Consider the following 72,089-nt stretch of genomic DNA (forward strand, 5'->3'; position numbering starts at 1 on the left):
ATGAATGAAGAAACAAATAGTGTGAATATACTTTGTATACATCCAGAGATATGAAAAATTGTGCTCTATTTGTGTAATATGGACTGTTATACATTGTGTTGTCATATATAACAAATTATAATAAAATATTTTAAAAAGTATAGGGTAGTTTCTAGGTACTATTGAGAATAAAAAGTGTATCTGAGTCTATCTCAGATAGGTTGTAAGTAAAGTAACAAGTAAGATCAGAGTTTCTCCAGGGATGGATAGCTTTTCCTAGGCATAATGGTAGGATTATATTCTTTCTGTTCCATTAAAAAGCTACTCGTTCATATCTGTTATAAAGACTTCATTATCTATCTTAATTTCTTTGCCAAAAGTTTTGAGTGTATTGTTAGAATTCATAGGTGATAGCTGAACTGAAGACTGCTGTAGGCTAAGCCTTCAATCAATAATAATAATAATGGTAGTTGATATTCATTGAATTCTTTCCTAAGCACTTTGTAGGTGTAAAGGCATTTAAACCTTATTAAAAGCTTTTGAAATAAGAAAAAAGTAACTAAAAAAATATTCAGCAGCTTATTAAAACATTTGATATCCTTATCTATCAACATCTACTATTAGTATTTTGGGGAAATACATGTGGTCACTAGCATAAGTAGACCTTATTCCTACATGCACAGATGAGCTGCAGATGGATATAATACCAGGTTAAGGGTCATAAAAAGTTAAAGGTTAAGAGAAGGAACAAGGGTTGGGTAAATGGTCACCTTGAAATAAACATCTCTTCAGTTTTGTGTCAGATAGATAAACAAATTAAATACAATTCATATGTGGTTGGAAGCTGGAAAGGGCAGCAAGTGTGTTCAGAAATGAGTTTCAAGTTCCAGTCATCACTTGGCAAATCTATTATGGCAATTAGGATAAATAATATTGATCAAGAGGCATGCATGTGAATTACTTGCAGGAAAGAAGACCCTGCTTGCCATGTCTGCCTCTAAACCTACTGAGTCACTTCTGAGTAAGTATGATTTAGGTATCTAATGGCTGTTGATAATTCAGAACAGTTGGCTGCATAGCAAATGAGGCCAAGGTACTGATATATATTTTTTTTGGCAAAAAATTCATCAACACCTGTTGTGGTATATAAGTTCCACGTTCACTTTTTAATATTTTTGCTCCTCCCTCGCCACTGATCTGACAACTATAACAATTTGTTTCCAGCAGAGCTTTAACTTTGCCTCAATTTGAAGCTTTTGTTTTATATGTAACTCATATAACTCAACCTGTTCAAAAATATGTTGAGTGAGTTAATATGCTTCAGTGGATTCCTAGTTTTGTTATTTATTAGTACTTTATGAGAGCTTGTTCTGTGCCTTACATATTGTTTATTTTTCTATGTAGTAGTTTTAGATATGGCAAAAAAATAGTTCTCAAAGTGTGTTCTTTGACCAGCCTCATCAACATCTCCTGAGAGTACAGATTCTTAGGTACCTCTCCAGAATTGAAAAAAAAAAAAAATCAGGAATTCTGCAGTTGGGCTCAGCTCTGTGTATTTTTAACAAGTCTCCAGGGAAGCCTAATGCATGATCAAGTCTGAGAACCACTGAACTTGAGCCTTTCTACTCAAAGCATGTTTGGTGGAACACCATAAGAATTACAGGCATGCTTATTTGAAATCCAGAATTTTGGGGCCCACTTCAGAATCAGACTCTCCACAGAGATCCCCAGGTGATTCCTGTGCCCTTGTAGTTGGAAAACCACTCAGACCCATGTGTAGAGATCCAGTTATTAGGTTTTCTTATATTTTGATTGATTTGAGATAAGACTTAGGCCTTAGTTATGTTTCTTTGATTAATGGTTCTTTTTTAAGTACAATGTATTCACAGAAAAATATCTTAAGCCATTGTACAGTTTAAAAATACTCTTAGGTGATTGCAATGTGTAACCAGCATTGAGTATCCATACTGGGACGGGAAAATAATAAAAACTTTATGCTCTTAATAGCTTTATTCCCTTATCCATTGAATTCACATTTTAATATTTCTGTTCTTGTCATGAATCTATCTGCAATTAATGTTAAAGTAATTATGTTTGTCCCTTCCCAACAACGTTAACACTAAGCACATACACAATCAGGATACTAGAAATGTGCTAAATGTTCATAATATTCTTTGAGAATTCCTTTCTTCAAGGTGCCAAAGATTTGAAAAATTTTCCTGCTTAACTTCATTAATATTTAGTGAAGTGCCTTTTATTAAATTGGGCTGATCGTTGAACAGGTGCAAAGGGCCCACTTAATACATGGAATATTTCTATGGCTTCAACATAGTCATATTCTTTGCAGACAGATGAATATGATTTAGTTTGTATGCATGAAGCACAATTTCTCTGTTGGCCCAGATGTTGATTAGCAACACTAGGAGTGCGGGGGCCAATCTGAAAATCTGGATGGAAAACTGAAGTATTTGTTCAGAATCAAAAATATTTGTGGCTCAACGGGTAAAAAAATACTATGCTGTTTAGCCTCATTTCCACAGATAATAAGCACCAGAAAAACAGTTCAGATTACGCTGCTTAGGCAGAATAAACAAAGAGCAGCAGTAATCCAATTTATGTGGTTAAAACTGTGCCACTGATATCTTTTCTCATGCAAGCTGTTGGGCTAAAAGTGAACTGTAATGTACAACTGTAAATTGAGTATCAGTCTTTAAGCATTTCCACCTTGAGTATTAAAAAACAAAGGAAGCTGAACAAGTGGCAGTTATTTCTTTGAGTAGTATTACTTTTAAAATAGTAAGAAACAAACTGCTTTAAACAATAGGAGCAATTGTTACTAAGATCCAGATTCTAAGGCCTCATATTAAATGTGAACATAAGCCTCCATAAACAAGACATAATGACAGAATATAATTTAAACTATGGCTCCCTGTGCATAGTCCTAGTGATTTGAAATTCATCACTAACTGAAACATTCAATGTTTCTGTCTCATAATTTATGCAGGTTCTAAAAACCTGACATTGCTAAGAATCATGAGCCTCATAGTTCTTTATTATTTTAAGAGAGCAATACTAATGAGATGGAAGAAGCTTACGGAGACTGGAATGGAGTGTGAGTGTGAGAAGCACAATGAAGTCAGGATAGGCACATTGAACTTTATGCATTAAAATTAGGGGTTTCTTTTCATGCCTATAAAAGACTTAAGAGGGTATGGGGGCATGGTGGTGAATGCTTGCAATCCCAGAGACTCCGGAGGCTGAGGCAGGAGGATCACAAGTTCAAAGCTAGCCTCAGCAATTTAGAAACTGTCTCAAAAACAAAACAAGAACAAAAACATAAAAAGGGCTGGGGTGTGGCTCAGTGGTTAAGCTCCCCTGAGTTCAATCCCTAGTACGAAAAGAAAAAAAAATATGGGGAAATAAAATCCAAACCCAATGTAAAAATTAATATTTTGATTTTAATGAAAATAATCAGTTTTAATATAGTAATTAAAGATGAATTAAGGAATGGAGGCCTCATAGATTGCTGATGGGAATATAAAATGATATAGTTCTTTTGAGAAAAATTTGGTAGTTTCTTAAAATGTTAAACATAGAGTTAACATATTACCCAAGAGAATTGAAAACATGACCACAGATATTAGGATGTGGTTCAGTGGTAGAGTACTTGCTTAGCACCTGCAAAACCCCAGGTTTGATCTCAGGCCTGCAAAAAACAAAACAAAACAAGAAAATAAAAATACCACAAAAACATGGTTTCATAGATGTTCATAGCAACATTATTCATAATTGTCAAAAAATAAAGCGATCTGAATGCTACTCAACCAATGAGTAGATAAACAAAAAATGTTGTATATCCTTACAATGCAATATTATTTAGCCATGAAAAAATGAGGTACTGATACATGTTATAACATAGATCAATCTTGAAAACATGCTAAGTGAAAGAAGACAAACACTAAAGATAATACAGAATATGATTTCATTTATATGAAATTTCCAGAATAGGTAAATCCATAGAGACATAAAATAGATTTGGTGGTTGCTTAGGAATGGGTGGAAGTAGCTTGAGAGGAAATGAGAGGTGATTGTTGATGGGTACAGGGCTTCATTTTTATGGTGATGAAAATGTTCTGAATTTCAGAACATTTGATTTCAATGAGTTGTTAAATTTGGTTCTGAGATGGTTTTGGTTGCATAATTCTGTGAATATACTAAAAACCATTGAATCGAACCTTTACAATGGTATAGTTTGTGGTTTATGAATCATATCTCAATATGGCTATTAGGAAACTGAAAAATATGAACTACACAGAGATATTAAATATTGATTACTTCAAAAAAGCTGTGACTTGGGGAACAGTAGAAGTGGTATAGAATTCATCTTCTAAACAAAGGCAATTATGGAGATGGATGGGGACTATGTAATTATACTCAGCTGGCAGAAATATAAACTTTTTCAGCCAAAGTTTAAACAATGTAGAAAAAGGAATTCAGATCATAACTATAAGGTTCAGTTTTAAACTGGATTGAAATGGTAAAAACTCCAAATTTAGCAATTCATTAAAATCAACAAAAATCACTCTTTTAGAGGCTATTGTGTACAATTACTAATTTGAACATGCAATTAGTAATATTTCTGTACATTTTGTAAAGTTTTTTAAAATGATGGCTGGCACCTCCAGGGAATGGGAACTGAGACTGAGGGTTGGAGATGAGAGGGAGCCTACATTTATCGTATACTATTTGTTTGTTTATGTGGTGCTGGGGATCAAACTCAGGGTCTTCTGCATGCTAGGCAAGTACTCTACCACTGAGCCACATAGTCTAAATTTGATGAAGAATTTGATAATTCTTTGGGTTGCCTATGAAATATTCCAAGTAAGACAATGTGAGAAATCTGTCCACAGGAAACTGTGAAGTTACATGAGTAACTTTATGGATTATCATACTCAAGATTGAATTAATTATCATAAAAACATTATCCAGCCCAGGAAATCCAAAGAGTATGTGGGGTATCATTTTGGTTCTGAGGATTGAACCCAGTGCCTTGAGCATGCTAAGCAAATACTCTACCATTGAGCTACATCTCCAGTACTGTTTAAATTGAGACAACCTCAGAACTCTTCCTCCCTTTTACTATTTCTTTGTCAGTGAAGGAACCTAAGTAATCTCTAGTGCTATCTTTTCTCCTCAAGTAATTAAATAGAGAACCTAATGTGCACAGTAGATTCCAGTATTTTTGGATCTAATATTGCATTCCACTAAAAGGAAACATTTCTTGTTTGGTGCAGAAAAAGTAGATAAATTTGGAGAATGCTATTGCAAAAAAGCTATGATTCATTCAGAGAAATGTGGGTTAGTATTTTAAAGGACAAAATGGCAGCATAGAAAGGGCTGCCAAGCAGTAACTATTTTACATTAAAGTGGAATATAATAATTAAAATCAATTACAACAAAGAATTTAGAAGTCCTGGTTTTATGTCAATACTATAAAGGGGAAGGGAATTCAGAACTTGTTAAACATATTGCAATGCATAAACTGTACTACATGGATTTTTACTACTGTCTAGAAAATTGGTTATATATCAATTAACACAAATAAGATAATTTTTACACCAGACGGATAATAAACCATTAGGCTGTAAAATATATGTTCTTTTTTAGAATAGAGAAATAGAAAAAGAATGCCAAGTGGGAAATGTGAATGTTTAATGGGAAGTAATAAAAGAGGATTTAATAAGGATAACTACTGTGTAAAAGAAGGGAGTAACATGAATGCTATAGAAACAAATGGAAGGTATTTATAGGTATAAAATAAATTTTATAAATTAGGCTAATCTTTGGAGGTGGGCAGAAAGAAAGTAGAAAATAAATCCAGGAAAACTGAAATGGCTTACATTCTTTTGGCCCCATAAAGAAAATAGTGAACCAGGCATGGTGGCATATGCCTGGAATTCCTGAGGCTCTAGAGGCTGAGGAAGGAGGACTGCAAATTTGAGGACAGCTTCAGCAATTTAGCAAGGCACTAAGCAACTTAGTGAGACCCTATGTCAAAATAAAACATAAAAGGGGCTGGAGATGTGGCTCAATGGCAAAGCACCCCTGAGTTCAATCCCTAGTACAAAAAAACAAACAAATGAACAAACAAGAAACTCAAGGCAGTGAAAAACAGCAAAATTCAATCTAGCATCATTATCCAGATTGAGGGTGAATTGTGTGTTACAATTTTGTTATAGTGCCCATAGGTCTCAAATTCCATGGAAACATAATTAGGGAAAAAAAGTCACACTTAAGTGGTATTTTTTGAGAAGTAGGGACAGACATAATCTAGGTTTTTGACATGAATGGAAGGTCTAAGGCTAAGTTTGACAGAGGTTTGTGTGGGATACAGAAGTAAAGTGATTTGGGCAATTTGAGTTTTGTATATATAAAGAGATTAACATAAAGTAGCACATCTGATGAAGTTTCCAGGTTCTGCAGACCTGCCCCTTTTCCCCCTGACTTTTCTTTTTTTTTTTTTTGACATTTTTAATATTCATTTTTTAGTTATTGGCGGACACAACATCTTTGTTTGTATGTGGTGCTGAGGATCCACCCAGGGCCGCACGCATGCCAGGCCAGCGGGCTACCGCTTGAGCCACATCCCCAGCCCCGCCCCTGACTTTTCTTAAATCAGTGGAATTTTCCAATAATGTAGTTGTTTATCTATACTGTCTTACCCTCTCAACTTTGGGGCTCTACTGCTTGAGAGAATCCCTAAAGAACCTGGCCTAGAGAAAGACTGAGATAGTTATCTTGAGATTTGAGTAATATAATCAAATAGGACAGTTGGGTTTAATTACTCCAAATAGGGTGGAGTAAGACAAAGAAAGAATAATCACAATATCTCTACCAAAAATCAAAATGCTAAGCTAAACTAGATGTATAGGTTCCTTAAGAAATAACAAGTGACAGTTTAATCTCTCCATTTTATATATGAGATCATTGAGGCCCAATGTGGTAAAGTCATTTACCCAAGATCTTCCAGCAGCTTAATGGCAGATCATGCCTTATGAGTTTTCAGTTTAGTATTCTTTCCCCTATTATGAACTGCTGTGGTATTGAATAAAGCAAGTAACATAGTGTGTGATTTGAGAATGTCATTTTCCATGTTGAGTTTATATTTGCCCCACAAAAATAATGCTCACATAAAGATAAGCAAAGGTTTAGAAAAGAAAGTAAATCAGGGTAAAAGGGTATTAATATGACTTCTATGTCAAAAATGCACAGACTAATTTGTCTAAATTTTGCCAAGGTTAGTCCATTGACCATATTAATGATGTGTAGAAATACCAAAATGCATCAATATTTATTCTGGCAAATGAGAGAGGCCAGTTTGATTTAGTTGGAAATCTGAATTCTAAAATATAATTAAAATTAATGGATCTTTATTACCTTCAAGTAATAAAATTAATTTTAAGTAACATAGTAAGTAATCAAATAAACTTTTGTTTTGCCAAAATTACTTGCCTATTACTTGCAAAATTATTTGCAAAACTATCCTGATGAATAGTTTCCAATTTGTATTTTATTTATTCCTTATACAGATGACAAATTTTTAAAAAATACAGTTATCTTTGGTATGTTAAATATCTATTTTTACTACTAATTTACTTAACATGTGTTTTTACTAAAGATTGCAAAGTTAAGTACCTCACAAACCTTTTAAAATGTTTTTTAATTATAATTTTAATACTTTTAATATATAGCTTTTTTAAAATTAGTGCATTATTAACATACATAAAGGTGAAATTCACTAAGTTATATTCATATGTGTACATAGGCAAGTTTGGTCAGATTCATTCCACCATGCCTCCCCTTTTCATGTCCCTCCTCCCTTCCCTTCAATCTCCTTCTTCTCTTCCTCTGATCTCTCTTCTGTTTTCATGGAATCTCCATATATCCCTGCTTTTTCTTTTTCCCCTTATTCTAGTCTTATTTTGACCCCTAAATTTCTGGGTCTGTCTTAATAAACTTTTATTGAAATGTAATATTCTAAAAGAAAGCATAGATTCAGCTCAACAAATTATCACAAATTGAACATCATACACATAAAAACTACCAGGTTAAGAAATAATAACTTACTAGCGCCTCAGGAAACTACCTTTTACTCCTTCTCAATCACCAGTCCTTCCCTCTCCAGCAAAATATTAGCACTGTTTTAACACTATAGATTGTTTTTGTCTATTTTCTTTTTTTTCTATTTGTTTATTCTTTTTTTTATTGGTTGTTCAAAACATTACAAAGCTCATGACATATCATCTTTCATGCATTTGATTCAAGTGGGTTATGAACTCCCATTTTTACCCCAAATACAAGTTGCAGAATCACATCGGTTACACATCCACATTTTTACATAATGCCATATTAGTGACTGTTGTATTCTGCTACCTTTCCTATCCCCTACTATCCCCCCTCCCCTTCCCTCTCATCTTCCCTCTCTACCCCATCTGCTGTTATTCAATTCTCTCCCTTGTTTTTTTTTTTCCCCTTTCCCCTTCAAACTCTTATATGTAATTTTGTGTAACAATGAGGATCTCCTTCCATTTCCATACAGTTTCCCTTCTCTCTCCCTTTCTATTAATGGGATCATAAGGAGATCAGAGTATGTGTGTGTGTGTGTGTGTGTGTGTGTGTGTGTGTGTACATATATGACTTTGTACAACTATGTGAAATTCATCGATGATGCATGTGGAAGAAGTTTATTTCCTTTGAAGTATAGTTTTCCATTAAATTATTACTCTATGATTCATTTCAATTTTATTATTGATAAACATTTGGATTGTCTCTTGTCTAGCTATTATGAATAAAACTGTTATGAATGCTCTTGAACATATGTTTTAGTGCACGTCTGTACTAATTTCTGTGGCTTATCCAATAGGTGTGTAATTGCTGGATCAAATATGAGTATGTTCAGCTTTAATAGATATTCAAAGTTGTTGTACTAATTTATACTCCTGACTGCTGTGTATTAAAATCAAGTTGGCCCTTTTCTGTGTCAGTTCTTGGAATTGTTAAGTCTTGTATGCCACTGTAGTTTGAATATAAACTTCCCTGATTACTAATGGAGTTGAAAAACATTTATATGTATGTTTATTGATGACTTGGACATCCTTATTTGGAAGTACCTGTTCATGTTACCCGTTTTAATATCAGCTTCTAGGTCTATGATATATACATATGTGTGTGTGTGTGTGTGTGTGTGTGTGTGAATGGACATTTATTTATTTATATGTGGTGTTGAGAATTGAACCTAGTGCCTCACATATGCCAGGCAAGTGCTCTATGCTCTACCACTGAGCCACAACCCCAGCCCATAGGTCTATGTTTTTTGATATCAATTATTATCATATATTTGGTTATAGGTTCTATGTCACTTATGTGTGTTGCAAGTATTTTCTCCTAGTCTGTCTTTTTACTTTTATAATATATTTTAATGAATGGAACATCATATACTCAAATATATTAATCTGTTACCTTCAGGTTAGTGATTCATATATCCATGTTAAGATAGTTTGCAACATAATAGAGATATATTCTAAGATTATTTTACCTTTCACATTTACATCTACAATCCACAGGTTATCTATAAAGTATTTATTGTCATTTTATTATTATAAAATATTCATTTCTTCCCTGGTCTTAAATTTTATATTTCTCATAACTGAATTATCCATATCATATATGCATGATTTTTCCTGGACTCTCAATTAAGTTCTATTTTTATATAGGCTATCTTTGAAGACTACCAGTTTCTCTTTATTGAAACTTCTGATCAAATCTTATAGCAAGTGAAATAATTCCTTCAAACTATTTGATTGCCAAAGAGCTTTCTTATTTCTTGGCCCTTTATATTTCCATATTAATCAATGTATCAATTTCCACAGATGCTAGGGTTATAATTGGAGTTCTGTTTAATACACAACATTTTGAGGAAGAATTGACATATTTCAATATTTAGTGTTCTAATCCATGAATGTGGTTTATTCCCTCACTGGTTTAGGTTTTTATTTTCTCTTAGAAATATTTTATAATATTTGTGCATACATATTTATTTGATTTGTTCCTATTTTGTTATTCTATAGTAAAAAGTATTGGTTTTTAAATTTCATTTTCTAATTGTGGTATATAGAAATCCAAATGATTTTAAATAATTTTATATTTGGGTACTTACTAAATGTTTGCTTATACTAATATAAACAAATTTATATAAATATTTATTTATACTAAGGATTTATTGTATATTCTTTTGAATTTTCTAAATAATCATATTATTTTGAATTATCTTGTTTCATTTATTCCCTTCCAATTCTTATGACTTTTGTCCTTTCTTGATTATACTATGATATACTATAATATTGACTAGATGCAGTGTTAACAAGTATTCTTATTTCACCCATATATCAGAGAAAAACTTTTCCTCATTATACTAAATATTATGCTTGTTTTAAAACCACTTTTATCCAACTAGGAATGTTTTCTTCTATTTCTGAGCTGCAAGAGGTTTTGTTTTGTTTTATCTTTCTTGCATCTATTGGAAAATTATTTTATAGTGATTTACATATATTTTCAAAGTTAAATCAACCTGATAATCTTCTAATAAATCCATTATGCTATTTTTAGTTTTTAAATTAACAAGAAAATTTGTATTTATGGTGCACAACATGATGTTTGGCCATTGTGGAGTGGGCAAATCAATCTATTTGCCCTACATAGCACTTGACCTACTGAGTTTTTGTGATGAGAATGCTTTCAATCTATTTTCAAGTATATAATATGCCATTAAGATGTACAATAGAGGGGGCAGGATTGTGGGTCAGTGGTAGAGCGCTTGCCTAGCATGTGTGAGGCACTGGGTTAGATTCCTAGCACCACATAAAAAATAAACAAATAAAATAAAGGTATTGTGTCCATCTATAACTAAAAAAATTTTTTTAAAAAGATATACAATAGCTCACTTCAACTTTTTCCTCTTGTCTAACCATTGTGCTTTTAATAGTTTACCCCCCCCCCCCCTTTTGTATTGCTGTGTTTGGTATTTCTTTGAGACAGGGTCTTGCTATGTTGCCAAGGCTGGCCTCAAACTCAAGATCCTCTAGCCTTAGCCTCCCAAGTATTGGTTTTCAATGCATTAGTCAGTGTTTTTGTGTTCATATTCATGGGGAGAATTAGCTTTAAATTTCCTGCCTCATAAAGCCCTTGTTATGTTTTGGTATGAAGATTGTGTTGGTTATAAAATCAGTTTAGAGATTTTCCTATGCTTTGAACAAGCCATTTTTTGAGACATGCTATTTGTTCTTATATGTTGAATATAGTTTACTAAAGGAAACTATCTGAGCCAGAAGATTTCTTTATGGAAAACCATTAAATTATAATTCATTTGGGGGAGAGAGTATTGTGATGTCTCCTACATTGCTTTTTTCCCCCTCAAGACTATTCTGGCTACTTGGTTTCTTTCATACTTCCATATGAATTTTAGAAATGTTTTTTCTAGGTCTGTGAAGAAAGTCATTGGCATTTTGACATGAATTGCATTGTATCTGAAGATTGCTTTGGGTAGTATGGTGATTTTAGCAATATTAATTTTCACAGTCCAAGTAGATGGGAAGTCTTTCCATCTTCTAGTATGTTCTTAAATTTCTTTCTTCAGTGCTTTATAATTTCCACTGCAGAGGCCTTTTATTTCTTTATTAGGTTTATTCCTAGATTTGAGGATATTATGAATGAGATTGTTTTCCTAATTTATTTCTCAGCAAGTTCACTATTGCACATAAAACCTATTGATTTCAGTATGTTGAATCTGTATCCTATTACTGTGCTGAATTTGTTTATCAGTTCTATGAGTCTTTTGGTAGAATCTTTAGGGTTTTCTCAGTATAAGCAAACAGGAATAATTTTACTTCCTCCCTTTCTATTTTATCCCTTTTAGTTACTTCTGTTACCTAATTGTTCTGGCAAAATTTAAATTCTATATTAAATAATAATGGCGAGAGTAGATACATTTGTCTTGCTCATGATCTTCGAGGAAAGGCTATTGGTATGTCTTATGCAGGCTTCATTGTGTTGAGATACAAAACTCCTATAACTAATTTATTAAGGATATTAATCATGAATGAATGTGGCATTTATTAAAGGATTTTTCATCTATCAAGATGATCATGTGAATTTTATCCTTAATTTTATTTATGTACTGTATTGTCCTTATTAACTTACACATATTTAACTATCCTTGTATCCTTGGAATGAAATCAACTTGACCATGTTGTATCATTTTTTTAATGTGCTGTGGAATTCTATTTGCAAATATTATATTGAGGATTTTTAAATCTACATTCATCAGGGATATTTGTCTATAGATTTTTTTAATTGTGTCCTTGAAAGGTATAATGAATTTGTAATAATTCCTTACTTTTCTATTTTATGAAGTAGTTAGAGGCACATTGGTATTAATCCTTTGTTAGAACTCTGGATTTATGGGCATGTAGTTTTTCTTTTCTTTCTTTATTTTTTAATTTAATTTATTTTTTTAAATACACAACAGCAGAATGCATTACAATTCTTATCACATATATAGAGCACAATTTTTCATATCTTTGTATATAAAGTTTGTTCATGCCAATTCATATCTTCATACATGTACTATTTTTTTGCATTACAATTCTTATTACACATATATACCACAATTTTTCATATCTCAAAATGTTCCCTAATTATCCTTTGAATTTCACTTGTACCTGGTATAATGTGTTTTTTTCACCTCTAATTTTATCTATTTGGGTCTTCTCTTTCTTTTGATTAGTTCAGCTAAAGGTTTGTGGATTTCATTTATCTTTTCAAAGAAGTAGATGATTTCATTGATATTTTCTTTTAGTCTCTATTTCTTCTTTGATTTTTATTATTTCCTTCCTTCTACCTGTATATTTGAATTGATTTGTTCTTTTTTTCTAAGAACTTGAGATGAATTACTAGCTTATTTGCTTGAAATTGTTATGAATTTCCTTTTTTGTAATGCTTTTTCTGTGTTCCATAATTACTGATATGTTCTTTTTTCCATTTTGTTTTATCCCAAGATTTTTTAAAAAAAAATTTGCTCCCTAATTTCTTCAGTGACCCATTCTTCATTCATTAGTGAGTTTTTCAATCTTTATATGTTTGTATAATTTCTGTAGTTTCCTCTTGATGGTGACTTCTACTTCAATCCTTTGCTCTAAAAAGATATTATTTAAATTTCTTTTAAGACTTTATTATAGTCTAATTTTGGAAGAAGTTCCATGTACTGATGAAAATACTACATTCTGTATATTAAGGCCATTTGATCTATAATGTGATTGATGTATCTTTGTTGACATTTTTGGTCTGGATGGTCTATCTATTGATGAAAGTGGGGTATTAAAGTTACTACTATTTTATTGTGACCTATGTATCCCTTTATGTCTAGTAGTACTTGTTTTATAAAATTGGTTATCTGACATTTGGTATGGATATATTGATAATCATTCTATCTTCTTGGTGTTTTCTTCACTTGATCAATGCATAGTGACTTTATTTGGCTTTTCTGATTTTTTAAAGTCTATTTTGTTGGATATTAATATAGCTACTCATGGTGGCTTTCAGATGTCTTTTGCTTAGAATATAATTTCCATCCTTTCACTTTCAGTCTATATGTCTTCATAGGTGAGGTGAATTTCTTGCTGGCAGAGTAATGTTGGGTCCAATCAGCCAGTCTATGTCTTTTAATTGAAGAATTAAAATCATTTACATTCAGCATTGTTTTTAAAGGGATGTATTTATTTCTGTCATTTTATTGACTTTCTTCTGATACTTTGAGTGTTCTATGTTTATTTCTTCCTGTTACTCATCTTAGACATTTGATGGCTTATTATATTTTTAATGTTTGATTCTTTTATACTTTTCATTTGTATGTATACTCTTCTAGTGAGATTTATTCTTTCACATGTTCTCATAAGTGTGTTAATCTTTATTGTCTTTTGGGTTTAGAATTCCAACTATCTTATGTAATGCCAGCCTAGTGGTCATAAATTCCTTTAACTTATCCTTATCTTGGAAGGTCTTTATTTCTCCTTTGTTGTTGAGGAATAACTTTGCTGGGTATAGTAATATTTAATGATATTTAATCTTCCATGTCTTTAAATAAATAATTCCATGCCCTCTTTTCCTTTAGAATTTCTGCTAATATAATGTGTTATTTTTATGGGTTTGACTTTAAATGTGATGGGACATTTCTCTCTTGCAGCTTTTAATATTACTTGTTTTGTACTTTTGGCAATTTAATATGTTGTAGGAATGTTCTTTTCTGATCATGTCTATTTGAAATCCTAAATGTCTCATGTAGCTAAATATCCATGTTTTTACCAATTTGGGAAATTTTCTGTTAGTTTTTTTAGGACTTCAGGATATATATATTTTCCCTCTAAAATGTTAATTATTTGGCTGTTTGATCTTTTAGGTAGCATCCCAGATATCTTATGTATGTTCTTTTCTTTCTCTTTGCCTTTTTATTGCTGTTTATATTATTTTGGCAGAATTGTCTTTACATTATAATATTCTTTCTTCTGCTTAATCCATTCCATTCTTGAGGCTTTCAAATGAGTTTTCATCAGGCAAAGTGAACTTTGCATTTCTAAATTTTCTATTTGATTCTTTAAAAAAACTTATTTAAAGGCTCATTTACATCCTGCCTTGTCTTTCTTAATTCACTCAGATTTTTATTTGTATTCTCTTGGATTTCATTGAGCTTATGAAACAATCATTCTTTTGAATTTTTTTGGCATTTTATCCACTTCAGTACCCTTAGGATCCATTACTAGAGAATAATGGAATTTAGGAGATGTCATATTGCCTTGCTTTTATTTTTCTTATGTTTCTATGTTGAAGTTTGCATATCTTTTGGAATGAATATGATACAGTTTGGGAGTGACCAATGGTGAGATCCCTTGTAGGCATGATGCCCATAAGAGTTGTGTTATTTCTACCATGGCTATGAAAGTGAGTATCCAGGAATTGGACATCCAACCCCCTCTTGCCATTCCTACTTGGGGACAGATTTTACCACCTTCTATTCTTTAAGTTGAAGTATTTTCCAAGGTTTGGGTAGGACTAGGTCTTGGCTGGCATATGATGAAATTCTTTTCAGCTGGGTGTGTGGCTCAGCAGCAGAGTAGTCATGCAACATGCTGCAAGTTCTGGGAGGGTGTGCAGCATTACAAAGAAGAAAAAAGAAAATACAAAACAAATGACATCAAGAATACCACCATCAACAACTAAAAAAGAAACGAGAAATATAGACTAAAAAGTTAAGAAACATTAAATTAATAAAGGGAAATGATTGAATTGAAAAAGAAAAAAGGGAAAATGTAGTAGGATAAAAACAAATAGTGATAACAGAAAAGAAAAAGAAAAAAACCATTGGGCTGGAGTTGTGTCTCAGAGGTAGAACGCTTGCCTAGCATGTGTGAGGCACTGGGTTCGATCAGCAGCACCACATAAAAATAAAATAAAGGGATTGTGTCCATCTACAACTAAAAAATAAATGTTTAATTTTTTTTTAAAAAAAAGGAGAAAAGAAAGAGAAAAACATAAAAGAGCATCAACAAAAATGTGTTAATATGAAGAAAAGTTTCACTCTGCCAAGGTGCCAGAATGAGTGGACAAGAGTTAAAATCCATAGCCTATGCCAGGCAAAGCTTCTATTTGGCTTCTTAGGTTATGAGCCCTATGGACAGAGAAAAGACCTCCTCTTTCTTGTGATGCTTGTCTGGTAGACTAGCAGGATTGATGTGTGGCTTGGGTTAGCTTGGATACTTCCCAGTTGCTTAGCATGCTGAAATGTGCTAGGTGGGAATGCAGAACTCTCTATGTAAAGATTTTCTCTGGTACTATTTGGATTGTACACTCTGGGAGCAGGATAGATGCCAGTGCTGTGGTTTGTCAAAAAGCTAATGCTCCACTCCACAAAAATTATTTCTGGAGCTTCATATCCTATGTACTTGGAGGCTGGGTATAACGGGCTCTGCACATGAATCTGCCTTCTATGGTGGAAATAGGGTGTGCAGGCTTAATGATCTGTGTGGGGGCTAAGGCAGCAAATTCTGCACATTCTTCTGACCATGATTCTGTTCTCACTCTTGGTTCCCACATGTCATCCCAGGCAACTGTTTTCTCCTTCAGACTCTGATAACCTGTATCATACCATTTCCAAATGGAAGCACTTTCTGTTCATCCATGCAATGCAATCTCATATCCCTCTGCAATGAATTCTCAGTAAGTTTGCACAGAGTCTCTCTCCTGGGCTGAAATGACTCTAAAAGTCCTTGATCACTCAGCAAATATGATGATATTCCTGAGGATTCCCAGACTTAGAAAAATGCAGTGAACATTGACTCTCAAAGTTGTATGCACAGACAATAGGACCCGTCACAAGATGCCTCCCAGTTACAGCACTGGGAAGTGTAAAGAATATCTCCAGAGCCAGTTCACCATGCAAATCTTAGGACTGTTGATTGTTTAGACTCTATTTCTGCAGAATGCTAAATCCTGTGCCAGTGATGCTCACTTGGATTTTCCTTGTTTCGTCTCTACCTTCCCCTAGGGGAAATTTACACTCCTTGTGCCACACTCCTGTGCAATCAGTGCTGGAGTGCTGTTTCACCCTCTATTCTATCCAACTTCTCTGGGTTTCTCCAAGTCTCTGTTCACTAATGAGCTCCAGAATTTTCCCATGGTCATTCAACTCAATAGCAAGCACATTTCAGTTTTAATTCTATTTCATGGAGAAGCAGGCAAGTGCTGAATGCTTCTAATCTGCCATCTTGGCAATATTTTTACTTTTTGAAGGTAAAATCATTATGGTTTATGTAAGATTTAGCCTTTTATCAATCATGAAATGTTTCTTGTTATTCCTAGTAAGGATTTTGTCTGGAAGTCTTTGCTTTATGGAATTACATTTATGCTAGCTTTCTTTGGATGAAGAAGTATATTTTTCACTCCTACTTCTAATTTTTCTGCCTTTTTAGTGTGTGTCTCCTAGAAAAACAATACATTATATATTATGTTTTTGCTTCTTCATTCAAGTATTGATTCATCTTACATTTAATGTAATTGCACATATATTGAGATTTAAATCTGCCATATTATTCTGCTTTCCATTTGCTTCATTTGTTTTACTCTTCTTCCCTGACTTGCTTTTAGCTTATTTTTCCCCCCAGGGTCTTGCACATGTTAGGCTAATACTCTATCACTCAGTACTATTTATTTATGTATGTATTTATATATTTTATTATTTTAAGATGGGGTATCACTTAACTTGCCCAGGCTGGCCTTGAACTTGGGATCTTCCTGCCTCAGCCTCCCAAGTAGGTGTGATTACAGCTGTGGGTCACTGTTCTCGGCTACTTTTTCATTTACTCAATGTGTGTTTTGTTATTCAGTTTTCTCCATTTATTAGTGCATTGGTTATACATTTTTTTGCTATGTTTATTGTGGTAAACCTAATGACAGTAAAATTTGTATATATTGTTACAGTCTAAAACAAGTTAATAGTTTTATCCCTTCCTATTAATACAAGGATCTTTGAGTACTTCATATTTTACTTCAGATTTATGCACTATTTTTGGCCAGGAGGGTATCAGGAATTGAACCCAGAGTGCTTAACCATGGAGCCATATCCCAGCCCTTTTTATTATTATTTTTTTTAATTTTGAGATAGAGTGTCACTCAATTACTTAGGGCCTCGCTAAGTTCCTGAGGCTGGCTTTGAACTCATGATCCTCCTGCCTCAGCCTCCTGAGCTGCTATGACTGGCCAGATTTATGCACTATTGTCATGTATTTTTATCTTCTCCATCTTCACACGGTGTAGATCTTATTATTGCTGTATACTGCCAATGTTTATTTATATTTGCTTATATATTTACCCATTTACCCCTTTTCCCCTCTTATTCTTATTTTTTTGATCCTTACATTGGCTTCATTTCCCTTATGCCCCCAAATTCATCCTACTACTTCTTGAGAGGAGCTGTTTGTGATGAAATATGTTTTACTGGTACAAAAATGGTTTTATTTCAAACTTTATCTTTGAAGAAGATTTTACTGAAAATATAAGTTGGCAGTCATTTCCTTCAGCCTTCATTTTTTTAATATTTATTTTTTAGTTGTAGTTAGAAACAATACCTTTATATTATTTATTTTTATGTATTTTGAACCCAGGGCCTCACACTTGCTAGGCGAGTGCTCTACCACTGAGCCACAACCCCAGCCCCTCAGCCCTTCATTTTATCATCCCATTGTTTCTATTTTCCCTTATTTATGTTGGTAAGTCAGTTTATTATTTTTGAAACATTTTTGAGTCTTGCTTTTTCTTCTTTGAAGATAGTATGTTATTTTCCCTCTGGGTACATTTTATATTTTCTTTTTTTGTCTTTGTTTTTCAAAAGTTTTATTATATTATTTTGAGATGTGGTTTTCTTTTTTTTTGGGGGGTACTGGGGATTGAACTCGGGGGCACTCAACAACTGAGCCACATCCTCAACCATATTTCGTATTTTATTTAGAGACAGGGTTTCACTGAGTTGCTTATTGCCTTGCTTTTGCTGAGGCTGGCTTTGAACTCATGATCCTCCTGTCTCAGCCTCCTGAGCCACTGGGATTACAGGGTGCACCACTGTACCTGGCAAGATGTGGTTTTCTTTAACTTTCTTCTGCTACATGTTCATATAACTTTAATCTGTGACTGAATGACTTTATCAGGTTATGAAAATTCTTAAGAATTGTTTCAAATTTTTCTTTTGACCCCATCCTCTTTATTTCTCTCTGAAGTACCAAATGCTAGTCTCAGTTCTTTTATGGACCTTAGCCCTACAAATGCTCACTACCTTGGTTGCTTTCTGATATATTTATTAAATAGACACAAGTTTTAAAAGATATTTTCTCTATATTATGTATTTTTTATTTAGTGGGAGGATTGGCCTAAATTGATGTATTCTGTCATTGCTAGAGTTTAAAATCTATGAAAGACAACTTAATAAAATCACATTAATGAAGATATTCAAGTAAAATCTTAAAAAGGACATGTATTAGTTTATTGGTTTCTTTCATGTTAAAATCTAAATATAATTTTATATTATTATGTGGTCTATGTGATATATTGATTTCTGTATATTAAAATATATATTTTAGGGCTGGGGTTGTAGCTCTGTGGCAGAGCACTTGCCTAGCACGTGTGAGGCACTGGGTTCGATTCTCAGCACCACATACATGTAAATAAAATAAAGGTCCATCAACAACTAAAAATATTAATATATATATATATATATATATATATATAACCTATAGTTTTAATAAAATAATTTATTTTATAAAATTTTTATTTGTTCTTTTTAGATATACATAACAGTAGAGTGTATTTTGATGTATTATAAGGACACGGAGTATAACTTCCCATTCTTGGGGTTGTACATGATGTAGCGTTACATTGGTGGTGTATCCAAATTTGAACAGAGGACAAGTTATGTCAGATTCATTCTACTGTCTTTTCTATTCCCATACCCAACCCCTAACTTTCATTTCCCTTTGTATAATCCACTGAAATTCTATTCTTCCCTCCCACTCCCTTATTGTGTGTTAGCATCCCATATCAGAGAGAACATATGGCCTTTGTTTTTTTTGCTATTGGCTTATTTCACTTAGCATGATAGTCTCCAATTCCATCCATTTACCAGCAAATGCCATAATTTTATTCTTCTTTATGCTGTGTAATATTTCATTGTGTATATATACCACATTTTCTTTATCCAGTCACCTCTTGAAAGGCACCAAAATTGGTTCCTTAGCTTATCTATTTTGAATTGAGCTGCTATAAATATTGATGTGACTACCTCACTATAATATGCTGATTTTAAGTCTTATGTGTATACACCATGGGATAACTGGGACAAATGGTAGTTCCATTCCAAATTTTTTTGAGGAATCTCTATTGTGCTTTCCAGAGTGCAATAATTTGCACTCCCACCAGCAATGTATGACTGTATCCTTTTCCCCATACTTTGGCAACGTTTGTTGTTACTTGTATTCTTGATCATTGCCATTATGGCTGAGTGAGATGGAATCTCAGTGTGGTTTTAATTCACATTTCTCTAATTGCTAGAGATGTTGAACATTTTTTTTTTATATATTTGTTGACTATTCATATTTCTTCATCTGTGAAGTTCCAGTTCAGTTCCTTTGCCCATTTGTTGATTAGGTTATTCTGAGATGTAGGTGGAAAAGATTTTCTCCCATTCTGTAGGCTCTCTGTTCACATTCTTGATGGTTTTCTTTTCTGTGAATAAGTTTCTTCAGTTTGATACTATCCCATTTATTGATTTTTTTTTATTTTACATATTGTACTTTAGGACTCTTGTTGAGGAATTCAGTTCCTAAGCTGATATGATGGAAAGCTGGACCTACATTTTCTTCCAGTAGGCACAGGGTCTCTAGTCTAATGCCAGTGTCCTTGACCAATTTGAGCTGACTTTTGCACAGGGTGAGATATAGGTAGAAATAGATGAGATATAGGTATATATAGGGTGAGATATATATAGATATAGATAGGGGTTCAAATTCAATCTACTACATACGGGTTTCCAGTTTTCCCAGCACCATTTTTTGAAAAGGCTATATTTTCTCTGATGTATTTTTATGGTATTTTTGTTTAATATAAGATAATTCTATTTATGTAACCTTTTATTATTTCATTAAACAACATATTTCCATATCGGAAGAGAACACTTGTGTTTTTCTATTTTCTCCCTAGGGTTTTCTCAGATAAGTGTTGCAATTCAAGACTAGGAAGTAGTAGAAAAAATCCTCCATTACTTCACTCCCTAATAGTTATTTGGTTTTGTTTGTAAGCTATCTTGAATATCATCAGTGTATATCAACTATCAAATCACAACTTATCAGATAGTTTGCAATATGTGATACCAAATGGAAGTGATTTTTTTCCAGAGATCTCTTGATTGATGGTTGAAATGATAACTAATTTTCACCCATTATTTTGCCTTTATTTAAAATGTTCTATATAGTCTCCCTTTTTAGAATTATATGTATCTGGCACTTGAATGAGTGTATTTAGGCTTGTATAACAATGAAATTAAACCATTAATGAGTAGGCTCCTTAAGAGGTAGACAAAAGGGGTCAGAATTTGTGTCATACTTAAGAAGGCATAAGTGTGACAGTCAAAATTTAGTGTCTGGTTATTGATAGTCAGGGACAGACTCTGAACTTACGATTGATGAATCCAAATGGCAGTATACCCATGAAGGCATTAATAGAAATGGTGGGCAATTGAGACATTGATATTCCCTGAAATGTTGCAAGTAGCAAAGAGCATGGTAACTTACTTTATTAATAAAGGGTTAGAAAAGGAAGATAAATTATGGAAGATTCTACTATGTGCAATACAGATAATTTCCTAATGAGTTTTGTGTTGAAACCAAAATATACAGGCTTCTTTTAAAAAACATACTCATAGAAAGATGGTGGAATGAGACGGATATTATTACCCTAATTACATGTATGAAGATACAAATGGTGTGACTCTACTTTATGTACAACCAGACATATGAAAAAAATTGTGCTGTATATGTGTAATGTGAATTGAAATGCATTCTGCTGTCATATATAAAAAAATAGAAAAAAAAATTAAAATGCCAAAAATACCATACTTATGATAGACAGTAATGAGAAAATCAAATAAGAACTCTGGAGTTAAATTGTTATTCACACCTCCCTACTGCTGGCATTCTCCAGTCAAGTTTTCTGTGGGAAAGAAAGAAAGAAAGAAGGAAAGAAAGAGAAGGAAAGAAAAGGAAGAAGGAAAGAAAATGAAAAAGGAAAGAAAGAAAGAAAGAAAAATTGGCAGTAACTTAATTCACCAGCTGTTTCATGGCTTTCTAATCCTGGCGATTTGAAAACCCTGCACACAAAGACTAATTATCAAAACTACTTTTCCTAACTTTAGCAATGATGGTAATCGGAAACAGAACTTATTCCTTCTTTATTATTCATATATTATCTTATTTTAAAATTGTGCATTGAGTATTTTTAGTTAGCCAGAGACTCTGTAGTTCTCTAGATTTTCTATTTACTTGGAGAACCCTTTGTGGCAAACGAACAAAAGTAGTCTTCACTCTCTTTGTGGTCCTCTAATGTCTTTACTCAGAAAATATTTTTGTCTTTTGACCTAGTTCATTGTTTTCAGTTGTCATCAGGGAATTAATTCTGACTCATAATAAACTATAGGAAGTAATCACTTTGCAGAGTAGTATAGGCCAATAAAATGATTATGCATGCAAAATTATGTGTGTGTGTGGGGGGGTACTGGGATTGAACCCAGGGCCTCATATATAATAGGAAAGCACTGTACCACTTAGCTACATTCCCAGCCCTATTTTAAAATTTGATTTTGATACAGGGTCTTACCAAGTTGCTCAGGCTCACCTTGAGTTTGTGATCCTCCTGCCTCAGCCTCCTGACTGGCTGGAAATTATACTTTGTGTGATACCATGTTGGCCTAATGCAAAATGATCTTAATCATCAATGGGAAAATTTAATTATTCTATGAGCCTTTGAAAATTCTTGTCAAAATACTTAACTCTTATCTTTACTTATAAATGTGTAGGAAATGAAAAAAAAGTAATCTAGCTGTTTACTGAGTACTTTGCAATATAAGACATTAGTGACTTTGAGAATTAATGTTTTCTTTGTGAAGAGCTTATTAAGAGTAGTTTGAACAGTGATGGCTTTCTTCTTATCTATCATATCACTTATGAAATAGAGCAAGAGTCTTTCTTTGGTTTCATGAATTGCCATACTCTTTTATAAGACTCGATCAGCTTTCAACATTTTATTTTTTTGTTCATTCAATCTTATAAAATATCTCTAATTTTTCATTTAATGTGATTTTTTTGCTGATATCACTTTCTCTGGGACAATTATCATCCTTTTCATCACAATCACTTCCATCTAATATGTCACTAATTTCACTTTCCAGAAGTTTCTCTGGGTCGTGTGTGTGTGTGTGTGTGTGTGTGTGTGTGTGTATGTGTGTGTTTTCTTCTTTTTCAGTACTGGGGAATGAACCTGAGGTTTTTTGCATTATTGGCAAGTGCTCTATCACTGAGCTACATCCTCAGGACCCTGTGTACATATCTGGCATCCTTTCAAATGGTAGTGGTCATGCTATTTTCTAGCCCTATCTTTTTGTGTTGCACTTACACTTTGTTTCTCATTTTTGTAAAATATCACATCAACTATTACAGAGAAATAAGGAAGCAACACAACTATATACTTTGCTGTCTCTGTGTAAACTGAATAGCAAATACCCAGTAATCAATCACTGACAGACTCTGAAAAATGGGACACAATTTGCCACCAATCATGACACTATTATTTAGGGAGTGATCAGTGGACTAAATTGTTGAGAGCCACAGCCGAAGGAGCCCCAGCATATGGAGGTGGCCTTGTTAGTTGGACATTTACGTCCTCTGGTGATAGAAAGGTGTTAGTAGCAGTCTCCTGTAGAGGTGGCACTGTTGGTTGGACACTTACGCCCTCTGGTAATAGAAAGGTGTTAGTAGCAGTCTCCTTTTGTAACCCTCAGAGCCCAACTGCCACCACCGGCTTCCCACAAGCCTCTCTTCCAAAGGAAAAGGGTACTCCATTATCAAAAAACGAACAAGGACCAGGTGTTTATCCATGATATCATGGAGAAAGGCATCAGGCTCCGTTGCCAAAAAATGGACAGGGGGTCCCAATGCTCCGGGGCCCAAAACCACAAATATACGGAGCACTGGAGGAACCCAGCAACCCCATCAGGGTAGTGCCCAGGACACATTGTCCATCAGATCCCTCATCAGACAAACCAGAGGGAGCTCAGGGTTGGATATCTGCGCCTCCGCCAGAGCAGTACTAACTCCAGAGATGGGAGTTCAAATCATTCCCTCAGGGGTAAAAGGACCTCTTCCCAAAGGAACAGTAGGCTTATTATTGGGACGCAGCTCTTCTACTCTAAAAGGACTTATGATAAGTCCTGGGGTAATTGATCCCGATTATGAAGGTGAAATAAAAATTATAGCCAGTTCTCCAAAGGGTATATCAGTAATTTCACCAGGCAATAGAATAGCACAGTTACTAATAATAACCAGCCTACATGATAAATTTTCCAGTCATGTTGTAGAAAGAGGTTCCAAGGGATTAGGCTCCACAGGTGTAGACTGGGCTATGCTTTCTTTAAATTTAGATTCTCGCCCCATGCTAAAATTAAATATTCAAGGACATGAATTTAATGGGCTACTGGATACAGGCGCAGACCTTAGCATCATCTCTCGTCAAGAATGGCCAAAACATTGGCCATTACAACAAGCCACTCAAACGCTTCGAGGCCTAGGAGTGGTGACTAATCCCCATAGAAGTGCAATGGTATTAGATTGGAAGGATCCTGAAGGATGTGAAGGAACGATACAGCCATATGTATTGGATCATCTTCCCGTAAATTTATGGGGACGAGATGTCCTAGATCAATTAGGTTTGACATTAACAAATAACATCAATCAAAATGCACCCACTATTATGGCTAGACAAGGTTTTAGGAAAGGAAAAAGATTAGAAAAACAAGAACAAGGTATAGCAGCACCAATACAAATAGATCAAGGAACAGACAGACATGGGTTGGATTTTCAGAAAGGGCCACTGAGACAATAAAAATTACTTGGAAATCAGAAAGACCAGTATGGGTTCCTCAGTGGCCCCTGACTAAAGAAAAGATACAAGGAGCCCATGACCTGGTCAAACAACAATTAGCGGAAGGACATATACAACCTTCTGTATCTCCCCATAATACTCCCATTTTTGTCATCAAAAAGAAATCTGGTAAATGGAGATTATTGCAAGATTTAAGAGCCATTAATAATGAGATGGTTATTATGGGACCTGCTCAGTCGGGGATTCCTCAATTGTCTGCTTTGCCAAAAACCTGGTATGTTTTAGTTATAGATATTAAAGATTGTTTTTTTTTTTCAATTCCAATTCATCCTGAGGATAGTCCACGTTTTGCATTTACTATCCCTGCACTGAATCATGAAGGTCCTGATCAGAGATATGAATGGAAAGTACTCCCTCAAGGGATGGCTAACAGTCCAACTATGTGTCAAATTTATGTTAACAAAGCAATCCAGCCACTTAGAAATCAAAATCCTGAACTATAAATATTTCACTATATGGATGATGTATTATTAGCACACAAAGCTAAAAACACATTGCTAGAATGTTATGCCACACTTACAAACTTATTAAAAAATTATAATCTAGAGATAGAAATAGATAAAGTACAATTAAATTTTCCAATTAATTATTTAGGAGTTCTATTATCCTCAACCATGGTCCATCCACCAAAAATTCAAATCCGAGTAGATCAACTCAAATCACTTAACGACTTTCAAAAGTTATTAGGAGACATAAATTGGATAAGGCCTTATCTAGGTATACCAACAGGAGAGTTGGGACCTTTATTTGATATCCTAAAAGGTCCATCAGATCCAAATTCACCCCGAATGTTAACGCCTGAAGCAAGAAAGGCATTAAAAATCATTGAAACATATATGGAAAATATGCATTTGGATAGAATTGATATAAGTTTGCCTTTATTATTTATTGTACTACCAACAAAAAATATTCCTACAGGAGTATTTTGGCAAGAAGGTCCATTATTATGGATACATTTATCTTATTCTCCTAACACTATTCTTACTAGGTATCCTGAGGCTGTAGGACAATTAATACTCAAAGGAATAAAAGCAGCAAAGGGAGTGTTTGGAATTTCTCCCAATAAAATTATTACTCCATATACTATGAATCAAATTGATGAGTTAGCTAATGAGTTAAATACTTGGGCAATAATCATGTGCAAATCTAATGTTTCATTTGATAACCACTTACATCTAATCCTTTATTGTCTTTTTGGTCATCGCATCCTGTAATTTTTCCAAAAATGACAAGAAAAACACCTATCATGAATCCTCCAAATATATTCACTGATGGGTCAAACAATGGTACAGCAGCAATAGTTACACCTGATCAAACTTTTACATTTTTAGTACCCAAACAATCAGCTCAATGAGCATCACCACAGAGGAGCCAATCAGTTAGAAGGTGCTGGGGCCGCTGTGAGCCAATCATCAGCTGGCAGTCTGAAAGTTTGCTGGGGCCCCTTCGGCTGTGGCTCTCAACACTAAATAGCTGGCATTAAAGTTTGGCTTTAAACAATTTCTAAGAGTTAATGTGCTGTGGTAACTGAAATTCAAATGGTGTCATCTGAGACTAGTATTATTTAGCTAAGCTGTAGTAACTGGTTTGTGCAAATAAGAACTATGCAAAAAGAGAACCATATATGTAAGCATTTTATGCTTGGTGAAAACTTATGGGTGAAATTTACACTGGTGAAGTCACTATAAGGAGGCACTGAATTTCATAGGATCTTGACAAGCATTTCACCAGACAATAACTTAATAGTTTTCCTCTTGTAGCTTGCTAGCATCTCAATATTTTGGGATCCTCCTTGAATAATTAGGGATCTCTTTATCCAACAAATATTTAATGAGGCACTGAGTTTAGAGTACAGTATCGGCCAAATAGGATATGAAAAAAAATCAGAAACTTCAAAAATCACCAATGTGAAATGACTCGTTAGTTTTAATAGAACCAAGAGATGTCACTTGATAGGTTGTGGAACAAGTCAAAAAGGAAACTCACCCACATGGAAAATTATGAATAAAATGATCCTGAGATATCATTGGTGGCTATAACTCTGCAGTGAAAGAAAATGATGCTGCAGGACGCTAGCTGTGGTGCCACTACAAAGATGAGCCAGCTGAACTGCCAATGTTTTATAGTTTTCATTGGGTTTATCCATTATTTATGATCACCAAATTATTTTTTAGTATTTTTGTTTAGGTAGAGTAGTGTTGGAGGAATTTCATTTATCATTAGAACACAAAACAAAACATGTCCCCTGATGTGACATTGTGAAATTTACTATGTGGCACAGAATAAATGATGATCTGTAACTCAAGCTGTTATTATCAATACTGACTCAATGAATGACAGCAGAAAACCACTTAAGTTTTTTATGTTTTAGTTTTCAAGCTGTTTAAGAGTAATTTTAAGAGTTTGCTTATCTCATGGAGATGTGCAATTTAGGAAGCAATGGTTTTAAAGTATTTTGTTCAATATGGATAAAAGTGTCCAAGCTATTTTAAAAATACTTAACCATAATTACGAAGTTCTTACTTGAATCTAACCATTGTAATCATTGGTATTATCTAACTTCAAAATCATTTTAAAATTATATTCAGGCCCAAATAAATCATATTTAGATGTCAATGACAAATTAAGTATTTCCTAGGAAGTAGCAGTGTGTGTAATATGACTTCTAACATTAAGGCAATATAATTCTGCTTTCAAGTGACATACCACAGTGCTATTTTTGTTGGTCAAAAATATTCATGAATTAGGAATTTCATATTATTTAAGTACCAGGCCAATGATGAATTATATTTCTTTCCTTTGTCCTAGTTAAGACTATTCCCCTCTCTTAAGTCCCTATTTCTTAATCAAGTGTGATGCAATCTGCCCTATAAAAAGTATAGGTATTTTGTCTATCATAATATCCCTCCATTTATTGTCTGTTTCCTACTGCCTATCAATATATTATGATAGATCCATTATTTATTGGCTATGTAAAATTGACCAAGTTACATAACATCTAAAAACTATTTCATGCTCAACTATGAAATTCATAATAGTACTAATATTATGCTAATTGAGATGGTAAAACATTAAGTATTTCAAATAGAATCTGGGAATCAGTACATGTTTAACAAATTTAAATATTATTTTCATTACCCTGGAACAGAAGTTAAACATTTTTCCTCATGCTTAGTGGTTTCATATTTTTGTCCATTCGAAAAACCTTCTGTTGTCTGGCATGATCTTGATTTGATTAATAAAATATTCAGATGAGGAAAAGTACTATATCTGTTATTCAATTGCACATAATAAGTAGGAAACTAAAATGCTCAATTGAATTAATTTCCCATTTAAGAGAAAATAGATTATATTTGACTTCCAAACCATTCAAAATATAATTTGTTCATCAATTACTAAGGAATTTCTTTAGAATGCCATAGAGCCTTAGGATCTTTCTTATAACCATCTGTTATGATTGCATTATGGGAGTATAGATGAGCCAATTAATATAGAAAGCTAGTCAATAAAGTCTTTGGACAAAGTCAATTGTATTGTGTTGTCTAATTGATTCATTTTTTATTTTTAAATTTAAATTATTTTATTTTTAATCAAAATATAATAATCATACCTATTTATGGAGAACAGTGTGTGTGATGTTTTAATACATGACAACTTTAAAAAAAGAATTTCTCAATTTCATTCTTGGCAGGCACAGCCTTCTTTTTTCTGTTAGTAAACTATTCTCCATAACTGACTATCAAAATGGAGTGACTCATGTTGGAAGGTATTTCTGTAATACCTTTTCTACAAATATCTATGATGCCAATTGGAATAGCTCTGGTATCCATGTTGATCTTGTTCATTTTGAAAGGCAGTTGTGCCAAAGCTGCCTTGTTTGCCCCCATTTGACCATACTTTAATCCATCTAGCTTCTGATGACTCCATCTCTGTCACCAGTGACCCCGATTCTCTCTTTGGACTTGATGCTTCTTTCTGGCCTCTGTGGTACTTGCTCTTGGATTCCTCTCAAGGACTTTGGCATGGATATGATTGAATATGAAGCTCTTTAGAGGGCTTTGAGTATTATGATTTCCTCAGAATCAGTTTCCCTGGCTCCAATAGACTGGCCCAACAGCAGTCGAGCTTAACTGTCCAGAGGATTCAGCTAATCTAAGATAGCATTGAGAGATGGATTTTATCAAGGCTCTATCTGAAGCTTTGAACTTACATAGAATTATTTTCTTTAATAGCTTTCAATTATTCTTAGGGGGAAATAGAATTTTTACTTCAAATATATATCTCTGAAACTTTAGAAGAAACGACATTCAAAATATAGAATTCTACTTAACACATTATGGTCGCATGGCTATATGCCTCTTTATTTTGCGGTGCTGCTGAATGCCACCTTAAACATATCAAAAAATGCAGCCACATGGTTTTCCTTCTGCTATAAAATGTTTGTGACTAATGGCATCTGGTATCAACCTTAATACATAACAGAAGACTTCCCATTTCTGCTACTCAGAAGAAAACGCAAGTAACATCAACCTCAAAGCATTTTAGAGAGCTTTCATGATATTTGAGGCCAAATTTCCAACAGGCATTCTTGCAGGAATGATTAAATCCTCATGATTTTCAAGTATCACCTTAGCAATGAAGAGTCTCTCATGGTTTTATTTATGTGTCTGACATCAAACAGTAATGGTTTCAAATAATAAAATACAATGGAAATTGTCAACATTTTCAGTTTTCAATTAGCAATATTGTTTTAAGTACTTAACTTTGAAGTAACGATTTGCACATTTATGACATTTATAAATGAAAACATTTGGCTGACTCATTTTAATGGTTGAATCATGAGAGATGCATATTTCAGAGGAGCATTGCTATTTTTTTATTACCTAGTTAGTATTCCAATACAGTCATTTATTTTAAACATGTCAACTTTCTTTCGTTGTTCAATTTAGCAATCACTAATTGCTAGCAATATAGTATTTAAATCATCTGGGAACTTCTGTAGGCTAAAGCCAAGGTTAATGGTCTGAATATGAGAATGGTATTTGAATATTTTTCTAAGATGAAATAATGTATGATATGAGACTAACCTGAAACTGGAGGAGGTCATGTTAGCAAAGAATGCAAACCAATTACCAGATCCAAACAAATAGGTACTGGCACTCAGCAGAGGCTTATAACATTTCAAAAAAAATGGCAGAAGCTCAGGATATTGAGTTCAGTGGGGAGGTCTGGTGGCATACAAAAGCAGCCTGTAGGAAACTCAAACATGAGCAAAGGCAGGTTAGAATACAGGCTATAAGCACAGTGGTAGAATGTGATGGTTATGGAGAATGCTGAGGAAACAAGGGGCCCATATCAGTTTGATTCTGTTTTCCTAGGCTGACAACTAACATTACATCTGAAAAAACTTAGTCCCACAAAATGAATACTTAACCTCTTTGTGGGGAATTAAAGGTGTCAAAGTATTTTAATTAAAGAACCAATCAGACTATGGTAACATAGATGTTGTCTAAGATAACGGCAGAGAAAGAGGAAATTCAATGGTGGATACAAAATGCAACATAACTAAAGAACTGATTGAGTTTGAGGATTAGTTGGAGGTAGAGACAATGTCTGTGAGCTTTTCAAATTTAGGACACCTAGAACCAGTTGATTGAAAATGGATAAGCTAGTAGGAAATGGTCTTTGGGATGAGGTGGGATGAGGAGGAGGATCAGGTTTGTGTTATGAAAGCTGAGTTTAATGTGACTGTAGAAAAAGTTACGGAAACAAATGATCCACGTGAGGAAAAATAGTCCATGTTTCATCATGGTGAATGTTCTTTTATTCTTTCATGTAATGGTTTGTTGTCATCAATAATGCATCTATTGCTTGCAGTACTAAGTGTACTATTGAGATGATAACATAGGAGGCAAAACATTTACATTTACAAAGAATATTCCTTTCTTCTTAATAAGACTAATTTGAAATTAAAAATAAAAATTATTAAATTATACTTTTTTAGTTACAGAGCCAAATTCATTTAAAAATATAAATGTTCAGGCTGTAGGTAGCTCTAGGGGGTGTCATCATATAATACTATATTTAAAAATGTACTCTAGATTTGTACATTACACAATCTGAGTGGTTATGTTCAGGGATATCAGATAAAGTATTCATAAATTTTATCCTTTAAACTGACAAAACTATCCTATGTACATATATGAATGTACCACAGTGAATAATATATATATATATATATATATATATATATATATATATATATATATATAATTTTTGCTATGATGACTCATATTGCATTAATTAAAAAAAAAAAAAAAAAGAAACAGAAAGGCCAGTAGCGTGGAGGAAAGGGAACATGGGGAGGGAAAGGGGAAGTTCTGGGGACTTGGGGACTAAATTGGAGCAAATTATATTTCATGCTTATATAATCACATCAAAATGAACCCTAATATTATATATGACTATAATGCACTAATAAAAAATGAGGAGAAAATAAGACTTGACTTGAAAGTAAACAAGTATAATAAATGAGACATAAATGAGACAAAACATTCTATTTCCACCAAATAAATTTTAAGCCTAAGAACAAACTTAATTCAAAATATATAAGATCTATATGAAGAAAGTTACCAATATTCAAGGAGAGTCTTAAAAGAAGGATAGGGTAAATGAAGACTCCTTCCTGGATGAATGCCTCAGTATTATTAAGATGCTAATTTTGGACTGGGATGTAGCTCAGTGGCAAAGTGTTTGCCTCACATTTGTAATGCCCTCGGTTTAATCCCCAGTTCAAAAAAAAAAAAATAAATAAATCAAAAAGACAAAATAAAAAAGATGCTAATTTTAAATCAGGTCAATATAAGCATTTTGCACAGTTGTCATAATCATTCCAATAGTATATTATTTTTTCTTAGCCTGAAAATATGGATTTTAGTTTATGAAAAATATTGAGAATTCTATGGACAAAATTTAGAAAGAAATGCATGGAGAAACATGTAACATTGTGGTGGTAATTAGTCTCACAGATACAATAATATCTGGAAAAACCACAGTAACCAAAATGGGTATTTGTGTACAGACTGATTGATAGATGATTTGAGAAGAACTAAAATACAAAAGAGATATAATATTAGAAACGAATTTATCACAATGCACTGTTGGCATTTCAAATCAGGATTGAAAGATTAGGTGACTGATTAATGGTATAGAAGTAACAGCTTAAGAATGTAAGATAATACATTTATGTCAGACATATTAGAGATATGCTAAATGTATAGATACCAAAATTAAGCAATAAAATGTATAGTGAAAATACTGTTGAAAATAACAGTTTTGACAGATGACTGTAAATAATAAAAGTCAAAGAAAATCATAAACTTGAAAACCTATATATTCATAATGACTACTTAGAAACATATACAATGTATTGGAAAAATATGACATAATGTAGTAGATAGAATTATCCCATGATAAACACTCTTAGTAATTAATATGAAAAGATGAGTCATCATAGCAAAAATTACTAAAGATATGAAGAGTTAATTCATAAAATATTTTAAAATTCCAATCCTCCTAGTAATCAAAGAGGCTGACATTTGAAAATATTCAGTGTCACTTCTATATTAAAATATGACAAGGATATAACAAGAAAGAATATTATAGTCCAGCCTCTCACATGAAAGTATATCCACAAATTCTAAACTAAAAATATTAAAATATTTTTATGGGATAAATTAAATTGTTAGCTCCCCACTCCCAAATTCACATTCATGCCCTAACCCCTGTACCTTACAATATAATCTTGTTCAGAGATAGGATCTTTGCAGAGGTAATAAAGAAAAAATAAGAATGTTAGGGTGGGCCCTAACCTGACTGCTATTCATATGAAAGGAGAAAGTTTGGAGACAGTTATGTGTACATGAAGAATATCCTGTGAACATAAATCTGACCATCTGGAAGCCAAGGAGAGAGGTCTGCAACAGGAACTGACACTAATTTTGTTTTTCAACTCTTTAGAACTGTGATACAATAATTTTCTGTTATTTAAGCTGCCCAGTTTGTGGTACTTTTTAATGCCAGTTCTGACAGATCAATATAGTACCTAATCCAGCAATATTGAGAAAGGATAATAAATTATAAAAATAATATTTATTCCTAGGATAGAAAGTTAGTTTTGTATTTAAAAATCAATGTATTTTAGAAAAAGGGAGAGAAATCATTAGAGCAGATTGAGTTCCACACCTTTGTGACTATGTCAGGGTTTATCTTGGTGTTGTATATAACTAAAAATACTAAATTTTAAAAACTGATATCAGTAGATGACAAAAATATTGGAAAAGTTCAACAACCATTATTTTTAAAAAATCTTAGTAAATGAGGAATATCAGGGAACTTCCTAAATTGATAAAAAATATCTACAAAAATTTTACAGCAATTTTTATAGTCAGTGGCAAAATATTAAGATGTTCCCCCCAGAGACTGAGAATGAGTCAAAGATTCCTGCTCTCACCAGTTCTATTTAACATAATGAAGGAAGTTCTAACCAATGTAATAAATCAAGAAAAAAAGTAAAATGTCCATGGATTATAATGGAAGAAATAAATAATATAGACTGGAATTAAAGAAAGAAAATTGAAATAAAAGTGAGGAAAACTAAAAAGATCCGCAAAAACTAATATAATTACTTAGCAACATTCAAATATACAAACATCAATTATATATAGAAAAATTTAACACATATAAGATGAAATATTATAAGGTATTATTTACAATAGCGTCAAATCCCTAGGAATAAAACCCCCCAAAATATGTGCAAGTTCTCCACAATAAAAACTACAAAAAATTCTCATGATAACATAAGAAAAACCTAAATAAATGGAGGGATATGCCACGTTTCTGATTGAAAAATGCGATTCCAGAAATGTCAACTCTCCTCAGTTTACTCTATGGACTTAATACAATCACAGTCAAAATCCTAGCAGTTTATTTTATTCATTTCTTTTTTGGGGAGAATCTGACAAACTGATTCTAAAATTCATCTAGAAATCAAAGTGCCAAAAATATCCAAAGAAAAGGCAATTTTATTTTTTTGTTACTGGGGATAGACCCAAGGCACTGTACCACTGAGTTATAACCCCAGCTCTTTTTATTTTTTTTTAAATTTTGAGTCAGGTTCTTGCTAAGTTGCTGAGGGCTTTGCTAAATTGTTGAGGCTGATTTTGTTTTTTTAAATGCATTGAAATTTTATTTTAATATATCTTTCATAATACAGACACAAAAAACTTATTGTACAATTGGATGAATCACCAAAAAAGTGAAGAAAATCTGTATAATCACCACCCAGGTAAAATCAGAACACCGAGACTACAAGAATCCCACTACATATATTTTTTCAGTAATTACCCTTTCTTTCTTCCAAAAAGTTACCACTATTCCCACTTAATTTTTTAAAATGGGACATAAAAATTATATGTATTTATGAACTTCCATGGGCTGTTTCATTACATTTATATCTTGTGTAATGTTTAAATCAGATTAAGTCTATCTTATCAAATATTGATCATTCATTTATGGCAAAAACATGAAAAAAATCTTTTTTCCAGCTTTAGAAAGAACACATGGTACATTATTGTCTATAGTCACCCTAGTATGCAGCAGCATATCAGAACTTCTTGGTCTTATCTAATCTTACCTTAGAAGCATTTAGCCATCAAGTGTTTAGCTATAATTCCTCATCCTATTCTCAACCTCTGGAAATGATTCTGCTCTGATCTATTTGATCAACTTTTTAAGATTACACATATGAGTGAGATCAGGGAGTACTTGTCTTTCTGTTCCTGGGTTATTTTAATTAACACAATTGTCTCCAGTTCAATCTATGTTGTTGCAAATGAGAGGATTTCATAGTTTTTATGGCTGAATTGCATTCCATTATGTGTATGTAACACATTTTTTGATTTTTTTTCTTTTTAGGTATACTTTATAGTAAGATATATTTTGACATATTCTACACACATGGAGTATAACTTATTGTAATTAGAATCTCATTCTTGGGCTTGTACATGATGTGGAGTTTCACTGGTCATGTATTCATATATGATCATAGGAAAATTATGTCTGATTCATTCTACTGTCTTCCCTATTCCCATCCTCCCTCCATTTCCTTCATTCCACTTTGCCTAATCCAAGCAACTTTAGAGGATGATTTTGAATTTGGGATCCTTCTACCTCAGCCTCCTGAGTTGCCGGGATTACATGCACGTGCCACCATGTCTGGACCATCTAAGACAATCTTGTGGGAAAACAAAGCTGGAGAATATTCACCCCAGATGTAAAAATCTATTATAAAGTTGTAATGATTACATCAATCTAATGTTGGTGCACAGGTAGACAAATTAATCAATGAAATAGAAGAGCCCCCAAACAATCCAACACATATGTGGTTATATGATTTAATGATAAAGATGACAGTGTGGTTCAGTGAAAAAAATAAGTATTTATTAAATGGTGTTAAATACATTCATTATACATAATGGAAAAGTCATGTCTATAACTAACTTCATAGTACATACAAAAACAATTCCAGTTGTATTTCAATACTAATTTTGTTACAAAAATCACTATAATTTCAGGAGGAAACATAAGAAAATATCTTAATGATTTTGGAATGGTCAGAAAACTTCTAAACAGGATATAAAACAAACAAAAATTCCCAAACACAAAGAAAAATGTCTGAGTATATTAAAATTATTACTGTTTGTTCATTAAAAGACATCATTTAGAAGTAGAAAGTGAACACAAGGATTGTAATAAAAAAACTCTTAATACTTATATCCGTAAGAGATTTATGCCCAGCACATATACTGATTCCTACAAATCAATTAAAAACTATACTGGAATAAAAATTTGGAAAGGAGTTGAAAAACATATCACACATGAGGACATCCATATGGCTAAGAAATATATGAAGAGATACTAAATTATCACTAGGAATCAGAAAAATAGGGGGCAAGGAACAAATGACAGATTTTGCTTTCCCAGAATCCTTTTCACAAAACTTCCATTGGCCTGAACTATATTACTTGGTCAACCTTAGCTGCCAGAAAGGATTATCTTGGATGTGTTTGTCTTCTGTAACTTTTGTTGTATAACTGGTCAAAGAGAAGGCAATTGGATATTAATAGTGGATAGGATCTGTCAGTGTGTAATACAATCACACAAAATGTCTGAGAGGTATATTGAATATAGAAGTCTGAAGTTCAGCAGAGAGGTCAGTCTAGAAATAACAATTGATGTTCTTAATTATGCATAGGATCTTTAAAAGCTGTGGTTATATATATGATCACTAAAGAAGAGTGGTTGTAGTGGTTAGAATACTGAGGATACATTTTTGTTTTAGAAAAATTTAAGAACCTGGAAGAGACAGGAATCACAAATGAATTTGAAGAATGGTTGGAATAGCTTGAAAAAAAAAAAACCTGAGAGAATAGTGCTTGTGGTGTTTGGGAAGCAAAGGGTTTAAGAAGCAATAGGTAGTGGGTTCCAAGGAGAAATTAGGTAACACTTCAAATCCTAATGCTAGTTCAGAGCAGGCAAAATATGAGAGAATCCACATTAAGCCCAAAAAAGATGCTAAAATGCTAATAGATTACTCAGAAAATACTTAGTGATCTGAGAGCACTTTTAATCCATTTCTGTAAGTATTTTATATCAAAATACATGTATTTTTTTGACTCCACATGATTCAAATGCTATAGAGAAATCACAGAATTTAATACCGCCCACAATTGTTATACTCTGTATGGTCATGTGCACTAACATTGAGTGACACATTATAAGCCCCTGATAGGGGGCAATTAATTGAGCAAAATTGGAGACTTTCTAAATGTGCAATGTCAGTGCTACTTTGTTAGCCTGATCAGAATTGAGATTGTTATTAGTATAGTTCTAATTATTTTCACTGAAAGTGACAATGGTTTATTTTTCCTAAGTTTCCTAATAGTCATAAAGGACTCTGGGTGTGGAGTAGCTACTGCAGTGTTGAATAAATTGGAAAAAAAATCAGTGATTTGTCTTCTAATACACACATTAAAATCACCTCAGATCCCTATTAACAGTTTTGATTTTTTTTATCCAGGGTGCAAATGGCCTAAGTAGAAATGGAAAAAAATCTGTGGGCTGACCCAAATTATTACTTTTAATGAAATTTTCTACTGTCAATGTCATTAAAAAACTTTCCTGTGTCTTTTGATTAAATGAATAAATTGTGAATACTGTAAGCTAATTCCCAGCAGAGAAGGAAAACAACAAGATGGATGTTGAGTATTCCTTTTCAACTATATGGAAGAAAAGAAAGTCTATAAACCAATTTTGACTCAGTGAAAATTGTCCACTTCATTGTGCTAAATTTTAGGTTGCACTGTCTTTTAGGTTGACTTCTCTGTTATCAAAATGGTAACCTGTTTTTTTCCAAGTCATGATGTTTTAGGTGAACTTGAATTTATAAAGAAAAACTGAGGAACTGAAATGGAGAATAGAATTTTTAAAAGCAAAGAGATATTGGGAACCTAATGTTTTACAGAAATTTGGTATTCTCTTTCCATGCCCACGAATTTAGTTCTTGATTTCCTGCTTCTCTTACTAAAACACTATGATCGTAACTTGTCCTTTTCACTTTATGGCCCCCAGGAACATTTAGTTTTTTAAAAAAATACTGGTAAATATTTGTACTTTCTGAAAAATAAAAATAATTCACCATTAGGATTTCTCCTTCATTCAGATTCTTTGGGCATTGCTACAACCCGGTGTGAGAAATTAACACTGAATTTACAGAGTTATTTATCAATTTATTATATTATATTGTATCTGGAAGCCTGGATGATTTTTTTTTATTTTGGTCTTGATACTACATTAACATAAAGACTAGTTGAACATAAAGACTAGATCTTTTTTGTTAGTACTGTGGTTTACTATTAGGGTGCCACAACATAAGGAAGTAGAAAGACCCTAAATTCAACCCAGTTATGTTTTCTCTGGTAACAAGATTAATTGCCCTCTTTATTCAGCCATTTAACTGATACATCTTACTTTCCTTTAGCAAAATCTTATCATTTTCTATTAAGATATAGTTAAATGACATGCCATTTTTGAGCAACTCTCAGAAATAATTGAACGTGGCATTCCTCTTCAGATTCCCTCATTTCCCTCTTTCCTTTGCGTCTTCATTTCTTCTTTCCTCCCTTCTATTTTTTCATATTTCCTCATTTCTCTACTTGCTTTAGCAAAGATAGATTATTTCCTATAAACACTGGTCTCAAAAAATAATAATAAAAGTAAAGTAGATCCCTGGCCTGAAAGGTACTTTAGAGTCCATTTTCTCAACAGGTTTCTTAGTTTTCCACAAAAAAAGCCTCATGAAATCAAGTTGGATTTGTGTAGCAGATAACTTATATTGGGTCAGATTTCACAAATACAGAGGGCCATGTTCAGTGTTCTTTGAAACTTCCCAAAGCATATATTGTAAGAATAAATCCATATACAATTGATATGCTTATTATAAATAACTCCCACCTGAAGATGAACTAGACAGCAGAATGAATGAATTTCATTAGCTTGGTTTGCTTATTTCTCTATATTTCATTTATTTTAGTGTTTGGTACTAGGGATTGAACCAAGGAGCACTTAACCATTGATCCACATCCCCAGCCCTTTTTTTCTATTTTGTTTAGAGACTGGGTCTTCCTGAGTTGCTTAGGGACTCACTAAGTTGTTGAGGTGGGCTTTGAACTAACCATCCTACTGCCTCAGCCTCCTGAGCTGCTGGGATTACAGGGGTGTGCCATCATACCTGGCTCCTTATATTTATTTTAAAATGAGCAATGTCTTTAGAATATTCTTCAGTTCATATTTTTACAACCAGCTTCATCTTTGCTCTAGTACTAATTAGCATGCTATTGTCTCACAATTACTACATTACACTGTGACTCATTTTCATTGTATGTCTTGGCAAGGGATTGTGGAAAATGTGAGAATTAAACATTTTATCTAAAAGAGTTATTTCTCAATTCATAGTCTCTGATTGTTTGCTTTTAATAATTTATGAGTATGTGAAGAAATTTGATATTTTGTTCTTATTTAAGATCTTCCAACTTTCAAAATCAATTTTTGTAGTTATTCTCTGTGTTCATGAGATAGAACTTAATGATGTTGGCAGTGGTTGACTCCTTCATTTTATAAAGTCAAATGGTTTTTGCCTTTGCAAAATTTAGGTTTGATGCCAGTAATATTTATTTTCCTCTTACAATTTTGAAATGGCAACATTAATACGTTAGTAGGTTTCTAAAAAGCCTTTTATTCCTAGGATGGCTGCTAGGACATCAAAATTCAAATAGGACTACCATTTGGCAAAATGGTGACTACATGAGTTTAGCGAATTTGAAAGTTCCATTCTCACTATTGTCTGGGCAATGTTGTAATCATAAGAGATGTATTACTCTTTAAAGATTTATTACTCTTTCCTCTGCTCATTGTTGAAAAAAAGAAAAACAGTTGTACTGTTGATCTGTTAATAGTTCTATGTAACTCAGGAAGGGCTTTTTTATTGTTTGAGAATATAGTCCCACAAACAAATAGTCTTTGCCTTAGAGTTGACAAGTGACAGGCTTGCTCAATGTCTTCTTATTTTGCAGTACTGAGACTTAAACTACTCTAATTTTAAAGAAAATTATTAAATTAAATTTTATTTGAATTCAAAAGGGACTAAAAAGAGGTAAAGTATTTGCTAAACTTCATTCTTTAGAGCTAACGGCTTTTCATTGTGATTTCTAGTACTTTAGGATGTAACTCTAAAGGATATATTTGCTTCTCTGTTTCATGATTTATCATCTTCAAGAAATATGCATTGACTCTGAGTTATAAAAGAGGAAGATTAGTTTCCTTGTGCCACATATCACCCTCCTCTTTTATATATGAGTTAGTTAAAATCAATTTTTGAGTGTCCACATTACATTTGATAATTTACATAAGCACATATTTCTTTAACAATTTTATAAAGTTTGTTGTGATTCTCTACCATACAAAGTGAGGAATTTAGTTACTTCTACTTCCCTCTATACCCTTGTATCTCTCACTTTCTATCAGTTGTAACATCACATTCACGTTGTCTAATTTGACAATAATAATGTATACATTCTGATAAAGTGCTTCACAATTTCAACTAAATAATAAAAACTCGTTAAGACATTTACAGAATCAAGTAATGTGGCTTCCAAGGACACTTGGGTTATAGCCATTCCAATTAAGAAGCAGGGGGAAAAATGGAGCAAACTAGTAGTCTATTTGGTATAGGTACCCATGACTTTATCTCACATTTCATTGGGAAGCACTTAATGGTGTGGCCCATACCTAATTGTAGCAGTAGCTATTATGGAAAACCTAGTTAGTATCTCATTTGGGATTATGAATACATGTATGTGTAGAATCATTGTCAGAGGTAGAGTTGATTGGTAAAGCAGCATATGCATTTTTAAATTAGGCAGGTGTTGCCAGATTGCCCTAAATAGTCTCCCAATTGACATTCCCATTCACAACATATGAGAATGCATGTTTCACTATAACTTTAAAATAGAGATGATACAATTTTAAATTTTTTTTCCAACTGAAAAAAATGAGAATTTGTATCTCAGTATGGTTTTAATATGCATTTCTTCTGTTTCAAGAAATTTAAAGATCTTTTAATAGCTATTTGAACTTATTTTACTGTGAATAGCCTGATCACATCTTTTGCGTACTTTCTAAAATAGGTTTTGCTTTCTTGCATAGTAGTAGATTGGTTTATGTGTGGGAAAAACTGGAACTTACTGAATATTATGTGGTATCTGTTAGCAGTGAGCTAGCAACTAATATACTTATTGTCTTAAATGAGGGTCAGCCCATTTCAAGAACATAACTGGTTTTGTTATTATTGTTTTGTTGTTGTTGTTGTTGATGGAGGTATATTTTCCTGTGACACTTGGAGTATTATATTTTGTCATAGATAAGGCATGTATTTGGATAATCAAGTCCACATTTATGGACAGAACTTGCCGAAGTTAGGAGGAACTAGTTTCATTTTTAATTTTATTTCTCCCTCGTGTTTCACAAAAGGAACATCTTTGATGCTACCTTTGGAATAGAGAAAAGACAAACCAAAATACATTGAAAAAGTTAAAGAGAATCTACATTTTGAATAAGAACATTAAAAACTGAAAAATCTGATATTTCCCCCAAATTTAAAATTTTAAAATGAGGGGAAATTAAAAAAAAGTTAAAAAAATTGAAGAGGAAAGAACCAATATTAAAGAGTGAAGTTATTTAAAATAAGTGACTACAAAAGTAACTTTATGTTCAATTTCACTCATTATTTTAACAATATAGTACATTCAGTTTTTTTTGGGGGTGGGGGGGTAGTAAGGGTTACCAGGGATTAAACTCAGGGGCTCCTGGACAGTAAGCCACATCTCCAGCCCTACTTTGTATTTTATTTAGAGACAGGGTCTCATGATGCTTAGCACCTTGCTTTTACTGAGGCTTGCTTTGAACTCTGGATCACTCTGCCTCAGCCTGCCAAGCCACTGGGGTTCAGTTTTATTATATAAATTGTTCTTTATACTCCATATTTAAAAATATACCATTTTATTTAATTTATAAATATTATATCCTTTGTCAGTAATTTAGGACATTTGAGGTCTATGTGCATTAATAAAAGTGTAGGAAAATATGGTTAGGGGAGTTCTAATGACAATGCATTTCTATTATCTATTGACAGAAATAAGCCATTAACACTGATAAATTTTTCAGTTAATAAAATATTAATGAAAATACAGATATAAAGAAATTGTATTGATAAAATAATGTAGAAATAAAACAATATATCAAATTATCAAATGACTGTATTAAATGGTTGTCAGAAATTATCAGATATAGATTGCCAATATTGAACTTATTTTAAAAGTCATAGTCACTGGTGTTACAAGCATTATTGTAAATTTATGCCTGAGAATAGATAGGGTATAGGATAAGAAAGATTTTAAAATTTTACTGTAGATTTTCTAACTTAGGTTTTATTTCATCTGATGCATTAAGATTCAATATGAAGAAAAAAATCATGGAAGAAGAAATGTAACAATTGTAAAGCCAGTTATAAAGTTGACATTGTCATTTAAACCTCATTTAATTATAATTCACTGTCTTCATATCTATTTACTTTAACAAAACTTCTCTTTCCCATCACTTCAGAACTAGGACAATTGAAATAGATTTTATTTGCTCTTACATCATTAAGGGAATAATTGGCCACTGATTTGGTTCTAGTTCCTTAAGTGATAAGGTAAGCTGTAAAAAGGGATGAGTTTAAAAATATCAAGTGAAATTTATCAGGCTACAGACAATATGTAAATCTTTTATGAGTATTTGAAAATAAAATGTGACATAGAGGAAAACCAACCAGAATATAGTAGTACATTAAATAACTTAGCATCACCCAGGTAGAATATAAAATTCATTAAAAATGTTAAATCACTATTATGTTTTATTAAAAATCACTTTCATAAAGTTGCTTTTAAAAACTTACAGAAATTCCAAACTTGCACTGAAGGCCATAAATTTAATCTGGGGTCTCTAATCCTGTGACTGTATTCCACTCTCTGTTCTGGGTTTCCAAGCATAGTATCAAATTTCCAAGACCTAAATCACTCCTATACTCTCTGGTTTGTTACTTTGTCTATGCTTGAATTGGAAATGATGCCACTATATTTTAAGAGAGCACATTGCTGAATTGGGGAAGTGCTTTTATGGTGTCTGTTGATGTTGTGTTTGAACAGCTCTCATAGCCAATTTCACATTCTACCATAAGGCTTATTCATTTGTAATTTTCTTATCCTCATCACTAACTTATAAATTTACTTAAGGAAGACACTGTGCTTTACATAATTTTTATCACCTGCCAAGAATGGCCCAATGCTTTGCCTATAATGGATACTCAAGTAGGTTTTCTTGACTTTCTATTGCCCTGGGAAATATTTCCTTGCTGGCTCATAATTTTTCTTAGAATTATAATCATCAGATTTGCTGTGTGATGATGCATAACTGTCTGGCATTCATTATTATTTATAAAAGAGATTGCTTCTAAATTTTATTTGAGTTGTATGAATTTTATCTCCCTTCTCTGTCTTATTCTGAGATATTAAATGAAATATGAAAAATGCTGAAAACAAATGTGAGTTTTGCACATATTTGTAATTTTAGCAAGTGAAGGAGTCTCCATATCCATATATCAGATAATTAATTTCAGAACAATACAGAATATACTCATTTAATTAATTCATTAATTCATCATTAGTTCAATGTAGACCTTAGATTAGAATCTAGTGGAAAAGGCAGATGAATTTTTAAGCAAATAAAACAATATGTTATGTACTAAGTTGGGAAAGGGCTGTTACTTAGCATGGCCAGAGAAGTCCTGAGTTAGAAGGATAAATTGAGCCAGCTATGTAAAGAAGTAAGCACACAGGACTATCCATGTGAAGGGAAAAACATATGAAAAATCTCCAGGAAAAAAAAATTACATTTGAAAGAAGATGAATTATTTTACTGCATTTTATCTGCTGTATTTGACAGTTTAATGACAATTATCACTGGTGCTAAAAGGTGAATTATGTGCCAGGTTCTTTTCCAAATACATTCTATCCCCTAAATACCTCATCTTCTAGAAGCTTATTGGTGAATTTACCATCTTACTGCATCTACCTGTTTCTTCTGAAATTTCTTGTCTTGGTGTGTAGCAACTACCATTAATTCCAATGTTCAAGTTCAAAATCTAAACCTTATCTACATTTCCCCCATATCCTACAGTAAATTTTCATATAATCACTCTACTCCATATGTTTCTCCAATCAATAATCTAAAATCTTTCCAGTATGAACTTTGTAGTGCAAACGTGACAGTAGCTCCTTGCTCAAAATATTTCATTGACTTCTTATCACCATTAGGGAACAAATTAAATTGTTGGCATGACATACCAGCCTCTTCATCCTCTGGTCCTTGACTACTCACCAATATGTTTCTGTAAGTGCTCTTTAATATCATTTTACTACAAATCTTTTGCCCAAGATTACTCAATGCATCTTCATATCATTTATGCCAATTATTCTTTCTTTCTAGAATGCCATCCCTAATATAGTACCTCTTTTCTGAATGCTTAAAGCCTCAGCAGAAGGTTGCCTTCCTTGTAAAGAGTGACCTTAATTCTTTTAGGCATCCCTGGACTTCCTTCCTTTTTCTCCCACTATACGTTGTAATTATAGTGATTACTCTAGTCTTTTATAATGATTTACAAGTCTTCATCCCTACCACCTTTTAGACACCTTAAATGCAGGATATCACTTTTCATTTTAATGTTCTTGGCCCATGTATCATATTTCAAATGTAGTAAATGTTCTACTAAATATTTTTTAGCCTTCTCAGCAGCTCCTCTATATTTTGATCATGACAAACTGATGATTAGAGGAGTTAAACCATTAATAAGTGATAGAATTGGCATTTGATGTCAAAATTGTCTGATCACAAAGTAATTACTTCCTCTACATATGAGACTGCTTCTCTGTTGGTTGACCACACTTTACTGTATGTATCCTTGAAGACATTACTGAGCTGAGTTTTGTGAGGTTCTAAACTTTGCCTGAACAAATCTGTAATAGTATGGAAGCATATCAAATCAATAGGCCAGTTAACCTCTCACATTTTCAGTCCTTCCCAGTCATATTTGTTCTGTCAGATTCTATGTATCTGTCCTGGAGCCTTTGAATACTCTGGGGGTAGACAAACATGTTTTTTAGCTAGCCATACTCTATTCATTTGATTTATGAGCAAGGGAATTGTGGTGAAGTGGATGGAGACAATAGATATTTTTAAATAAATCATTGTTTAATGTTATGGCTGTAAGTACACAAAGCAGTTCACAATGTGCTTTCTGCTTTTCTAGGGTATTGGATTATTGCCTCAGAAGAAAGTTAACCATTTTGTGAGATGCAATTTGAGGAATTTTTAAACATGGAAGTAGATACTGAGCACTTTAATTGGTTTTCAACCAGTGTCATTGAAGAATGTCTTTTCAAATATCTATCAGCTAACAAAGTACTTTGTTTCCTTTCTGACAGGCAGGAATTAACTGGTGCTGGCATAAAACAACTGTTCCTTCAAATAAAAAAGTAAGACTTGAAAGTCCTCTCTTCTCTGAAAATTGAAAGCCTATTGATGAGACATCTCAATATTGAAACCAGAAGGACCACTGAAAGAAATTAAAGCATTATTGTATTAAAAAACTGGACAATATCTAAAATCTGTCCCCAGCTACCTAGCTTTTTTGGTTGATATGCTGACACCGTATTTTATTTACTACTACTACTATAAAGTATTTTATTTACTACTACTACTATAAAGTATCCCTCCGAGTAAAGTTTTAAATACAAAAAGCAAAGCAAATTTGTATTAAGAACACAAGAGGCTAAAAGACTTTAAATAAAAATGTTTAGTTGTGCCAAATTGTAAAGAATTACAGTAATTAACACACACACACACACACACACAGAGAGAGAGAGAGAGAGAGAGAAAATCAAAAGGCTTAGAGGAAAACCAACTTAATTTAACTCATTTTACTAGAACTACTTAGGTGGTAGAGATTTCTAACAATCCTAAATTCATTCTCAGATACTAACTAGTAATTATTATTCTATAATCCTTAACAGAATACCCCTTATTTCTTTTTAACACAGTACCTACAAATTTAATAGGTAGGCTCTATGTGTGAAGTGGAATTTCCAGATAGCATTAACTTCAAAATATATTGCATTTAGATTTTAATACAAATTTCCATGCACATGATTGAATTATAACTAATCTAACATTACAAACTGAAATTTTATATGATTTGAAAAATAACAGAAGACATAGCTATAAGTAGTCCTTTGGGTAAAAAATTCCACAAAGATATTTGACTTCATTCATAGCAAGTGCATAAGCAGTATCAACTGAGGGATGGTTAAATCTCTATTTCACTAGTTTAAACAAAATTCTGACATTAATATTTTACCAGGCTTAAGGATTTTAAGTATCATTTAATTAATTTAATTCAACAAGTATTTGTTGGGCAACTACAGTGGTTAATTATCTGGAAAGTATATCCCCTAATGTTCTCTAAATCATTACTATTATCTAAAATGGTGATTCTCAATGTTAGAATATTTTATTCAGTTTGTTAAACATCCTGATTCCCAGGACACCCCTCAGCTGAATGTACTAATTCCTGGGGATAGAATTCAAGCATCAGTATTTTCTTGAGCTCCTCAGATTATTCCACTATGCAGACAAGAGTTGAAAAACACTTCTCTTTATAATTTCTTTGTATAGTAGTCTGACACATTACTTTGGAATTTTATATTGTGCACTACTTTAAAATTCTATTTAAACATGTTAGTATAAAAGTGGTCTAAATTAGGTTTTATTTTTTGTTCTCTAATCTCTCTGAGACAGAGAACAAAAATCAGAGAACAGTATTCCCAAAGTTTACAGACCAAATTAAAGTATGTACTAGTTTGGCTTTGACTGCTGTTTGTTTTAAGTCTCAACTTTCTGCCTCAGATTCTGACATAAATAATTAAGAATGAAAATAGACTCAAAGATAAAAATCATATGATCATCTCAATAGATGCATAGAAAGCATTTGACAAAATACAGCACCCCTTCATGTTCAAAAGACTAGAAAAACTAGGGATATCTCAATAGTGTATATAAAAGCTATCTATGCTAAGCTCCAGACCAACATCATGCTAAATGGAAAAAAAAATTGAAAGCATTCCCTCTAAAATTTGGAAAAATACAGGGATGCCCTCTTTCACCACTTCTGTTTAACATAGTTCTTGAAATTCTAGCCAGAGCAATCAGACAGACAAAAGAAATTAAAGGGATATTGATAGGAAAAGAAGAACTCAAATTACCATTATTTGATGACAATATGATTCTATACCTTGAAGACCCAAAGAATTCTACCAGAAATCTTCTGGAACTAATAAATGAATTCAGCAAAGTGGCAGGATATAAAATCAACACCCATAAATCAAAGGCATTTCTGTATATCAGTGACAAATCCTCAGAGAAACTAGGAAAACTACCCCATTTCCAATAGCCACAAAAAAAGAAAAAAAAAACTTGGGAATCAACAAAAGAGGTGAAAGACCTCTACAATGAAAACTACATAATGCTGAAGAAAGAAATTAAGATATTAGAAGATGGAAAGATCTACCTTGCTCTTGGATAGGCAGAATTAATGTTGTCAAAATGACCCTACTACCAAAAGCACTATACAGGTTCAATGCAATCCCAAATAAAATTCCAATGACATTTCTCATAGAAATAGGAAAAGCAATCATGAAATTCATCTGGAAAAATAAGAGACCCAGAATAGCTAAAGCAATTCTAAGCAGGAAGAGTGAAGCTGGTGGCATCACTATTCCAGACCTTAAACTATACTACAGAGCAATAGTAACAAAAACAGCATGGTATTGACACCAAATATACCTGCAGACCAGTGATCAGAATAGAAGACACAGAGACAAACCTACATAATTATAGTTATCTCATATTAGACAAAGGCACCAAAGAACATATATTGGAGAAAGGATAGCCTCTTCAGCAAATGGAGCTGGGGAAACTGGAAATCCATGTGTAACAAAATGAAATTAAATCTCTATCTCTCACCGTGCACAAAACTCAACTGAAAGTGGATCAAGGACCTAGGAATTAAACCAGAGACCTAATGGAAGAATAAGTAGGCCCAAATTTCCATCATGTTGGATAAGGCCACAACTTCCTTTATAAAACTCCTATAGTACAGGAATTAAAACTAAGAATCAATAAATGGGATGGATTCAAACTAAAAAGCTTCTTCTCAGCAAAAGAAACAATCAGTGAGTTGAATAGAGAGCCTACAGAATGGGAGAAAATCTTTACCACAAGCACATCAGATACAGCCCTAATCTCTAGGATATATAAAACACTCAAAAACCTTAACACCCCCAAACCCCAAATAATCCAATCAATAAATATGACAATGGGTGGAACAGACACTTCTTAGAAGATAATATACAATCAATCAACAAATATTATGAAAAAATGTTCAATATCTCTAGCAATTAGAGAAATGCAAATCAAAATTACTCTAAGATTTCATCTTATTCCAGTCAGAATGGCACAAATTAAGAACACAAACAACAATAAGTGTTGGCAAGGATGTGGGGGAAAAGGCAGACTCATATATTGCTGGTGGGACTTAAAATTGGCGCAGCCAATATGGAAAGCAGTATGGAGATTCCCTGGAAAGCTTAGAATGGAACCAGCTATCCCACTCCTTGGTCTATACCTAAAGGACTTAAAAACAGCATACTACAGGGACACAGCCACACCAATGTTTATAGCAGCACAATTCACAATAGCTAAACTGTGGAACCAACTTAGATGCCCCTCAGTAGATGAATGGATAAAGAAACTGTGGTACATATACACAAGGGAATACTACTCAGTGATAAAAAGAATAAAATCATTACATTTGTAGGTAAATGGATGGAGTTGGACCATATAATGCTTAGTGAAGTTAGTCAATCCCAAAAAAACAAATTCTGAATGTTTTCTCTGATATAAGGAGGCTGATTCATAGTGGGGTTGGGAGGGGGAGCATGGGAGGTTTAGAGGAACACTAGATAGGGCAAAGGGGTTGTAAGGGAAGGGAGAAGGCATGGAAGTAAAAAGATGGTGAAATGAGATGGACATCATTACCCTAAGTACATGTATGAAGACATGAATGATGTGAATATACATTATATACAACCAGAGATATGAAAAGTTGTGCTCTATATGTATAATATGAATTGTAATGCATACTGCTGTCCTATATAACAAATTGGAATAAAAAATTAATTAATTAAAAGAAAAAATAAAATAGGGATAAGCATGGAAAAACTAATTTCTATAACAATTAACCCATTTGAACAAGTGTTGTATATTCTACACTGAAATAGATATGGCCAGAGTTACAGCTTTTGCCAAATTCAGAATATACAAGATGTCATTGGGTATAGTTTACCTTTAAGAAAAAATATGAAATTGGAAAACTTCTGATTTAATTTGAAAGTTATTTCTTGGTTTTGATCAGTTTCACAAGATAATAATTTTGATAAGAATGTGAGGATGACATGGGAAAGGTATATTTAAGTGTTTTATGAGTAATATTGTTAAGTGAAAACTAAACACAAAATATTGCATTATTGGAAAACTCCAACTTTTGTGACTCCATGAAAGTCTTGCTGCATTTTGTTTCTACCACTTAATCACAAAAATAAAGCAAATCTACATTAAAAAAGAAAGTAATAATGTTAGAGGCAAAATTGGAATTCAGACCCATAGTTTGTACAACATTACATTATATTACATAAAAAAGAAATATTTATTTACCTCAAATTTTGAAAGAAGAATGCATCACAAAAAATGCTATGAAAAACTGAAAGAAGAAAAAAAGTAGAAATGTAGCTCGACTTAATGGCATTGGAATGGGAAATTTAAAAACCTCAGAAAGAAATGTTTACACTCAAAGTGCGCCTTTCCCTCATCAATTTATGGCTGTATGTTACTAGGTTGCACTTAATGTAAGGAATGGGTGTAAATTCAGGTTGTAGCAGTTTCAGTTAAACGTTCAGGACTTGCTGGAAAATAGAATGATCTAGAGGCACCTGCTACTCAAATAGAGCATTGCTTTTTTTCCCCCAGATCTTGTCAATGTATTTGGCTGTTAAGGGTCCTTTTGAAAAGCTTCCCTTACATCTTGGAATACCTAAATTTTAGGGCAAAGCCTACAAACATTTTATCATATAAAGGGCATATATTTTCATGATACAATATCTGAATAGGATACTTCATTTCCCCTGTGTTTCTGAATAATTTATTATTACTCAGGATGACTCATAAAAATAAGATTGAATTCCTTATTGTGTTCAAGTGGCCTAAATAAGCCTCTGAATTAGGAAAAAGAAAATGTGTGAGTCAGAATTTGGGCTAGAGATTTTATTTTCTTTGCTCTTTAGCATGGGAACTAAATATATATAATGTTTGGAATTGCCCTAGGATATTAATGTTGTTCTTATGATCCATATAATTTCCCAACCAGCACAAATTAATGAGATAATATTAAAAAATGTTTTCCTCCAACCAAATAGTTTTATTTTAAGCAGTTATACTATAGGAGAGGAATTGTTTTGGGGTGAAAGGTTTACACTCAATGTGCACCGTTTCAATGTGTGAAAGGTTTATACAATATTGAAATTTATCCATCAGGGAAATAACAAGTCAAAACATAATGAGATAGTATCTCATCCCATTAGAATGGCTATTATCAAAACAACAAAAAAATAATAAATGCTGGCAAGGATACAGAGAAATGGAAACACATACACCGTGGATGGGAAGGTAAATTGGTGTAGCCACTATGGAGAACAGTATGCTAAAATGCTAAAAATAGAACTATCATATTATTGAGGTACCCTAGTTCTAGGGATATACCCAAAGGAATTAAAGTCAGTGTATAATAGAGATACCTACATATCCACATTTATTGTGGCACTAATCAGAATAATGAAATTATGGAATCAATGTAGATGCCCACAAAAAGATGAATGGATAAATAAAATGTACTGTATATACACAAATGAATGTTACTTAGTTATAAAGTGATGAAATATGTATTAGAGAATTCAAATTAGAACTACAATGATATTTGAATCTTATTCTAGTCATAATAGCAACGATCAAGAATACAAGTAACAATAAATGTTGATGAGGATGTGGAGAAAAGTGTACATTCCTATATTGCTGGCGGGACTGCAAGTTGGTGAAATGACTCTAGAAAGAAGTATGGATATTCCTCAGAAAACTTGGAATGCAACCACCATTTGACCAAATTATCCCACTCCTAGGCATATATCCAAAGGAGTTAAAATCAGCATACTATGGCGATGCAGTCACTTCAATGTTTATAGCAGCTCAATTCACAAGAGCTAAGCTATGGAGCCAACCTAGGTGCCCTTCTTCAGATTAATGGATAAAGAAAATGTGGTACATATACAGAAAGGAATATTACTCAGCCTTAAAGAATAATGAAATTGTGACATTTTTCCAGTAAATGGATGGAATTGGAGACTACCATGCTAAGTGAAATAAGCCAATCTCCAAAAAACCAAAAACCAAATGTTCTCTCTGATATGCAGATGCTAACACACAATAAGGGGTGGGGGGAAGAATAGAATTTCATTGGATTAGACAGAGGGGAATGAAGAAAAGGGACAGGGGACAGGAATAGGAAATACAGTGGAATGAATCTAACACAAATTTCTTAATGTACATATATGAATACACCACAATATAGCAAGGCCCTGAGTAACTTAGAGAGACCATGTCTCAAAAATAAAAAGGAAAATAGCCTAGGAATGTGGCACAGTGGTTAAGCACCCCTGGTACCAAAAAAACCCCCCAAAACAAAAAACAAACAAAAAAACCCCCCAAATCCTGTAATTTGCAACAAAATTAATCAAAGTAAAAAACATTATGTTAAGTGAGATAAGTCAGATGCAGAAAGACAAACTTCACATGTTCTCTCTCATAGGAGGATTTTCTCTCTCATAGGAGGATTAAAACAAAGTCAATAAAAATGAATAATAGTGATTAACAGAGGCTAGGGAAAGATGGGGATGGGAATAGTAAGAGGTTTGATATTACACACCAAACAGATAGAATTAGTAAGTTCTAGTGTTTTACAGAATAGCAGTAGTACTACAGTCCAAAATTCTATGAATAACTAGAAAAGAAGTGCTTGAAGTCTCTAAACACAAAGTAATGAAAAGAGATGGAAACATTAATTACCCTGATTTGATCACTGCATATTGTACATATTGTGAACTATCACACTATACCTTGTATATGTACAATGATTACATATCAATCAAAACCTTTTAAAATAGAAATGTTAACCACCCTGATTTGATCATTACACTCTGTATACCTGGATCAAACAGTCATATATACGTATGCATACACACACACACACACACACACACACACATATATATATATATATATATATATATATATGTATAATATTATATATAATGTTATATTATATATAATATTATATAATGTATATATTATATACATTATTATATATTATATATAATATTATATATATCTACTTTGAGCTTATTTTTGTATCAGGTGAGAGACAGGAGTCTAGAGCAAAAGAGAGGCAAATTATATATATTATATTATATATGATATAATATTATATGCACTATATAATATTATATATGATATATAATATAATAATTATATATATAATATCAAGAAAAAGAGGTCAGGAAATTAAGGCTTTCTCCTAACATGAATTATATTTATAATCTTGGGTAAATCATTTATTATTTGTGTTTATTTATGACGTGTCTTGGTTGCACTTGATGACACCTATCATTATACCTCTCAAATTCTTTTTTTTAATATTTATTTTTTAGTTGTAGTTGGACACAATACCTTTATTTTATTTATTTTTATATGGTGCTGAGGATCGAACCCAGGGCCTCGCATGTGCTAGGCGAGCACTCTACCGCTGAGCCACAACCCCAGCCCTATACCTCTCAAATTCTAATTTGACTAGTTATTGAATATATACACACTATATACACACATATATACACATATTTACAACCATATTTTTCTATGTAGCTGTTTTCTTATAGTCACATTCATACCAAATGAAACACTTCTGCTCATAAATTATGTCATGTGTTGCCAATTTTACAAAAGATAATTTCAACTTGAAAGTTGACATGAATTGCAAATATCAATATACCTAATATATAATACAGCTCTCTTGAATATACCTAATATGCAAACATTAAAAATTTTAAGAATGATTAAAAATTAATATATAAAAGCTAAAAAAAAGGTAAAAGTGAGCAGGTAACTTCACTGAGTTAATGTTTGTTTCATCAATTAATTCAACAACCATTTATTATATGGATTCCAGAAGCTAGATATTGTAACAAGGGGCTGAGGATAAAATAATAAATAATAAGGACAATGACTTTGTCTGCATGGACCCCACATTTGGGGAGAAACTAAAATCAAATATGAAACATTTATATTATCATTTATAAATGTGTGCAGCACAGTCCCTCTCCTCATGGAAACTAGTGTTAACAGGACAAAAGATATTAAACAATACTTTCACTCATGACAGGTGTTACAAAGGAGATCTGCAAAGAGCAGGGATAATATAGTAGAAATGAATCTTCTCTGGGAATCAAAGAATGTTTTTCCAAGGAAGCAAATTTATCTTGTAAGATGAAGGAGGAACATTTGTTTCTTGAAAGTGAGAAAAGGAAATGGGGATAAAGGTAAACTAGAATGTTCCTAATGGGGAGCATGTGCAAAAGCCTGAGGTAGAAGGCAATTTGGAACTTAGGAAAAAAATCAAAGACCACTGAGTATGACTGGCATAGAGCAAATGAGAGGCAAATTAGAATATCCATAAGTTAGGGAAGAGAGCAGTGAATTGCTTGACCATTTTAAGTTCTTATTTTGGGAAGTTTCTAAAAAAATGACATTTTTTATTGCATTATTTGCCTTTTTGGTATTGAGGCTTTTTATTACGAGTGTATTTTAATTATACAGAATAATGTTTTTAGATTTTTTAGTCATAGATGGACACAATGCCTTTACTTTATTTATTTTTATGTAGTGCCGAGCATGGAATCCAGTGCTTCTCACGTGCCAGGCTAGTGCTCTACCACTGAGCCACAATCCCAGCCCAGAAGAATGATTTTATTGTGGCATACTCATACTTATTATTGAGTCTTTTAAGTTCCTTATATTTTCATATTTATCCTTAGACAAATGAATAACACATTTTTTCCCCATAATGTAATTCATCTCCTGAGTCTGATTGGTTCATTTACTATGCAGAAGCTTCTGAATTTGATACAATTCTATTTGTCTATTTTTGCTTTTGCTTCCTGTGCTTTTGGGGCTTTATCCAAAACACATGTTGCCTATACATATGTCTTCAAGTATTTTCCCTGTACAAAACTTTAAATTTGTTTTGGAAGTTTCATAGCTTTACATCTTACTGTTTATGTCTTTAGTCTACTTTGAGCTTATTTTCGTATCAGGTGAGAGACAGGGGTTTAGTTTTAATCTTTTGCATATTAATATCCAGTTTTCCCAGAACCAGACCATTTATTTTGAAAAAAAATGCTGCCCTTGATTCATTTTTTTGGCACTTTTGTCAATAATTAGTTGACTGTGAATGCATGAGATTGTTTCTGGGCAGGCTAATGTTACATTTGTTGGTGTATCTGTTTTTATGCCAATACCATAATATTTTCATTAGCATAGCTTTTAGTATGTTTTGAAATCAGGAAGGGTGATGTCTTCATCTTTGTTCTTTGTGCTTAAGATTTCTTTGGTTATCTAGGGTCTTTTGTGCTTCCATATGAATTTTCAGATCACCTTTTCTAGTTATGTCAGCATTGTCATTAATATTTTGATGGGAATTGCATTGTATCTGTAAATTGCTTTGGGTAGTATGGATAGTTTAGCAATATTAATTCCTCTAATTCATGACCATAGGAGGTCTTTTCATTTTTTGTGTGTACCCGCTTCAGTTTCTTTTGTCAGAGTTTTGTAATTATAGAGGTCTTTCACTTTCTTGGTTAAATTTTTTCTTAGGTTTTTTAAATTTTTTTGAAGCTATCATGAATGGGATTCCTTTCATGAGTTCTTTCTCAACAATCTTGTTATTGGTATGCAAAAAATGCTACTCATGTTTGTATTTTGATTTTTGCATCCCACAGCTTAACAATTTATCTATCAATTCTGATAGCATATTTGTAGAGTCCATAGTTTTTTTCTATATAGAGAATTCTATCATCTGCAAACAGGAATGATTTTATTTTCTCCCTATTTTATGCTCTTTATTTCTTTTTCTTGCCTGATTGGTCTGGAAAAAATTTCCAATACTATGTTCAATAAGAGTAGTGACAACGGACATTCTTGTCTTGTTCCAGATCTTAGAGGAAAAGTTTTTTTTTCCATTCAGTATGATATTGTGCTTCCATAGGTTTTCCAATTCGTTGGCACATTTTGTCCATAATACTAATTATCCTTTGAATTTCTCTGCTATCAGTTGTAATGTTTCCTTTTTGTCTCTAATATTATTTGGATCTTCTTTTTCCTTTGTTTGTCTAGCTAAATATTGGTTAGTTTTTCTTATCTTACCCCAAAACAAAAACGAACTCTTTGCTTTATAGAGCTTCTGAAATTTTTGTTCATATTTTGCTTATTTATACTCTCAACCTTATTATTTCTACTAATTTTGGTTTTCTTTGCTATTGCTTTTCTAGTTCTCTATATTTTATGCTATTTGAAATCTATTTTTCATATAGATTATTGGGATATCAACTTTCTTCTTTGAATTGATTTTGCTCTACCCCATAAGTTGTAGTATATTGTGCTTCCAGTTCCATTTGTTCCAAGAAATTTTTGAATTTGCCTTCAGATTTATTCAAGTGTTGATTGTTTAATAGCATGTTTTTAAGTCTTCATTAATTTGTATAATTTCTGAGTTTATTTGTTTATTTCTAGTTTTCCATTTTCAATTTGTTTAACACTTGTTTCATGTGCTAATATATGGTCTTTTATAGCAAATGTTTCATGGCTTAATATATGGTCTATTCTAAAGAATGTTCCATGTCTTGATGAAAAGAATATGAGTTCTGCCACCGTAGGATAAAATGATGTTTAAATGTCTGTTAAGCACACTTGTTCTATAGTATAGTTTAATTTTGATGCCGCAGTCTGGCTGGGCACAATCAGGAGCCACTTGTCAAAAGAAACTAACTTTATTTTTAGAACCATACACCAAACCACACAGCTCCTCAGGAAAAACCCTCAGAGCCCAACTGCCACCACCGGCTTTCCATAAGCCTCTCTCTCCCACACCCACAATCCTCCTGCTCTTGAGGCCGATTGGCTGGGTCACGTGGGCGGAGCCAAAAAAGTCCCCCAATGAGCAGCTCCGTGGTCTGAAAGGGCAGGGAAACAGCCCAATGAGCATCACCGCAGAGGAGCCAATCAGCTAGATGTTGCTGGGGCCGCTGTGAGCCAATCATCAGCCGGAAGTTTGCTGGCAGCTAGAAGTTTGCTGGGGCCCCTTCGGCTGTGGCTCTCAACATTTTGACATTTCTTTGTTGATTTTTTTTGTCTGGACAGTCTGTTCATTCATGAAAGCAGGTGTCAAGTTCTCTTTTTATCATTGCATTGGATCCTGGTCTATTAATTTTGCTCTAGTAACATTTAATAAATTTTAGTACTCTGGTGCTAGGTGCATATAATTTATGATTTTTATACTTTCATTTTGAATTTATTCCTTGATAATTATATGGTGAACTGCTTTCTATTTTTTTACAGATTTTATCATCAACTCTGTTTTGTCTGATATGAGAATACCTGTTCACTTTGGTTTCTGTTTGTGTGCAATATCTTTTATCTATCATTTTATTTTTAGTCTGTGTCTTTACTCGTAAAACCCATTGTCTTGTAGGTACTGTATCCTTGGGTCTTGTTTTTGTATCCATTCATCCAAACTGTTTCTTGTAGTTGGGAAATTTAGTCCATTTATATTCAAGGTTATTATAGATAAGTAAGAATTTCCTATGGTAATTTTGTTAAATTTCTTCTGTTTTGCATGTAATTTGTTCATCTTGTGTGGTTTGGTTATAAGGTTTGATTATTTTCTATTTTTCCTTTGTGCATCTACTTTTCCAGGAGGTTTATAATTATACTTTCACATGTTCTCATGATGGCAGTTATCTTCCTTTTGCTTCTGGATGTAGGACTCTTAAGTTCCTTTGGGAAAGCTAATCTAGTAATGATGAATTTCCTCAGTTTTTTGCTTGCCTTAACATTCTTTTTTCCTCATTTATTCTAAAGGATAGCTTTGTTTTACATAGTATTCTTGAATGATAATTATTTTCTTTAAAATTTGGAATATATCACTCCATTCCCTGCTGGCCTATAAAGTTTCTTCTGAGACATTTGCTATTAATCTAGTGGGATTCTTGTGATCCTATAATGAGATATGTAGATCTGGTGGATTACTTATAGCTACCACTTTTGTAAGAGGTCTTTCATAGTAAACAGCTTTCTCCTGAAGAAGAGTGTTGGGTTGTCAGTTTGATATGTGATTATGGCTTCAGTTGGGACCCATATTGTAGTCTTTAAATAGTTTCTTTGGGTATACTTAATGGCTTTGGGCATAGTGCTTTCTTAGTAGGGTCAAAGAGACCTACACTTTTGAGGAGTCACATGAAGGAGGCAATAATATTCTAACGGCCCAGGAAGGTGAGGTGCACAGAACAGTTATGTGGGCTGCCCACTTCAACAGTGGGAATGGTGATATCAGGAGGGTGATGGACATTTCTCCAGGTACTGGTTGGCTGAGCACTACTGTTGGCAAGGATCTCTAGCACCATAAGCCCCCAAATCAGTTAGCATGATTGGGGGGATGAGTGACCTGTTCTTAGTCTGGGTGGGGTGCAGGCCCATATGCAGTCTGGGGGTTGATATCAATTAACTGGGGTATCTACTCCTAGCTCTGCTGGTAGAGCAAGCCCACATTTGGCTGCTCTTGAGGGTGGTGATCTTGGAGATAGCAGCAGACTCTCAGTGTCTCTTCATGTCATCTTCTCTCAATCTTGGCAGTGACATGGGCTACAATACTCTATGGGAAAAGACTGTGGCACAGAACTGCAGTGCCCCCTCAGCAGGATCCATTCTCACTCTGAGCAGTGGACTCCAGTGTGGCCAGAGCCTGTTCTATGGTATCCTCTCCATAGAAGCTCTTATATTCTTTGGTATGGCTTGGGCTCAAATAAAGCTGCCCTCCAAAAATTGTTGTTTCTGTTCTAAAATCCTTATTATTAGACTTTGAATGAGTACATGGTCAAGACATATATGTTCATTTCTTTTAAAATGTAATCAGGAGACTGCAATAAAGGCTTTCAGCAAGCAAAAATAGCTCCTAGTAATATGACCAAAGAGTCTTTCATCACTTTTACTATGATATGACATCTATACCTGCCCAAATTATTTTATTTTGACCTCAAAATGGATAACTTGACTGTCTCTTATTGCTTACTTGTCACATATATCTTTATAAGTGATTTGCCTGGCAGCCCTGAATATAGCCAGATATCTGTTTGGGTATTTCTTCTGTACAGATCCAGGGCTCTGCCTTTTCAGTATGACCCACGAATCTCACTGAATCATGTGAGTTATTTATACCCCAATCTACCAGGATCTTGGCACCAGAGTTAGCAGAGGTCCATTTTGAACCTTGTCCTTCATCACCTATGAGTTGAATCAACTCAGCACTTGAGATTTATGGTGTCCTTTGGTACATGGTGTAAGTGTTCAAAAGGAATTGGAAGACATACAAATAAAAATGGAAGTGACCCACAATTATGTTTTAATAGTTTTGAATTTTTCCTATTAGATGCAATCATAGTTATTAATTAATAACCATACTTGGTGTGTGCCAAAATCATAACAGTTGAGGGGGTTTAGGGAAATGTTAAGTGAAAAATCAATTAAAGTTTTTGGGAACTAAATACCTCAAAATCTCTTGGACATTGAGAATGATATAACATGTAATGTGTAAAAGATTTTAACACATTTGCCTGTAATTTTTCCCATTAGAAATGGAGACTTATGGAGCTGGAGTTGTGGCTCAGTGGTAGAGCACTCACCTGGCATGTGTGAGGTGCTGAGTTCGATCTTCAGCACCACATAACAATAAATAAATAAAATGAAGGTATTGTGTCCAACTACAACTAAATATATATAAAAGAAATTGATAATTATGCAGACAGAAAGCACAGAAACAATATTGTTGAGGGGGACAAAGAACAAAAGCTTTAACATTTGCCTAGACACTATATTATAGAATTTAAAGATGTGCAATATCATTGTCATTAAAAGAAATCTAAGTTATTGGGAGAATGCCATAATTGGAAGGAAAATGCAAACACTCATCTGAAAGAACCATTGATTCTTTTCTTTCAGACTGCTCATTTTTTAAGACTAAATGTGCAAGCTATGTGCCACAGAACACCAAATCACCTTCAAGTTGCTGCCTCGGCAATGGGATGGCAGCTAATAGAGACAGGCTTGCATTTTCTCCTGAAGTCTTCTATCTTCCTTTAGTGTCATTGAACAAGGGCTGCTGAAGTGTCAGAAAAATATTTATTGCTCTTCCATATGTCACTGCCCTCCTGCCATTGACATGTGTATTTATCAGTCAAACGGAAACTACCCACCATGTTTGATTTACTGCAGTTGAAGGAAATCTGTTTGTGGGTTCCTATAACATAAACGATTTTGGTAGAGATTAATGTTCTGATTTGCATGCAGTTCGTAGGAGTTATATCATTAGTTTTCATGATATATCAGGACTAAATGTAAGAAATGCAACTCTGTTTTTTCTCTGTGGGGTCCTGTTCTTTTTCTTTCCCCTCCTTAACCTTTTCATTAACTTCCCCCCCACCCCCATTGTTGAGTAAAGCATTATTTACTTTGTGCTGTATCAGGTCCCGGTAGAAGATAAAGTGATTAAGTTTTAGCAATACAGAAACCATGAGTAAAGTTCCTCTTTGGAATACCTCACAAGTGACTTGAATAGTAAAAAACTTTCTAGTATTGACAATGGACTTTTAACAAGTCTACAATGATAAACCTGCAGAAAAATAAAATTGAGTCTTCTCACTGACATCTATATTCCATTTATATTCTGTGAAGAATGTGAAGTAAGAAGGTTTTCAGAGCTTTCAAAGTTTCTCAATTGTAAGAAAGTTTTCTAACATAACATAATTCCACTGTATAGAATGGAAAATATATCTGTATTAACTGACATTTTGTGCTATGAATAATATTTTTCCTTAAGTGTGCAATTAAATCTACTTTGACTAGTCACACCTGCTTGCTACCTGGTATCGGATGATGGCAATATTGATGACTAAAACAGCTCCATTTATTCAGGTGCAAGTTCAGAAGTAGAAAACAACTGACTGAGAGATTTCTTCCATATCCTAACATCTTCACAAAAGTAACTGGAACATATGGAATTCTATTTTATTGACAATCCTGCAAAGAACATAATCTGACAAAAATCAAAAGGATTTTATTATAATGTAAAAAATTAATCTTCAGAGGTATACAAAAGTACATACAAGAGGAAGTGAGGGGAAGGGGAAAAATAATACAAGGGGGACAAACGAATGTCAGTAAAGGGGGCAGAGAGAGAAGAGGGGAGGGGAGGGGAGGGGAGGGGGGATAGTAGAGGATAGGAAAGACAGCAGAATACAACAGACACTAGTATGGCAATATGTAAATCAATGGATGTGTAACTGATGTGATTCTGCAATCTGTATATGGGGTAAAAATGGGAGCTCATAACCCACTTGAATCAAATTGTGAAATATGATATATCAAGAACTATGTAATGTTTTGAACAGCCAACAATAAAAAATAAAAAAAAAAAAAAAATTAATCTTTTCATTTTTCAAAAATTAGCCAATAGATTATAGATATTTCAAAAAGTAGACACCACAAAAAATTGTTTGAATTAATTCATTTAAATTGCAATATACAAAACAGTGTACAAAAATCAGTTGGATTCCAATATATTGAAAATGAATCATATGAAAGGAAAATTGAGAAAATAATTCTATTTATAGAAACGTCATGAAGAGTAAGATATTCAGAAATACACTTAGGATGAAAGCATACACTAAAAACTACAAAAATTGATGAAAGAAATTAAAGAAGAACAAATAAATGGTAAGGCTCCCTGTGTTCATGGTTTGGATGAATGAATACTAAAAATATTCATACTATACAAAGAAACCTACAAATTCAATATTATCCACATCAGTTTCCCAATGGCATTTTTATAGAAGTGGAAAAAATCCTAAAATTCATATAGAACAACAGATGACCCAGAATAGACAAAGTGATCTTGAGAAAAAAGGACAAAGCCAGAGGCATCATATTTCCTGATTCCAAAAAACATTATAAGCCAAATAGTTGAAACAGTATGGTACTGGCATAAAGATGGAGAAACAGACTAATGGAACATAAGTAAATCCTCAACTATACTGTCAGCTGATCTGTGTCAACAGTCTAAGAAAACATAATAAAGGACAGTCCTTAATAAATGGTGCTGGGAAATCTGTGGATCCTCATTATTATGGTTTGGATAAGAAGCATCTTCTACACTTGAGTTTTGAAAGCTTGTTCAGCAATGTTGAGAGGTGGGGATTTGGGGAAATTATTGGATTGTGAGGGCTCTGACCTCATTGATAAATCAATTCATTGAGGTATTTATAATTTAATAACATTATTGTGAAAGGGTGGAAACTGTAGGAGGTATGTATTAGTTGGAGGAAGTAAGTCACTGGGGGTGTACCTTGGAAGGGTTTATCATGTTCCCTGCCCATTCCTTGCTTTCTAGTTCTCTGCTTCCTGGCCACCATAAATTAGCTGAGGAGCTTTGTTCTGCCATGTTCTTCTGCCATGATATTCTGCCTCATCTGAGACCTAAAACAATGGAATAAGCCAGTCTTGGATTGAAATCATGAGCCAAAGTAAATCTTTCCTCCTCTAAATTGTTTATTCAGATATTTTGTCACAGTGACAAAAAGCTGACTAAAGCACATGGTTGAGAATGTAACTGGACCCCTATGTTATACCATACACCAATCTTATTCAAAATGGACTAAAAACTTGAATGTAATGCCTGAAAAAATAAAACTCTGAAAAGAAAATGTTTTTGATATTGGTATCCACAATGATTTCTTGCATTAGACAAAACTTAGATAGACAATAGAAGAAAAATAGACCAGTATTACTACATCAAATTGTATGTTACAGCAAAAGGTATAATTAACAGACTGAAAAAAGAAACCTATGGAATGGGAGAAAATATTTTCAAACCATACATCTGATATGGGTTCATTTTCAATATATATAAGGAAGTTCTACAGATCAGTAGTAACAACTCAATTAAAAATGAGCTAAAGAACTGACCAGACATTACTTTTAAGAAGACAGATAACCACCAGCTATATGAAAATGTCATCAACATCATTATCAGGGAAATTAAAATAAAAAATACAATGAGATAGCCCCTCATACCTGTTAGAATGATAGTATAAAAAACATAAAAGGTGTTGGCAAGGTAAGGATGTGGAAAAGGGGAAATCTTGGACACTGTTACTGGGAATGGAACTTAGGCCAGCCATTATGGAGAATTGCATGGAAGCTCCTCAAACAACATAAAATAGAAATACTATATGATCTAGCAACTCCACTTCTGGGTATATATCCAAAGAATTGAAATCAGTAGTCAAAAGGATATCCGCACCCTCATGTTCATTGCAGCATTACAATAATGACAACTGTGGTGATTACCTAACTGTGGTTGATTACCTAAGTTTCCATCAACATATGAGTGGATAAATGAAATGTTATATACATATATAGTAGAATATACTGTATTAAAAGAAGAAAATCCTACCACTTGTGTCAACATGGTTAAATGTGGAGATCATTATACAATGTGAAATAAGCAATTTGCAGAAGGACAAATACTGCATGATTCTATTTATATAAAATATTTCTTATAGTCAAACTCATAAAAGTGGATAATGCAATAGTGATTGCCAGGGGATAGCAGAGTAAGGGAAATGATGGGTTGCTGTTCAATGAGTACAAAGTTTAGTTGAGCTAGATGAATAAGTTTTAGAGATATGCTCTGTAATGTAGTGCCTTTAATTAACAACATGGTATTGTGCATTTTAAAATTTAAGAGGGTATATCTTGTGTTAAGTATTCTTATCATAAAAATAAAGAACAAAAGGAAACTCTAGGAGGTTTTGGATATGCCTATTACCTTATTTTCAATGATGGTATCATGAGTGTTTGCATATATACAAATTCAACAGATTGTACACATTAAATATGTACAGTTCTTGTCTTATTATACTTCAATAAAATTGTTACAAAACATTTGAATAAGTCATTGGTGAAATTTTCCAAAAACAAGCATATGAGTAATGAAAGTCTTGAACTTATATCAGTAATAGATATTCTACATATTTAGACATCACTGATATAAAGGTCTGAAGTGAGCTAAAACTATTCCACTGCCTGATTTGAAAGAGACTTATATTAAACTCAAGATTGAGATTGGAACTAAATGTCATTGTCATGTGCCCAATGAGCCCCATGCTAGGTGTATTATCTATGGTTCTAGAATTTTCTGAGTCATCCCTAATACATCCTGTGTAGCCTCATGCTATCATAAATTGATTCACAACCAGTGTATCTGTAGTTTTATTTGGATATCAAGTGGTATAAGAATAATTAAGTACTTTTTTTCTTGAGTAAACCACTTGGAGGGTAGAATTCCAGATTCACTATTTATTATATACATAAATTTGACCAAAGTGCTCAGTATTTCTAATAAACCATTGTTTCTTCTTAAAATGTGGTTAATAAAAGGTGTTAAACAGTTACCAAAGTGTTTGGCAGATCGAACTTAACTAAATTAAAATTAGTTATTAATATTGTTTTGAACATTAGTTAGCCTGCTAGAAATTATCTGCTGTAAGACTGTAACTGCTTTTAAAGCGATTTCTGAACTGTCTAATGGGAGCAGAAAATGAAAGAATTGAGAGCAAGATGCAGAGCATATTTAATTAATTCCCTTGGTGATTTAACATAGTTACTTTTTAGAACTTGCTGGGAGAAATGTGCTTTCCCTATGCAGGAAAGGAAACACAGGGAATGAAGACTGATACATAAAATAAGAACTAGGCAATCAGAACCATAATACTTTATGGCAGGAGTGCTAATATGTGCTGAATCACCCACCATCTTACTGGGAAAACTACCATGATTATTGATAGTTGTTTTTGGTAGAATGTATAATGGTATGTAGGTGTATGCATCTTGGTAATTACTATATCCTTCTGCATTTTGTGATTATCAACATTATTGAACTTCTCTGATATTAATTCTATGAATATTTAATTACAAATTAAGTAGCTGATGCCACTTAAAAGTGTGGCCTCTAAGGGGGAAAAGTGCTTTCTTTCAAATTTTCCAATTTATGACAATGCAAAGAAGAAAGATGTCATTGATAAAGAGAAATTTTCCTCAATTTTATATTGAAAAGGTAATTTTACGTTATATAGCTTATACATTACTGAATATATGCCATAAATTTTAAAAACTTTTAGTATTTATTACCTTTTCAATCATGGTGATTTGGATGCATCCAATGCATATTTCATTTATGGTGACAACTTATATCAGGTTTTTTATATGATCTTATTTAATCTCTTTATTATGGCATTCTTTCTTATTATACTTACTTCCCAGTTGTGAAACAAATATTGGTATAATGGTGATAATTGTTCACATACTTATAACATTTTACTAGGATACAACAACAAATTCAACAAAAAAACAATATCAGAAAAATAAGATAGAAGCACAAAAAATATTTTAGTAAAAAGACAGGAATTCCTTTTGATTACATGATTCTTTTTGTAAGAATATCCAGAGTAATTTAAAAGTATATGAAAAACAATTTACATCCTCAAATTTACACGATTAAGATCAGTATCTTAAAATAAGCTTTATAAGCTCATGTCTACATTCTAACCTAAACATATACAGACATACACATACACATATTGGGATTATATTCTATTTTACAATCTTTATATACTATTACTCTGTTTTCAAGTCATCATCTTTTTTTGTAAAAATTAAACTTGTAAGGTTAAATAGGTATTTAAGAAATAGACCATATCAAGGTCATGAATTACAATCTATAGCTATTTTCATTTTAAAGATTTTGACTTGGTGTCTTTTTCTGTATCTCACTAAATTTCATGTTTAGTTTCTAATGATTCCAAGGTATGTTTAATGACCTTGTGAACTAATTACACCAATGCTGTCATAGATTCTGACTACATTTGGGTACATTCTTTGTATATTTTTAGGGTTAGGGTTATATATTTCACTATGTTGCCAAGTCTGTCCTCCAACTCCTGGGCTCAAAAGATCATTCTGCTTCAGTCTCTCAAGTATCTGGGACTACAGGCTCACACCACTGTGTCCAGTGTGGGTATACTCTTTAGAATAATGTACTCTTGTCATTTGGGAGAGTGTGTACAAGAGTAGAAATGGATGGGTCCCACACTTCTTTATAATCTTTATGAAAACTGAGAGGACAATGCCTAGGGATGGTGTTCCAGCAGTGCCAACTACTTATATAGCACTATACTGAGAAAGGGAAGTTTCTTAATGCATGAGCCTTTAAGTCCACTACTAAACACACTGGTTCTCCCTTTCCATTCACTACTATACACATTGGCTATCTTAAGACCTTTTAAACACTTAGGAAGTTTTTTTAAAAAAAATATTTTTGGTTGTAAATGGACTATTTATTTATTTATTTATTTATGGTACTGAGGATTGAACCCAGGGCCTCACACATGCCAGGCAAGTGCTCTATCACTGAGGCACACCTTCAGCCCCTTAGGAAGTTTTTATTGAACAACAACAAAAAATAAACCCGAATTTTCCACCTCAGATCTCTGAGTTATGGATTAGGCTTTTATGATTTAAAATAGTGTAAAGTATTTTCCAGTACATTTTTTTCTTAGCTCCAGGTAGTGTTGCTCGCAAACTAATTCAGGTGAAGGGATATCTGTTATTTAAATATCTTCATGAAAGGATGTTGTTCTTTTCCCCAGAGTTTTACCAAATTCTGTGAGGTATTGAATTTTCCATGTTTCCCACAAGATGGCTCCTTATCATTCTTCTTTCCTTTACTGGATTCAAATATATGATTTTAGACTCTTCTTTGATTCCTCTTTTCCCCAATTTCAAACATATTTTGACACCTTGTCAGATTTTAAAGAAGTCTTCAATATATTTACAGCCAGTTGTATATTTAATATATTTACATGTTTTGTAATCATTCATAACTGTTAATAAATTCACTGGTTCTTAGTTCTGGTTCCTGGCCACTTACATCCTTTATTTCAGCCTCACAAAAGTGAGACACTACCACTTCAATCAATAATAAAGATTGCAGTAAAAACTGCTGCATTTCTGGCTTAATGTAAATCTATACAAACTTTTCTTTGTACTGCCTCTGTACTGAGATAATTTATGCTCTTTTCCAATGCCATCTATCCATTGATCCATCTAGCCTTTAAAACAGAAAGGCTTCATCTTATAATCATTATATTCTCCATGTAACTAGTCTCTTTCTCTCTCACCCCCCAGTTCCCCAAGACCACACATACAGTGACTTATACCATCTAAATGCTTATATAATGTAAATCTGTGATGAATGACTTCTTGTCTGATCTGTAACATCTGATATTAAGTGCACTTTAAGTTAATATTCAATGATAATATTTTAACCCAAAAGTGAAAAAGATTTTTCTTATGAAAGATGGTGTATTATCCTCCTAAACTGAAAGATTGACTTGTCAGTTGGAAGTCAATGACATGTGGGCCAGTTTCTTAAAGGATTCTAGGATTAAATCTTAAAGTACACTTGTTTCTCTATGGACAAAACAAATAAGAATGTACTGTTCAGTTTCTCAGCTTTCAGTTTTATGGGCCCACTAGGCAATTATTAATGAATTAGAAAAATGTAAAGCCAAATAATATAAATCTTCAACTGTTACTATCACTTTTCTATAAAGATTTTAAGTAGATTCAAAGATACTCCAGAGGTGGGTAAATAAACTTCAAGGCTAAAGGGGTCATGATGATACAAGTGAAGTAAACCTTTCTGAAGTGCAAAAGAAAGTTAAAAGGACTCAAAGATCAAAAGGAATCAAAGCTGAGAAGGAACAAACAAGAGCAGATAAAAAGCCTCTAATTATTAATGTTCATTATTAAAGGTGTCTTAGCTTTTTTTGCTGCTGTGACTAAAGGATTTGACCAGAACTAAAGAACCTGAACAGAACAACTGTAATGAGGAATAGTTTGAGGGCTCACAATTTCAGAGGTCTTAGTCCATAGAAGGCCAGCTCCGTTCCTCAGGGCTTAAGGTGAGGCTGAACATCATGGCAGGAGAGGGTAGCAGAGGGAAGCAGCTCACATCATGGTGACCAAAAAGCAGAGAAGAGAGAGACTTCACACTCCAGATACAAAATATATACCCTATAGCCACGCCCCCAATTAACCACTACCTCCAGCTGCACCTCACCTGCCACCAGTCACCACCCAGTTAATCCCATCAGGAATTAATTTACTGATTGTGTTGAGACTCTCACAACCCAATCATTTCTCCTCTGAACCTTCTTTTTTTAATATTTTTTTTAGTTCTAGATGGACATATTACCTTTATTTATTTATTTATTTTTATATGGTGCTAAGGATTGAACCCAGGGTCTCACACATGCTAGACAAGTACTCTATCACTGAGCCACAACCCCAGCCCCTCCTCTGAACCTTCTTGCATTGTCTCACACATGAGCTTTTGGGGAACACCTCACATTAAAACCATATCAAAAGGTAAGTTGATAAATGTCATATGGGAAGCTTTAAATTTGTTCCTTTAGTCTTAGAGAGCAAGTATTTTGATCATAACAGGCTTTTAAATTTTCACTAGTGTTATAATCTCCCTTTCAAATGGGAAAATCTTATTTTATATCATTCATCAAGAAAAGATCTCAGATTTTGGAAATAACCTGCAGTTTAAAATGAACAAAGGGTATTTAAAATATACAAATTAATTAAACACAGTAAGAAACCTACCTGAAGAAATGTGGAAAGGGGGTAGTAAAATGTTTACTGTGACAATGCAATCTCTAGGCCAATTATTTGATATCAATGCTAGAATTCAAGGACTCTGGGAAGTCTTAAGCATAGTGTAGGAGAAAAGTTTCCACACATGTAGGAGAGTCACCTATAGTCTCTGGAGGGATAAAAGTCAGGGCATTTTTGTGTAATGCTTAGTGGTGCCTTGGGATTCTCCTCTAGTACATCCCAGAGAAGCTTGTTTCAAACTCTCTTAGAGTGTTTCAGATTCTCTTGGGAGCTTCATAAAACAGTTATCAATTTCACAGAGAGAAAAATGGGCACAAAAGTTGGTAACAGCTACAGTAGAATCATTAGCAGTCAATTTAAGCAGCTTTAGTAGCTGCATTGGAAAAGGTCTGACAGTCTCTGAGATAAAGAAAAACATGAAACCCGGATTTGTCACATACACACACACAGAACACATACATCTATATCCCCCCATTCAAGTGTGTGTGTGTGTGTGTGTGTGTGTGTGTGTGTGTGTTTTCCTTCTCTCTTAATTCATTAGGTACCATCATCTTTTACGGAATTGAAAACTTGGGAACGTAAGGGGTTAAAAATATAGAGTAACTTCATTTCTAGGTAAGAAGGAATGTCAGTGACAGGATTTACCTTCCTGCTTGAAAGAAGAACAATAATTAGAAAAAAATATAAATAAACTCTGAACATCAGGTGATGAAGAACAGAGATCTCTGAGAGATAAGAGACCATATTATAGACCCAGCTTACTTCCTTCTTAGGGTTTCCATTCAATAGTGCTAAAGTGGGCATATGGGAGCAGATAAAGAGACAGAGTCCATTGGACTCACTAATTTGAGGAGAAAGCTGAGAATCCTGAGAGACTAAAGTGACTACAGATTGCAGGACAGAGCACCAAAGAGGAAAAAATTCAGTTTACTCCAAAAAGTATGCAAAGAATTCTATTCAAATATTCAGCTGAGTTCTGATCAGCACATGCATGTGAGGATGCCACCCAAGGCAGGGGAACGAAAAACTTGAAAAAAGCAAAGGTAAAACTACCCAGAATACATACAAGTATGAATAGTGCCTATTTCCACCAATCAGATTGGAAAGCTTTATGATTGATGAGACATTAAGTAGAGTACACAGAAAAGTCTTGCCTTGGTAGCAAGGAATACTAAACCCTAGACCACTGCTATGTTGGTTTCTAGTGAATTTTAAAAGAATGATTCAAAAAGATCAAACTACTTCCAATAACTTAATGGCATCTCAGAATAAAGCTCAATAATATTTTAGGGATACAAAAAATATCTAACAGCTGAAACAGACTGAATTTGGGGCCATTCTAAAATTAAAACAACTTCCTCATGCTGTGAGTGGAAGCTGAGAGGCTGCCACCCCATGGCCTGAATGGAAGCCAAGAAGGCTGTAAATGGAGACTGCCTCCTTCCGACCCACCTGTCTAGCACAGGTTAACTAAATCTACTATATGTGTGCAATTCCTGTCTTTTTTCCCCTCATTTTGCCCCCTCTTCAGGCCAACTAAATCCATGTTGTATGTATGTATGTATGTGTGTGTGTGTGTGTGTGTGTATGTATATATATATATATCACCTGGCTTTTGTTTCTACAAATTGTAACTTTTTCCTGGCTTTTGTTTCTACAAATTGTAACTTTTTCTAGGGGACCCTTGGGGAGAAACAGTGTAGCTGCTTCCTAGTTTAATCAAACTACATAAATTTCAGTTTTTACTTCTTCCACCTTTTGCCTACTTCTTATGCAGGCAGTGGGCAAATCAGGTCAGCCAGGAGCCAGGTCATACACCAAATGATGTAAAATTCACATCAGAAATCCAATCAAAATTTATCAGGTGTGCAAAGAATGAAGAAAATAAGACCCATAAATAAAGAGACAGATTAATCAAAACTGACCCAGAATTGATCCCATTAGTGTCTACAGATGTGTGATTGGTTGGTGTCCTTCCAGATGCTATTCTATGTCTTTACAAACATATAAATGTTCCCACAATGAGTATAGAGAGCCTTGGTCATATGAGTGTTCATCATGAAGTGTTCTTTGAACATTTTTTTTAATGAAAAGGTGCAACAGAAAAACATTTGCAAGTACTCAAAAAAGATACATATTAGGCTGCTCCCCACCCATCAAATCCTTCTTTGCCTTTAACATTGGTCTTTCCTGTTGGTATTTCCCTGGTTGTCAAAAATTACAAAGATAAACTGAAATCACAACTTAAAGCAACTGCAAAAGCTCTTCAGAAATGAACTGACTTGAATAAGAAAGAATTCACAGGGTATGTTGAATATAAGGATAAAATCCTCACATAGTTATTACAGTGTGATTCCCTTTAAAAGATAGTCAGCTAAAGTCAAAACTGAGTAGATTTCTTAGGACATAATAATTGTTTTGTTGAAGTCATTTAGCTGAAAAAAAAAACTGGACTAGTTTCATTCTTAATTTTGTTCTAACAAATAGGGTACTGTTACAACCAAATTCTATATGTTGTATATAACATAAAAAGTCTATTTTAATAATTTACAGTCAATATGAAGTAAAAATTAAAGGCTTTATTTCTGGCCTCCAACAATTTATGGCTTAATTTTGACCTTGTCTTAAATAGTGATTGAGAAAAGGTTGGTATTTCAGATTACTTGGGGGCGAATTGCTAGCATGTTGTGAACTCATGCCACTGAGGAGAAAACATGAGGGGTTCTGTCTTATTTCACCACAGGTGAGAAGACATTTGACATTTGACAGAAACAAAACAAAACAAAAAAGTCCCCCGCTTTGTAGAGACAGAGTGGGCAGCCATCTGACACATAGCTGAGAAATCTATATCTGAGAGGCTTGGTGTTGGGGTTTGGAAAAGAGGTGGCTGCATGGAATTTGGTGGGTACTTTCAAAAGATATAACTGAGATATTTGTGAGTCAGCTGAGGAGACAGATTTGACTGATATCCTTTTTTATCTTGTCCAAAGGACAACTTGAAGGGCCATAGGACAAAAATAGAGTCTGTACAGAATGGGCTGCCTCAAAGGGCGTTCCCTATGTCATGAGAAGTACAAGTGAATATTCTTAATGGAAACTTTGGAAGAATATATTAAAAATACCTACAAGAGAAAGAATTGACATAAAGTATTTTCTAGGCCCAGAGAGTGCGGGGCATCCTATGACAGTAAAAGCAATTACATCACTTTTTGTTTTTCTGTCTTTACTTACTCTTCCTCACTTCACACTGGCAAAATCCAGTTTGAGAAGAGGAGAAGATTTAACTTTAAATATAATTCAGTTTTGATTATTTCAAGGGCCTAATATTCTGTTTTCAGAATTGAGACATTTGTGTATATGTTATATGTTTGTGCGTGAGATTGAAAGGAACTTTGGAATCGATTTCCTGCTCTGCCTGAGTTTTTACTGAAGGGTAAAAGAACAAGTTACCCTTTGGAATATATTTAAAGGATTACTGAGGCACAAAATAAAATTGACTTATTATTACATCCATTAATCTTTCTTTTTTAATGAATAAATTATGTTTTTAACATGTATTTAAAAGCCTCTTGCAGCTAATTCCTTTTGTGATTTTGGCTGACTCTCTCTCTCTCTCTCTCTCTCTCTCTCTCTCTATATATATATATATATATATATATATATATATGCCACTGAGTTCAATCCCCAGTACCTATATATGTATATATATGCCTGGATGTATATATGCATATATATTATATATTGTATATATATATATATATATATATATATATATATATATATACACACACACATATATGTATGTATGTGTGTGTATGTGTATATATATGTATATGTGTGTGTGTGTGAGTGTGTGTATATATATATATATATATATATATATATATATATATATATATATATTTCCCTAACCCTAACCCTGTTCCAACCTCTTTCTCATCATCTATACATAAAGAACCCAGAATTTCTGGTTTCTTAACATGAAGAATCCTACTTCCCAATCTACATTTTCAGCCAGGTACTCCTATTTGTTTTGACAGCATAGTCCCTTTTTCTTTTGCTCTTCATATCAGTCTCAGCATTCCTGCCAGCTGTAATATTAATATAACCTTAGTTCCTTAGTTCTTGATATAGAGATAGGGAGTCCTCTGGCTCTTTATATATAGACCAGCAGCCTACTCTAATTATAACCCTAC

The sequence above is a fragment of the Marmota flaviventris genome, chromosome X (genome assembly GCF_047511675.1).
Source record: "Marmota flaviventris isolate mMarFla1 chromosome X, mMarFla1.hap1, whole genome shotgun sequence".
Classification (NCBI taxonomy): Eukaryota; Metazoa; Chordata; class Mammalia; order Rodentia; family Sciuridae; genus Marmota; species Marmota flaviventris.